Source organism: Chrysemys picta, chromosome 7 (genome assembly GCF_011386835.1).
Source record: "Chrysemys picta bellii isolate R12L10 chromosome 7, ASM1138683v2, whole genome shotgun sequence".
In the NCBI taxonomy this organism is placed as follows: Eukaryota; Metazoa; Chordata; order Testudines; family Emydidae; genus Chrysemys; species Chrysemys picta.
The window spans coordinates 43573811-43645899 of NC_088797.1; the positions used below are offsets into that span (position 1 = coordinate 43573811).

Here is a 72089-nt window from a genome sequence, read left to right on the forward strand (position 1 = left end):
TGATGAAGCTTTTTCCAGTATAAGTGCACTTGCATTTGAAGTTCATCACTGTCATTCATCTTTCACCGTCCCCTCCACAAGTGCTGAATTCCTCAGCCATGCTTTTGGATTGTCTTGCTTATTTATAACTAGATATTTTAGTTAGGAAATCTTAAATTAACATGGTATGGATATCTCTACAGATAAAAAGCCCTCTGTCTCTCTAATTGCACAGTCATCATGTCCTTTGAAGGACCCTGCTCATTCCCCTGCTACTTGTTTTCTGAAGTGGCTCCATAGGGCTCTGTTCTTGGTCATCTTCTCCTTTTACACCTTATCTCTGAGTATTCTCATCTGCAAACACAAATTTAACTGCCATCTCTATATCGATGATACATAGATTTACTTCTCTACTCCAGACTGTCTCCATCTGTCCAAACTAAAATATCAGTCTGTCTCTTACCTCTCCTTATGGTTGTCTAGAACTAAGCTGAAGTTCAACATGGCTAAAGAGAGCTCTTAATCTCCCCTCTTCCTGCTACCTTCTTTCTCAATCACTATGGTCAACACCACCATCCTGCCTGTCACTTCAGGCCCATAACCTGGATGTTCTCTTATTGACTTGGACCTTTCTAGGTCTTCACATCCAGGCGATGGCAAAGTCTTGCAGTCTTTCTGCATAACATTTCTAAGATATGGTCTGTCCTGTCTACCTTCACAACTAAAACTCTCATCCAGGCTTTCATCATCTTGCATCCATATAACTGCCACATCCTTTTCTCCGACCTTGACAAATGTAGTATTTCCCTGTTGATATCCATTCAAAATGACTCTGCAAAGATCATCTTCCTAGCCAGTCACTTTGACCATGTCATCCTTCTCTTTGCATTCCATCACTGGCTCTCCCTTCTCTATTGCATCAAACATAAGCTACTTGTCTTCACTGTCTATCAGGCTTTCTCTGCCCCCTGATGGAGTTGTCAGTGGCCTGACAACTCCCTGCTCGAGGAAAGCCCACTTGGCCTTTGCTACTAGCAAGACTTTGGGTATGTCTACACTACGGGATTAATCTGAATTTATATAATTCGAATTTGGAAAACAGGTTGTATAAATTCGATTGTATGCAACCACACTACGCACATTAATTCGGCGGTGTGCGTCCATGTACCGGGGCTAGTGTTGATTTCCGGAGCGTTGCACTGTGGGTAGCTATCCCATAGCTATCCCATAGTTCCCGCAGTCTCCCCCGCCCATTGGAATTCTGGGTTGAGATCCCAATGCCTGATGGGGCTAAAAACATTGTCGCGGGTGGTTCTGGGTATATCCTCCCCGCTCTCCAGGAAGCCTCGGCAAACAACCGTTTCGCGCCTGTTCCTGGGTGAACAGTGCAAACGCCATACCACGGCAAGCATGGAGCCCGCTCAGCTCAAGACAGCAGTCATGAACATTGTAAATACCTCGCGCCTTATCGTGCAGTTTATGCTGAACAAGAACCTGGAAAACCAGGCGGCGAGGAGCAGGCTACGGCAGCATGGCGAGGAGAGTGATGAGGATATGGACATGGAATTCTATCGAACCGCGGTACCCGGTGCTTTGGAGATCATGCTGTTAATGGGGCAGGTTATAGCCATGGAACGCCAATTCTGGGCCCGGGAAACAAGCACAGACTGGTGGGATCGCATAGTGTTGCAGGTGTGGGACGATTCCCAGTGGCTGCAAAACTTTCGCATGCGTAAGGGCACTTTCTTGGAACTTTGTGACTTGCTTTCCCCTGCCCTGAAGCGCCAGAATACGAAGATGAGAGCAGCCCTCACAGTTGAGAAGCGAGTGGCGATAGCCCTGTGGAAGCTTGCAACGCCAGACAGCTACCGGTCAGTCGGGAATCAATTTGGAGTGGGCAAATCTACTGTGGGGGCTGCTGTGATGCAAGTAGCCAGAACAATCACTGAGGTGCTGCTACCAAAGCTAGTGACTCTGGGAGATGTGCAGGTCATAGTGGATGGCTTTGCTGCAATGGGATTCCCTAACTGTGGTGGGGCGATAGATGGAACCCACATCCCTATCTTGGCACCGGAGCACCAGGGTACCCAGTACATAATCTGCAAGGGGTACTTTTCAATGGTGCTGCAAGCACTTGTGGATCACAAGGGAGGTTTCACCAACATCAATGCGGGCTGGCCAGGAAGGGTTCATGATGCTCGCGTCTTCAGGAACACTACTCTGTTTAAAGGGCTGCAGCAAGGGACTTACTTCCCGGACCAGAAAATAACCGTTGGGGATGTTGAAATGCCAATAGTTATTCTTGGGGACCCAGCCTACCCCTTAATGCCATGGCTCATGAAGCCATACACAGGCAGCCTGGACAGGAGTCAGGAGCTGTTTAACTACAGGCTGAGCAAGTGCAGAATGGTGGTAGAATGTGCATTTGGCCGTTTAAAAGGTCGCTGGAGATTGCTATTGACTCGCTCTGACCTCAGCCAAAGAAATCTCCCCATTGTTATTTCTGCTTGCTGTGTGATCCACAATCTCTGTGAAAGTAAGGGGGAGACCTTTATGGCAGGGTGGGAGGCTGAGGCAAATCGCCTGGCTGCTGATTACGCGCAGCCAGACACCAGGGCGATTAGAAGAGCACACCAGGAAGCTCTGTGCATCAGAGAGGCTTTGAAAACCAGTTTCATGACTGGCCAGGCTACAGTGTGAAATTTCTGTTTGTTTCTCCTTCATGAAAACCCGCCCCCTTTATTGACTCATTCATTCTCTGTAAGGAACCCACCCTCCACGTTCCCCCAGCTTTCTTTCAAAGGAAATAAAGTCGCTATCATTTAAAAATCATGTATTCTTTATTAACTGATTATAAACATAGGGAGAGAACCAACAAGGTAATCTGGGTGAGGTTTGGGAGGAGGATAGGAGGGAAGTAAAAGGCCACTGAACAAATTCAATGTAATGACAGCCTTTTGGTTGGGCTGTCCACTGGGGTGGAGTGGGAAGGTGCACGGAGCCTCCCCCCCCCACGTTCTTACACGTCTGGGTGAGGAGGATATGAAACATGGTGAGGGGGGAGGGAGGTTATACAGGGGCTGTAGAGGCACTCTGTCATCCTGCTGCCGTTCCTGAAGCTCCACCAGACGCCGGAGCATGTCTGTTTGCTCACGCAGCAGCCCCAGCGTTGCAGCCTGCCACCTCTCATCTCGAGCGTCCCTCAGGACCTCGCGTTCACTGGCATCTTTCCTAAATATAGTTACAGTGTCCTTCCACTCATTCAAATGAGCTCTTTCATTGCGGGTGCATTCCATTATTTCAGTGAACATGTCGTCTCTTGTCCTCTTTCTACGCCACCTTATCTGAGATAGCCTTCGGGACGGAGGAGGGAGGCTTGAAAAATTTGCAGCTGCTGGAGGGAGGGTTGAAAAAAAGGAGAGAATTTTTTAAAATGATACATTTTACAGAACAATGCTTATACTCTTTCACGGTGACCAACACTATTCACATTACATAGCACATGTGATTTCAGTACAAGGTCGCAATTTCCATCTTAATATTGAGTGCCTGTGGCTTTGGTGTTAGAGATCACAGACGCAGGTCCGGGCAATAGAATTCAGCTTGCATGCATCCATGGTAAGCCATTGTCTTTCGGCATCCAATTCTCTGGGATGATCGCTTTATCCCTCCCCCCACCGCGTGGCTGGTATCAGGGAAGATCCCTGCTAGCCAAACGCGAAAAGCTCAGGGCCAATTACACCCTCCCCCTGCTCTTGGCTAACTGCAGGGAAGGATTTCTTTTCAGCCACAGGCAAACAGCCCAGTAGGAACGGCCACCTCTGTCCCCTTAATTAAGTTCCCGTATTTCAAACAGGTTACCATGAGCGATATCACTCTCCTGAGGATCACACAGCAAGATAAAGAACGGATGTTGCTTGAATGCCAGCAAACACCGGGACCATACGCTGCCAGGCTTTGTCAGGCAATGATACCAGATTACTTGCTGCTGGCATGGCGTGGTCAAGTGTCCTACCATGGAGGACGGAATAAGGCTGCACTGCCCAGAAACCTTGTGGCAAGGCTTTTGGAGTACCTCCAGGAGAGCTTCATGGAGATGTCCCTGGAGGATTTCCGCTCCATCCCCAGACACGTTAACAGACTTTTCCAGTAGCTGTACTGGCCGCGAATGCATCCCAAGTCCTCAGGGCAAAGTAATCATTAAAAAACACTTGCTTTTAAAACAAGTTTTATATTTTAAAAGGTAAACTCACCTGAGGTCCCTTCCATGGGGTCATGGTCTTGGATACTGGGTTGGGAGGGTACTTCAGTCAGGCTGAGAAAAAGATCCTGGCTGTTGGGGAGAACGGAGTGCTGGGTGCTCTCTGCAAGCTCATCGTCCTCCTCCTCCTCCCCATCCGCAGAATCCTCAGGTGTAGCTGATGAGACTATCCCCGACCCGGAATCCACGGTCACAGGTGGGGTAGTGGTGGCAGCCCCCCTAGAATTGCATGCAGCTCGGCGTAGAAGCGGCATGTCCGCGGCTCTGACCCAGAGCGACCGTTTGCCTCCTTTGTTTTTTGATAGGCTTGTCTGAGCTCCTTGACTTTCACACGGCACTGATCTGAGTCCCTATTGTGGCCTCTCTACATCATGCCCTTGGAGATGTTTTCAAAAGTTTTTGCATTTCGTCTTTTAGAACGAAGTTCTGCTAGCACTGAATCCTCTCCCCATATAGCGATCAGATCTAGTACCTCCCGTACGCTCCATGCTGGTGCTCTTTTTCGATTATCGGCCTGCATGGTTACCTGTGCTGATGAGCTATCTGTGGTCACCTGTGCTCTCCACGCTGGGAAAACAGGAAATGAAATTCAAATGTTCCCGGGGCTTTTCCTGCCTACCTGGCCAGTGCATCCGAGTTCAGATTGCTGTCCAGAGCGGTCACAATGGTGCACTGTGGGATAGCTCCCGGAGGCCAATACCATCGCTTTGCGGCCACACTAACCCTAATTCGAAATACTAAAATCGATTTTGGCGCTACTCCGCTCGTCGGGGTGGAGTACAGAAATCGATTTAAAAAGCCCTTTATTTCGAATTAAATGGTGTCGTTGTGTGGATGGGTGCAGGGTTAATTCGAATTAACGCTGCTAAATCCGAATTAAAGTCGTAGTGTAGACCAGGCCTTAGTGCTTCAGAGAGCAAGAAGGGCCAGGAGGCGACATTGATCAATTGGGAGCCAGCATGGAAGCTAACAAGGCTTGCCTGCTTCTGGGTGGTTGGTGAGACTCAAACAGAGGAGGAATTCCACAGTACTAGTCCAAAACCCCAGGGTGAGGTCAAGGCCTTGCCTTCAAGTGCTGCAAATAACCACTTGCCTTTTCAGGTTGATTGGTTTGTTTCAAGGTGAAGACAGTCAAATTCTGAGTTTATTTTTATATAACTGATTAGAGACTGTTGGAGAGCTTATGGCATTGGCCACCCTACTCTGAGCAGGCAGCCATAACTTGTAAACTAGGGCAGCGAGAGCCTGCAGTACCATGTCTGGCCACACAGGGGGCACTACAAAGCACCCGCACCTGTGACAAGGCCCTTCATGACCTATTCCCACCCTATCTATCATCTTATTCCATATAAAAAAGATGATTCCTGCCTCCAATTGGCCCATGATGCCAACCTCCATTGTCCATTTATTACAGTTTCAAACAAACACCTTCATGCTTTCTCCCTAGCTGCTCCTCATGCTTGGGAGGCAGTCCTCAAACATCTGCAGAACTAGTTAATTATCTACCTTTAAAACCCTCCTTCAAAACTCTCAGTAACTGAGAGGCCTACAAGAAACTTGATAATTGTTAGGCTGCTGGTGTACTGAGATCACTACCTGCCATGCTGACCTGTACTGTTTCCTCATATTCCCCCATGTGTCCTTTCCATCTATTGTCTCTTGTTTTTATACTTAGACTCTTTGGGGCAGGGGCTGTCTTTGTTCTGTGTTTGTACAGTGCCTAGCACAATGGGGTCCTGGTCTATGACTGAGACTCATAGATGCACGATGATACAAATAATAATCAGTCCAAATACACTTAAGTTCAAAAGTCATTAGAGCAAACATAGGCCAACTTTCAAGCAATCCTGGGGGCAGACCAATTGGATCACAGGCCAGGAAGTTATCCTTTAAGCCCAAGCCATAATTGACATGTTACTTTTACCATTGCACAGGTCAACTTCCTGGCGTTTCCGGGGCCAGTTATCAAATTTATGTAGATAATTTCACAAGAGTATGAGTTGCTTAGAGCCATTAACACTAGAAGTGATTGTTATAAATGTGCAGTGTATGTCTACAAGAATGAAAATTGTTGATTACAAGGACTGTACCAATAGCTATGCCTGCAGTTAGAATTTAGACTTGCCACCAGATCTGATGATGACTAAATGTTTCAGACCTAAATTTACCCATCCATAATTTATATTTTGGAGAATATACTATATTTTATACTCCACTAATATACACTTTTACTTGAAAATATATTTGTTTTTGTGTGGTTTTTATGCCTTAATTACACTTTAGAATGGATTGGTTTAACAGTTAAAGATTTTTTTTTAAGTGTTCATTTTATTTTTAAACAGTCCAGGTCTAAAATTTTGTAATTGACTAGTAATTTTGGGTGCCCTAGTCTTTGGCTTCCCAACTCAACACCTTAAGAGGTCTAATTTTAACAGGTGTATGCTCAGTATTTATGTAAATACGGCTCCTTTAGGGTCTCTCTGCTTTGGCACCCAAAAGTTGTTCACTTTAGAAAATATAGACCCCAGACTTTTGGGAATATCAGGTGGTATTTGTAACTTGGTATTTAAATACACAAGAGATTATTAGTAAGAATTGCTTTTCAGAAGCTTGTTATATGAAGTTTGTGAAGACTTTGGTTACTGGATAATATATCCCCTGTCTATATTTTCTTCCTCCTTTGCACTCGATAAAAATCCAAGTTTATAAAGCTTAAAAGTTCCCTACATTTTCTACTTTGCAGTAATTTTAATATGCTGGCATCTTCCATGTTAAGGAGATATCACAGTTGCCCTGGGTAGCTGCAGTAGTCAATGTTGAGCTTTTTAATGGCAACTGCTGTATAAGGACTTTGATTTACCATGTTATGAACAGTGAATCTGAAATTTGTCTGTTTAGTATTCTGATCAACTGCAATCTGCCAGTAATTCCAAGGCTACTTTGTGGAATATTATTCCATGGAGTCAAATCATTTCAGTCATAATAACAAGACATAAGATAATGTGGTGATGTTTAGATTAGATAGAGCAGGAGGTTTCCAAATATTTCCATAATCTGGAACACATTTTAATTCAAGGATTATTATGTGAACCACCTTCCTCTCCTGAGTGATTTTATAATCTCCCTGTGGCATCTATAGCAATTGCTTTATGTGGTTAATAATACAGTATGCATCTTAATGAAGTTTAAGATTAGGAATAAAGGAGGAGCCAGCACCTTGTGCCAGCGAGCTGTGCACAGAGTAGAGTTTGGGAACCTCTAAGATAGAGCGTTAGATAGAAAACCCTGTCAACTGGGACTCTGACTAATGCAAAGCAAGATTATGTGGGAACACAGAGGGGAATCCGCTTTCTAAAAATAGGATATAACTGGCCTAATGTCTGCTATAGGATGTTAATGATTACAATAGATCCCTTTTAATTATCCACTTTATAAACTACATAGAAATCTTTGCCCTCTCTCAGCAAAGATTTAATAACTGAGGTTGCAATAAAGTTTCATTGCCCAGGTGTCATTTTTACACAAATATATTATTGTTTCCTTACTATTACATAATGAGGTATTATCATAAATATACGGAGTACATTGTGGTGCATTATCCTTGCTTTGATCACGCATTTGCAGAGTCACAAAATTCACCATTAGCAATAGGAATTCCAGTCATTAAGACAAGTGATGTTTTTTTACAGAACAGAAATTAAAAGTAAATATTAAAGGTGATATTGTGAAATACTTTATGAATGTGATTAACAATTTTGGCTACATTAGAACTGTTTTAGACTATTTCAAAGCTCTTAAGATGGCTAGAAAGCAGAGAGAGTATGCATAACTTTTCTTTGATAGGAAAAAGCTTAAAAATAAACTTTGCTCAAATTAGAACAGCTTTCTGGAGCTCTCCATTGAGCTCTCCAGAGAGGAAATATAACTAGGAATAATAGATACAATTAAGGAATTGAAAGATTTGGTATCAGAGGAGTAGCCGTGTTAGTCTGAATCTGTAAAAAGCAACAGAGGGTCCTGTGCACAAATACAGACAGATATCATCTTCCTTTCCAAATGCAAACGGATGGACATCATACCAAATGGACTGAAGGTGAAAAATCCATTGCTATCTACATACTGCACAGACCACAGTGAGAGATTATGCCATACATTATCAAAGAAACTGAGGAACCACCTGATCAGCATCCTATACAGCAAACAGAAAAACATCAAGAAAGAGCTCTCCAACCTGGAGACTTTCATAAATAACCAACCTTCCACACAAATGGACTTTACTAAAAAAAGACAGGAGATCTACATTACACACTTCACCTCTCTACAAAGGAAAAAGGACCGTAAGCTGTCTAAAATCCTACCTGCCACATGGAGCCACAACAGGGGTACCCCTAACTCACCCAGCAATATCGTCAATTTATCCAGCTACACACTCAACCCAGCAGAAGAGTCTGTCCTATCTCGGGGACTCTCCTTTTGCCCCAGCACCTCCACGAACATGATACAGTTCTGTGGTGATCTGGAAGCCTACTTTCGCCGCCTCCGACTCAAAGAATACTTTCAAGATAACACTGAACAGCGCACTGATACACAGATACCCTCCCACCAACAACACAGGAAGAAGAACTCCACATGGACTCCTCCTGAGGGTCGAAATGACAGTCTGGACCTATACATAGAATGCTTCCGCCGACGTGCACAGGCAGAAATTGTGGAAAAACAACATCGCTTGCCTCATAACCTAAGTCGTGCAGAACGCAATGCCATCCACAGCCTCAGAAACCACCCTGACATTATCATCAAAGAGGCTGATAAAGGAGGTGCTGTTGTCATCATGAACAGGTCTGACTACCAGAAGGAGGCTGCCAGACAACTCTCCAATACCAAATTCTACAGGCCACTTTCCTCAGATCCTACTGAGGAATACACTAAGAAACTGCACCATCTACTCAGAACACTCCCTACACTAACACAGGAACAAATCAACATACCCTTAGAGCCCCGACCGGGGTTATTCTATCTACTACCTAAGATCCACAAACCTGGAAATCCTGGACGCCCCATCATCTCGGGCATTGGCACTCTCACTGAAGGACTGTCTGGATATGTGGACTCCCTACTCAGACCCTACGCCACCAGCACTCCCAGCTATCTCCGTGACACCACAGATTTCCTGAGAAAACTACAATGCATTGGTGACCTCCCAGAAAACACCATCCTAGCCACCATGGATTTAGAAGCTCTCTACACAAACATCCCACATACAGATGGAATACAAGCTGTCAGGAACAGTATCCCTGATGATGACACAGCACAACTTATTGCTGAGCTCTGTGACTTTATCCTCACACACAATTATTTCAAATTTGGTGACAATATATACCTCCAGACCAGTGGCACCGCTATGGGCACCCGCATGGCCCCACAATATGCCAACATTTTTATGGCTGACCTGGAACAACGCTTCCTCAGCTCTCGTCCACTCATGCCCCTTCTCTACCTACGCTATACCTACGCTATGCCCCTTCTCTACCTACATCTTCATCATTTGGACCCATGGGAAGGAGACCCTGGAAGAATTCCACCATGATTTCAACAGCTTCCACCCCACCATCAACCTCAGCCTGGACCAATCTACACGGGAGGTCCACTTCCTAGACACCACCATACAAATAAGCGATGGCCACATTAACACCACCCTATACCGAAAACCCACCGACCGCTACGCCTACCTTCATGCCCCCAGCTTCCACCCCGGTCACACCACATGATCCATCGTCTACAGCCAAGCACTGGGGTACAATCTCATCTGCTCCAACCCCTCAGACAGAGACCAACACCTACAAGATCTTCACCAAGCATTCTCAAAACTACGATACCCACACAAGGAAATAAAGAAACAAATCAACAGAGCCAGACGTGTACCCAGAAGCCTCCTGCTACAAGACAGGCCCAGAAGAGAAACCAACAGAACTCCATTGGCCATCACCTACAGTCCTCAGCTTAAACCTCTCCAACGCATCATCAGTGATCTACAACCCATCCTGGACAATGATCCCTCACTTTCACAGACCTTGGGAGGCAGGCCAGTCCTCGCCCACAGACAACCTGCCAACCTTAAGCATATTCTCACCAGCAACCACGCACCGCACCATAACAACTCTAACTCAGGAACCAACCCATGCAACAAACCTCGATGCCAACTCTGCCCACATATCTACACCAGCAACACCATCACAGGACCTAACCAGATCAGCTACAACATCACCGGCTCATTCACCTGCACGTCCACCAATGTTATATATGCCATCATATGCCAGCAATGCCCCTCTGCTATGTACATTGGCCAAACTGGACAGTCACTACGCAAGAGGATAAATGGACACAAGTCAGATATCAGGAATGGCAATATACAAAAACCTGTAGGAGAACACTTCAACCTGCCTGGCCACACAATAGCAGATGTAAAGGTAGCCATCTTACAGCAAAAAAACTTCAGGACCAGACTCCAAAGAGAAACTGCTGAGCTCCAGTTCATTTGCAAATTTGACACCATCAGATCAGGATTAAACAAAGACTGTGAATGGCTATCCAACTACAGAAGCAGTTTCTCCTCCCTTGGTGTTCACACCTCAACTGCTAGCAGAGCACTTCACCCTCCCTGATTTAACTAACCTCGTTATCTCCACACTGATTTATACCTGCCTCTGGAGATTTCCATTACTTGCATCTGAAGAAGTGAGGTTCTTACCCACGAAAGCTTATGCTCCCAATACTTCTATTAGTCTCAAAGGTGCCACAGGACCCTCTGTTGCTTTTTGAAAGATTTGGGTGAATATCAGGAAAAAAAATAACAATGAAGTTAGTTAGACAGTGGAATAGTCTCCAAAGCAATGTGAAAGCCCCATTGCTTGCCTGGCAGGTTAAAACTTTACTGGACAAACGTCTAGAAAATGTGCTCTAAGGAATAGTCCTGTATTGGCAGGAGGATGGTCAAGATGATCTCAAAGCACTTTATGAATATTCAGTTAAGTCTCTCACCATTATGAGGTAGGTAATACATATGGATCTGTGCGGGGCATGAATTCTGTGCATGCACAGTGGTGCAGAATTCTTCCATGAGTTATGTACCCACACTAATTTTATAATAATAAGTTGAAACAGAATTGAGAGTTAGGTTGGCAGCCTTAAAATAAAATTTGGCCAAGATATCGGCATGAACTCTAACCTAATATGACTTTCTTCTTTACCTCAAATTTGTTTCTAATGGTGCAATGCAACACATCAGGTCAAATTCATATGTAGTGTAACTGTTCAAATGAGTGAACCAAATGCTGATCTTTGTTACATCAGTATAAATCTGCAATAACTCCATTAACATCAAAGGAGGAGAATTGGGCCTGTTGACTTCAAAAGTTACAGCAGGGATTTATTTGGTTTGTTTTATGAAAAAAATTAGACTAGAGATGTTTGACACTGATTCAGAACATGTCCTAGTCTAATATGTACCTTGCTGTGAATTTGTTGTGTCCTATATTCTAGTAAATGATTAAACTTAATTATGTGTTTACATTTAAACTGCAAATTCAATCCTACATTCTGAGTCCCTACAATTATTTATTTGTAAGACTGATGCAATGTATTATTTATGGCCTTCGGTTTTAGACTGAGTGTTTTTGCTGTTAAAGCACTGTACATGACTAATTTGTTTTTCTGCTTATTCAAAAGCAAGAGATTGTCAGAAAGCTAGATCTATAGTGAATTGAAAATATGTTGTTTTGTTTCCATAGTTGTATTGAAACTTGGCCTTTTAAAAAAAAGTCATCATATTCCAAGTGTGATATTAGTATATCAGTGAAATGGCAAAACAATGAACCACTGATATAAAGTGAAGGTGGACACAGTATAGAATTTGTTCTGTAACACCTTGCAAAAAGATGCTCAGGAATCTGACATTTGCATATTGTGTTTTCAGTTGCAGTAGCTCCCTTGATTAATGTAATAGAAAATGGTTTTAGGCAGACCAACGCATTTGCTATTAATAAACAGTTACAATTCTGTGTCCAATATAATAATGGCGTCATACATTAATTATTTCCATATCAGTTTTTTTGTTCAAAATGTTCTGTGCAATGTCCCATGCAAGAAATTTCTGACTTGCAGCAAAACACCTTCATGTAAAAATCTGGTTCATCTTGCTTAGATTTGAAGCTATATTCTAGTATAGGTCAGGCATGGCCAAACTGTGGCTCGTGAGCCACATGAGGCTCTTTTACAGTTAAAGTGCAGCTGGTGGAGTCCCCCCATTCTCCGCCTACCAGACTGGGTGGAGTGGAGCTTGGGGTTTCTGCCCTGTGGTGGGATATCTCCCCTGAAGGGCAGGGAGGGGTCTAAGGCCTTTAGTCCTGCAGGGGAGGGGAGTTGGGGCAGAAGTCCCGCACCCTGGCAGGCGCCGCCCCGCAGGACAGATTATGTGTGTGTTGTGGCTCTCAAACTCCTGAAGATTATTGTATGCGGCTCCGAGGGTCAGTAAGTTTGGCCACTCCTGGTATAGATATCTGCTGAGTTCTAGTCAGTCTCTGCTTAAGTTAGCTTGTAGCAGAGTCTTTCATTCTGTTATAGCCAGGGTACTGAAATTGTCCCTATATTGTACTCTATATCCATGCTTCTAAGGGTCAATTTAGTCTTAGACATTTTACAATCTTTACAACCTTTTGTCAATTCTTCAGGCTTTAGAGAAAGATTAAAACTTCTTAGATAATAGTTTCATATTAAACCAGTGGATTCTAATAATACATATTTTTTGATTGATATTACCTGAAACTGCCCATTAGATCCCATCACCACTGGACTGGTTTCTGTGCAGTATAACTGTAGGATTAAATTTCAGTGAATTTAGGGTTGCAAGTAACTATGCTGCAAGTAACAAGTGCTGTACTGCTGCAACCTGTAGTTTCCAATATGATTCTTATGGCACAGCAAGCACATTAATCATTTTATATAGCATGAGGAACAAAAGGCTTCTCAGATACAGTGCAGCTGCTGAGAAAAAGGTATAAAAAGGATCACTTGCCCCTCATAATTTTGGTGAAACAAAACAGAACTACCTGCTGCTGGTTTTAGGTTAGTGTATTATAGGTTATTTTATATAGCGTCACTAGCTAAATTGGGAATTGCAGCTGCAGGGGTGATGAATTAAGCAATAAAGAATAAGTCTCTGTACATGATATTTCATTTCTGGATAGCTATGGATAGTAATGTATGAGTCATAGACAAGTGAATGAATTTCTCCAGCTTAATATCAACGTATTCTATACCACTAACAGTATATCAGGTGTCCTAACACATTGAAGAAGTGATGCTGCTTTCCCATTATTATTTTATAAAGTCAGACGGCCCTTACGCCTAAGTGAAATAATTGCTGGATTAAAATTTTTAATCTTTTATGTTATTTATAGAACTCCATGAATTCACAGGGCATTGTGCGAAGTCTAAATATATAGAACAAGGAGTCCCTGCTCTTGAAAGGTTTAGGGAGCATGCAGCCTTGAGATGTCTGGGGGAGTTGGTGCCAGTCAGAACCTTGCAAGAGGTGCACATCAGTGCCTTGAAGGAAACATCAGTGCCTTACATGATACACTATAAAGTGGGGCAGTGTCTGGTTCCTACTTCACAGGAAATTAGACATAGTCACTGGTGATAAGCACATTTAAGTGGCAAAATCATGACAAGGTGTAAGGGGAGGTGTTTGTTTCCAGAGATTGAGTGACTGTTGTGACTAGAAATTCAATGTGAGGAAAAGATGCAGACAATGTGGCTCTTGTTTGAGTCAGACCACTTCAGCTCTGGAAATCAACATCTATGTATGGAGTCAGACTATTTACTTTAGCGGCTATTTGATTGTTATGTATTTTGCCACTGAAATAATTGCCACAGTACACGCTGAACAAAGACTTGGAAGTAAACCAGCAAGCAACTTGATAGTCAAAACAAAAACAAAACAAAACCGTTTATTAATGGCAAGGTCAGCTGGAGAACGTAATCTGGTTTTGAAAGAGATGGTAGAAACCCATTCATCAGTACTTATCATAGTATGTTGCATATCTTTTGGAGATTGTCCAGAAGTAGTGGAGCCCAGTCTCATTCCTATCAAATCTAGTAGGAGAGTCAGGCCTTTGGGCCTTATCTACATTAGAGAGGTTTTTGGCAAAAATAATCCACCATTGCTACCACTGGAGTAGCTCCACTGGTATTGAAGGTAAGATTCCTAGCAAATGCGGCGTTTAAAATTGTTTAGCTGTGCTCTAAGCAGGCTTAGTCAACATGTTACCAGCCCTGGTGGCCATGGGCATCTTGTGCCTACTTGTACTCTCACCATTGCTACTGCTGGTGGGAAGTGTTTGCATAAGAACCCAACTGTCAGTAGCCTATAATTCTGTCAGCCAGTTACACATTCATTGAGTGATGTTTATAGCCAAAAGGGCACCGTAGAAAAGATGCCTATATCTGTCTCAGTTAGAGGCTTCATAATACACAAAGTGTGATTAAAACCCTGACTCTTACACAGTGAAATTGATGGGAGGAAGTGCTACCTAATTCAGACAGTTTTCTTCTTTACATTGTTACCCTGCTGTAAATGCTATTGCTGAGCAGGAAAAAAAATTCAACTCTGCATGCCTGATAAATAATATACTCATAACATTTGCAGAAGGTTTGAGTTGGAATTTTTTTCTCTTGGTTGGAGTTTACAGCAGGTGAGTAGTGTTAGTTATTGATTTTTCCTTGCATAACGGACCACATTGTGACTAACTTGTTATCCGACTTCCATGGAATTAGGGTGTGTAACAAGGCTACCTTCTCCATCCTTTGGACCACTGCACACAGACTGGATGCTTTCACGTTCGTAAGCACCTCTGTATTATTTATTGGGTCCTCCAGCTCATCAGTACAGGCTTGTGCGGCAACTTACATTAGCCCACGCTCCAGAAGCAAAGGGAAAGATTTCCTCATCCTGATATCCTATATCCCCTGGCCCTACTATCCTCCTACCCATACTCTTCTTTCCTCAGCTTTAACTCTTCCCAGCTGATGGGTTGATTGTTCTCATTAGCTTGTCAGCCTCCTGCCTCCTTAAGCCATTGAGCACCCGTCTCCAAATTACATCCACTCCAGGGTGGAATAGCTGGTACGTTAGTAACCAGAGTGCTGGGTCAGCTCTACACTACTAGCACTATGTGACAGGGTGTCAAGTTGACACAGAAGCAGCCCCATTGTTGCAGGAATATCTGTTGCAAAATAATCAAACTATAAAACTTATACTTGCTTGTTTCTGGTATTTCTAGTTTTTCTATAAATTGCAACTAGGTAGTTCCATGCCTAAGCATGACTGGGGCTGCTGTGTGTTGAACAGAATGCTGTGCCCTATCAATAGCTGTGTAGATGGTGCCCAACCACTGCAGGATGTTGGCGTATTGTCAGGCAACATAAGTGGCTGTGAGGTTGCCAGTTCTACTGGGCTGCCATGCTCACTACTCTCCCTTGCATCTTTTTCCAATCTCTCTGTATTCTCAGGCTACTATCTTGTCCATGAGTAGCTTCTGGGAAAGATTATCAATATTGCCTACAAAGTATAGAAGGCTGCAAGTTTGCTGCATTGAGGTCCAATTTCCTGTCCCATTAAGGTCAATGGGAATTTTGGAATCAAAATTTGGCCTTTAATGCAGCATTGGGATCCAGAGCCCCCATCCTATAATATGGAAATAACCCCATTGCTTACACTGGTTGTCTAGTAGTGGGTGCCCCTTCCTGTCAATCTCTCAAATAATATGTTAAATGTTTAAACCATAATTGCAGCCTGGACAAAATCATTTTCAGCCCAATTACAAAAAATTGTGCCTGAGACTTGTTGTGGAATGAGAGCTCCTCCATCCCCCGCAGGGCCAACAACAACCAGCTAACATATTTTAAAGGCGTTAAACTGTGTCAACACTAGATGTCAAATAGTGTTTAAAAACAGGTTACCTAGCTTTCAAACATGACCTACTTTCCTAGTCTAGATGGCAAAAAAAGAGTGAAGTTGACTATTTCCAGCTGATGATTCTAGACAAAGCCTGAGAGGTTACCTGATCAATCATGAAACTTTCCTAGAAGATAGGAAACGTCATTTTCTCTATCACTTTTGAATGTTCGTTCCCTTTTTTCTTCTCTTGTATTCTTTTTTTAACCACAGACCAATATTAATTTCACAAAAACAAGAGTGACAGTAACATCAAGCAATAGTACAAGATCAATTCAGTGCATCATTGTGTGCATATGCTTGCATCTGATGTCTGGCACCATGTGAGAAGTCTATTCCTCACACTGCTTTGTTATTCCCCAATATCATCACTGAATTAATAAGTTTGTTTTTACTGCCCAGTACAACTAAAAAGCAATTTTAATGGTATTTTCCCCATTTAACATCTAAATAATCATTAGCTTCCTATATCTAATTTTATAACACAGACATACTGTATAAGTTAATTACAGCAGCACTCTACAATAAGTGGAAAATCATTATGAATTCCTTTGGTATTTGTAACATTAATCATGAATTGTTTTGGTGCTAATATGAATGCACTATGTGATGCTTAATGCAGAGATGAACTACAACAAAGACATTAATATATGTTATAAAATGTATTCTTTAAAGATGCAAAAGCAATTGGGTTTACAATCAAAAATGTATATGGAATAGCAGCTATAGACAGTGCCCTGTGACAACTTGTGACCTGCAGACAACTTGTTGTGACCTGCAGCCCTTGTAGGAGAGATTTGTCATTGAAATACTATTTAATAGATTTCTATAGTAGTGGCTCAAAAAATACCGATCATGCAATTAATCATGTTAAGCTAATTTGTCCTTGCAGCCTCTCTCTTTCAGACAATGCTAAGCCACTGGTTTCTATTGTCCTTGGCAGTGAGTTTCACAAGGTCACCATTCTGTTCGTGAAACAATTCTTTGTTCATTTCCTTATTTTTATACTATCTAGGATTTTTTGCCTTCCAACTTCACTAGACAGATAAACTGAGCTAGAGCTCTGGTGCTATTGTTTCCCTTCTTACTGAGCACTTGTGTGGACACTCAGCACTGTTAGTGTGATGGAATGAAGGTTTAAACATGTCAACAAGTGTCCTTTTCTCTATTTGCCAGGTAGCATTTGAGAGTCACAGGTGTAACTAGATGAAAGCTAGGTAACTGGGGTATGTGGTACCCATGTTGGATTATTGTCACTAAGGACTGACTGACGCTCAATATATGAGTGAGGCAGAATGTGTGACATTGCATTTTTGTCTTTTTTGGAACATATAAGCAAGCATCACCGGCAAACTTTTGGATCAGGAAGATTGCCAGCTGAACAAATTGGTAATAACTTAAGCAACCAAAAGACCATGCATATACATTATGTGTCTGAGGACAAGATTCGCAGTCTGGAAGGTTGAAGCATCTCTTCTTCTCAAGTGACTGCATTTGACTGGTTCATTGCTACTCTAGATTGATGCTACACTGCCTGAAGATTGTGAACTCAAGTCCAAGGCCATCATGTTATGGGTTGAGGTTTTGTTATTGGTGAATTGGGATTCCAGGAACATAAAATTATTACAAGGAAACCACCACCACCTTCTGCCTTTTCAATGTTACTCTGCCAAACACAACCTAAACAATATACATGGTGAAGTCTGAAGGAGTTCTTGAATGGTTTGCAGACTTGATGGTATTCACTTGTGAATATCCCAGCCTAAATTAGTGATACATTGCATCTCACAAATTTGGATTCTAGAATTGCATACAGGTATGAAAAGACTATTTTGTTGTTGTGACTGAAATTCACACTGACTTCACAAATAACCAAGTTATCAGTCAAGAAGCCAGTTCCACAACTGAACTCAGATGAGCAGTTTCATTGAATTCAGCTGGAATATACACCCAAGTATAGGTTTGGGTCTCCAGTGATCTACTTCTTGTATCAGGCATATTCCTACTTCTATTTCTGCCATTTATGCTTAATACAAGTTTTTAAAAACTTCTCATCTACTGCAGCCTTGACACCTGATATACAATGTATGTGAACCTCGAAAAGTGTCAGGGTTCCAACACACACAGAAAAGTTTGGAGTATTATTTAAAGCATTGGTTCTCAACCAAGGGTCTGGGGCCTCTGAGGGGCCGCGAGCAGGTTTCAGGGGGTCTACCAAGCATGGCCAGCATTAGTCTCGCTAGGGCCCAGGACAGAAAGCCGAAGTCCCACCGCGCAGGACTGCACCCTGGGGTTCCAGGGCTGAAGTCAAAGCCTGAGCAACTTAGCTTTGTGGGGCCCTGGGCAGTTACCCTGCTTGCTACCCTCTAACGCTGGTGTTGGCTTTTATATGCAGAAAAACAGTTGTTGTGTGGTACAGTTGGGCCATGGAGTATTTATGATGGTGGGGGGGGGGGGGAAGCAGAAAGAAAAAGGTTGAGAACCCCGGATTTAAAGCGTGGTATCTGTCTAAATCTGTTTCATCTACAACCGAGAGGAAAATGTCAGATTTCTAGCTCTAAATTAGTTTTACTTCTCACTTCCGGTTGGGCAAGCAGTGGACAAAGCAGGCAGCTGCCAAAGGACGTTAGAAGTGAGCATTGCACAACTTTAAACGAGCATGTTCCCTAATTGATCAGCAACGTAACAACGAAACAATGTTAACCGGGACGACTTTAAGAGAGGAGTTACTGTATACTGATTGGTTGGTTTGTCATCCATATGCCTCATTCACTCAACCCATCCACCTCTTTTAAAAGAACAAATTCACAATCACCATCTATCCTCAATTTCTGGCACTAAAAACAAACAAACAAACAAAAGTAATTAAATAAATCTAAACAAAAAGCAAAAAAAGAGTAGCTAGTAACAATAAATACACAGCTCATTCTAATGGCACCAGGCCAGACCTTCCTACTGTATTTAAGAAAGAATCCCATGGCATAGTAGCTGTAATCCTAAAAGAAAAAAAAAAATGAGATTGCTTAAAACTAATTGATTACTAAATCATTCAAGAGTAAAAATAAATTAAACTGACACTAATGGCAAACAAAATATCAGTCTTGAATACCTAAATGTTCTCTCACAGACTATAAGAATTAGTCTATATTGAGTACATAATACAACGAGGCAATCATATATCTAGGTTCCAAGTGCACGTGCATAACAATTACAAGAGCATGCATCGATCCGTGTAGTAATCAGCTTCATAACAATGGGCCGTTTCTTTCCTTGAGGAACAAGGTTATGAATTACAACATGTATATTTACTGATCTCACTTGAATAACTTAATTAGGTACAACAAAGATAGGTTGAAAAGAAAATCAAAAATCTGTACAGTAATTGCAAATTTCACTCCTTCAAATACACTTCTGTAGCATTGCTCTGTAATAAATTCTATGGGAGAAAAAAGAAGTTGCCTCATTATCTTAACTTTCTGATTTTTTTCCTGTCCACTTTATCCCATACCCTGCCCCACCACACCAATGGAACTAAACACACTTACTGAGACCAATCCCTAGTTATGAAGCAAGTGCTGGCTTCTATTGGTTACAATTTACATAAACACACTCTATATAACTTACTGGTCTATATTGGAACTGGATTTCTGTGACATGAGAAATGTTAAATCAATCTTTAAATATTTATCTTTGAATTCCCCTGCTTGAATGTACTTAAGAATGTTTTCATAAATACATCAATAACTGTCTTGTATGGCTCATTAAGGAAGCTTTTTATCCTTTAGTGTAATAGTGCAGTTTACAGCTGCCTGTGAATCATTTTTATGGACCTCCATTAAGTATGCCCTTCAAACTGCAATTATTTGTCAGATTTTTTTTAGATACTTGAGCAATCACCAGAGAAACCATGAAAGCTGAGAAGATACACAAACATTTGGAATCAAAAACTGGCCCATCTCCAGCAGTATGTTCTCTCATATAACTAGTACTGATACCATAATATAACAGATTTACTTAACAGATCTGCTTGTTTAAGTGAATCTGTTTGTCCAAGTGAAGGACAACCTGTTCAAATAGACTAAAACATTACCCCATGAATTTTCATTGTAAACCTGATAGGAACCTTCTTTGCGGTTTGAAGAAGGTTAAGCTGCATTTATTTCATTTTTCCCTAGATACTTTACTTTTGGATTCATGATGAGCCTGGGAAAGGTAGTTCCAAGTAAGAACATAAGAATGGCCATACCGTAACTCTTCACTTAAAGTCGTCCCAGTTAATGTTGTTTTGTTGTTACGTTGCTGATCCATTAGGGAACATGCTCGTTTAAAGTTGTGCAATGTTCCCTTCTAACGTCCTTTGGCAGCTGCCTGCTTTGTCCACTGCTTGCAGGAAGAGCAGCCTGTTGCAGCTCACCTGTGGGAGCTTGTAACCAGGGTGGACTGGCAGCCCCCCTATCAGTTCCCCTAAGTTCCCTGTGCTGCAACTGCCCAGCAGGCTATCAATTGCCAGCAGTTCAGCTGTCCCTCCCCTGACTGCCATGAGCTGCTCCTACCCTCTGCCTTGGAGCTGCTCCCAGAGACTCCTGCTTGCTGTGCAAGAGGGACGGGGGAACCTAATGTCAGGGTGTCCCGCTCCCCCCTGATCCTGCACCCCACTTACCCCTTCTCCATATAGAGCAGGGAGGGGACACCGATGGAGAGAGACAGAGAGTTTGGGGCAGCAGCTGCTGTCTCCACTTCCTGATCCACTTAAAAAGACAATGCACTTAAGAGTTGGTCAGCTTACTTAACAAGGCAGTGTGTATCTCTCTCTCTCTCCCACACACAAGGTGTGTTTCTGTCTGTCTGCTATGCTGTCTCCCCTTCCTCCTGCCTTGTGTGAGAGGCTACATTAACAACAATGTGTTAACCTTTGAGGACTCAGCCGAGTGCTAGTTCATCATTTAACAGCAAGGCATTCCCTGAGAAATATCCCTCCCTCTTCCACCATCTAACTTCACCACCTCAACCAAGCTTCACAATCATCATACCTGTGAACAGTATTAAATTGTTTGTTTAAAACGCATACTGTGTGTATATCTATATAGTTTTTTGTCTGATGAAAAAAATTTCCCTGGAACCTAACTCCCCCACCCCCAATTTACATTAATTCTTATGGGGAAATTGGATTCGCTTAACATCGTTTCACTTAAAGTCGCATTTTTCAGGAACATAACTACAACGTTAAGTGAGGAGTTACTGTATAGCATGCAGATAACATTGGTATTGGGAAGTTGAGTGGCAGTGGTGGAGGAGGTCCTGAAGTAGCATGGTCAAGTGCCAAAGAAGAATAACAGGAGGATCCAACCAACAAAGTTGTAGGGAGCAGTGGATAAAGTAGATTTAAACAGGATGGGGGAGTTCTTACTCCACAAGCAAAGAAGGAAGGGGATCACCGTCCTAAGGGTATGTCTACACTATGGGATTAATCCGAATTTTTATAATTCAAATTTGGGAAACAGATTGTATAAAGTCGAATGTATGCGGCCACACTAAGCACATTAATTCGGCGGTGTGCATCCATGTACCGGGGCTAGCGTCGATTTCTGGAGCGTTGCACTGTGGGTAGCTATCCCATAGTTCCCGCAGTCTCCCCCGCCCATTGGAATTCTGGGTTGAGATCCCAGTGCCTGATGGGACAAAAAACATTGTCACAGGTGGTTCTGGGTACAGCCTCACCCCTCCCTCCCTCCATGCATGAAAGCAATGGACGGCAGACAACCATTTCGCGCCTTTTTTCCTGGGTGAACACTGCAGAGTCCATACCATGGCAAGCATGGAGCCCGCTCAGCTCAAGACAGCAGTCATGAACATTGTAAACACCTTGCGCGTTCTCGTGGAGTTTATGCTGAGCCAGGACCAGAAAAATGAGGCGAGGAGGCAGCGGCGGCGGCAGCGCAGCGACAAGCGTGATGAGGACATGGACATAGACACAGACACAGAATTCTCTCAAACCGTGGGCCCCAGCACTTTGGAGATCATGTTGTTAATGGGGCAGGTTCTATCCATGGAACGCCGATTCTGGGCAAGGGAAACAAGCACAGACTGGTGGGACCACATAGTGTTGCAGGTGTGGGATGATTCCCAGTGGCTGCGGAACTTTCGCATGCGTAAAGGCACTTTCATGGAACTTTGTGACTTGCTGTCCCCTGCCCTGAAACGCCAGAATACCAAGATGAGAGCAGCCCTCACAGTTGAGAAGCGAGTGGCGATAGCCCTGTGGAAGCTTGCAACGCCAGACAGCTACTGGGTCAATCGGGAATCAATTTGGAGTGGGCAAATCTACTGTGGGGGCTGCTGTGATGCAAGTAGCCAAAGCAATCACTCAGGTGCTGCTACGAAAGGTAGTGACTCTGGGACATGTGCAGGTCATAGTGGATGGCTTTGCTGCAATGGGATTCACTAACTGTGGTGGGGCGATAGATGGAACCCATATCCCTATCTTGGCACTGGAGCACCAGGGTACCCAGTACATAAACCGCAAGGGGTACTTTTCAATGGTGCTGCAAGCACTTGTGGATCACAAGGGACATTTCACCAACATCAACGTGGGCTGGACAGGAAGGGTTCATGATGCTTGCGTCTTCAGGAACATTACTTTGTTTAAAGGGCTGCAGCAAGGGACTTACTTTCCGGACCAGAAAATAACCATTGGGGATGTTGAAATGCCGATAGTTATTCTTGGGGACCCAGCCTACCCCTTAATGCCATGGCTCATGAAGCCATACACAGGCAGCCTGGACAGGAGTCAGGAGCTGTTCAACTACAGGCTGAGCAAGTGCAGAATGGTGGTAGAATGTGCATTTGGCCATTTAAAAGGTCGCTGGCGATCGTTACTGACTTGCTCAGACCTCAGCCAAACCAATCTCCCCATTGTTATTTCTGCTTGCTGCGTGCTCCACAATCTCTTTGAAAGTAAGGGGGAGACCTTTATGGCTGGGTGGGAGGCTGAGGCAAATCGCCTGGCTGCTGATTATGCGCAGCCAGACACCAGGGCGATTCGAAGAGCACACCAGGAAGCACTGTGCATCAAAGAAACTTTGAAAACCAGTTTCATGACTAGCCAGGCTACAGTGTGAAATATCTGTTTCTCCTTCATGAAAACACGCCCCCTTTATTGACTCATTCTCTGTAAGGAACCCACCCTCCCCCTTCCCCCAGCTTGCTTTCAAACCAAATAAAGTCACTATTGTTTAAAAATCATTTATTCTTTATTAATAGATTATAAAAAGAGGGAGGGAACCTGGGTGGGGTTTGGGAGGAGTATCGGCGGGAAGGAAAAGGCCACTAAAAAAAGGTTAAAAAAATGACAGCCTTTTGCTTGGGCTGTCCACTGGGGTGGAATGGGAAGGTGTACGGAGCCTCCCCCCGCCCCCCACGTTCTTACACATCTGGGTGAGGAGGCTATGGAACATGGTGAGGGGGGAGAGGGGTTATACAGGGGCTGTAGTGGAACTCTGTTATCCTGCTGCCGTTCCTGAAGCTTCACCAGACACCGGAGCATGTCTGTTTGCTCACACAGCAGCCCCAGAGTTGCATCCTGCCTCCTCTGATCTTCCTGCCACCACCTCTCATCTCGAGCGTCTCTCCTCTCCTCACGTTGGTCCCTCCTGTCCTCACGTTCACTGGCTTCTTTCCTATACTTTGAAACCGTGTCCTTCCACTCATTCAGATGAACTCTGTCACTGCGGGTGGATTCCATGATTTCTGCGAACATATCGTCTCGCGTCTTCTTTTTCTGACGCCTTATCTGTGATAGCCTTCGGGACGGAGGAGGGAGGCTTGAAGAATTTGCAGCTGCTGGAGGGAGGGAAAAAAGGAGAGAATTTTTTAAAAAGATACATTTTGCAGAACAATGCTTATACTCTTTCACGGTGACCAACACTATTCACATTACACAGCACATGTGATTTCTGTGCAATGTCGCATTTTGCCTCTTAATATTGAGTGCCTGTGGCTTTGCTGCTAGAGATCACAGACGCAGGTCCGGGCAACAGAATTTGGCTTGCATGCGGCCATGGTAAGCCATTGTCTTCTGGCTTCTGCGCCCTCCTTTCCCACATACCAAGCAAAGGCCGTTGAGTGCTGCGGTTTTCCTGTTAACCTTCAGCAGCAGAAAAAAAAACTAACCACCCACCCCATCCAATTCTCTGGATGATCGCTTTATCCCTCCCCCCACCGCGTGGCTGGTATCAGGGAAGATCCCTGCTAGCCAAACGCAAAAAACTCAGCGCCAATTCCCCGCCCCCCCGCGCTTGGCTAACTGCAGGGAAGGATTTCTTTTCAGCCACAGGCAAACAGCCCAATAGGAACAGCCACCTCTGTCCCCTTAATTAAATTCCCATATTTCAACCAGGTTACCATGAGCGATATCACTCTCCTGAGGATTACACAGCAAGATAAAGAAAGGATGTTGCTTGAATGCCAGCAAACACCGGGACCATACGCTGCCAGGCTTTGTCAGGCAATGATACCAGATTACTTGCTGCAGGCATGGTATGGTCAAGTGTCCTACCATGGAGGACGGAATAAGGCTGCACTGCCCAGAAACCTTGTGGCAAGGCTTTTGGAGTACCTCCAGGAGAGCTTCATTGGGATGTCCCTGGAGGATTTCTGCTCCATCCCCAGACACATTAACAGACTTTTCCAGTAGCTGTACTGGCTGCGAATGCATCCCAAGTCCTCAGGGCAAAGTAATCATTAAAAACCCTTGCTTTTAAAACAAGTTTTGTATTTTAAAAGGTAAACTCACCTGAGGTCCCTTCCATGGGGTCATGGTCTTGGATACTGGGTTGGGAGGGTACTTCAGTCAGGCTGAGAAAAAGATCCTGGCTGTTGGGGAGAATGGAGTGCTGGGTGTTCTCTGCAAGCTCGTCCTCCTCCTCCTCTTCCCCGTCCGCAGAATCCTCAGGTGTAGCTGATGAGATTATTCCCGCCTCGGAATCCACGGTCAGAGGTGGAGTAGTGGTGGCGGCCCCCCCTAGAACTGCATGCAGCTCAGCGTAGAAGCGGCATGTCCGCGGCTCTGACCCGGAGCGACCGTTTGCCTCCTTTGTTTTTTGATAGGCTTGTCTGAGCTCCTTGACTTTCACGCGGCACTGATCTGAGTCCCTATTGTGGCCTCTCTCCATCATGCCCTTGGAGATTTTTTCAAAAGTTTTGGCATTTGGTCTTTTTGAACTAAGTTCTGCTAGCACTGAATCCTCTCCCCATATAGCGATCAGATCCAGTTCCTCCCGTACGGTCCATGCTGGTGCTCTTTTTCGATTCTCGGACTGCATGGTTACCTGTGCTGATGAGCTATCTGTGGTCACCTGTGCTCTCCACGCTGGGCAAACAGGAAATGAAATTCAAATGTTCGCAGGGCTTTTCCTGTCTACCTAGCCAGTGCATCCGAGTTCAGATTGCTGTCCAGAGCTGTCACAATGGTGCACTGTGGGATAGCTCCCGGAGGCCAATACCATCGAATTGCGGCCACACTAACTCTAATTCGAAATGACAACATCGATTTTGGCGCTACTCCGCTCGTCGGGGTGGAGTACAGAAATCGATTTTAAGAGCCCTTTATTTCGAAATAAATGGCTTCATTGTGTGGACGGGTGCTAAGTAAGGAAGAGGAGGAGGAAGAACTCACTGTGCTTCCCCATCTCTTCTTACTTTAACCCCTCTTATTAGAGTATGGATTTTCCCCTTTATATCAACGTGCTATCATCTGTTTTGCTAAAAATCTTTTTATGCACTTTTTCCCCAATTCTTTTTTTGTACATTTACCTTTCTCCATTTATATCTTTCAAACCCACTTTCCATATCTTTTCAAGTGTTGATCTGGACAACCATTTTTAGCTATGCTAATTAGAATTTGACAAATTAACTGTGACAGATAAATTAAACACACAAAATTAGACATTGTAACTGTCACAGTTCCTGAGATAACTGCACCTCTTACCTAAAATTGAACTCCTTGAGGGCACCCCTCTTACATCTCTGGCCTCTGTTACCTTCACTGGGTCCTTTGACTCTCTTCCTCTAGACCTGGGCCTCCTTAGGCTGTAGAGTCCTACATTTCTCTGTGATTATCTCAGTAGTCCTGTTCTCTCAGGGACAATGAGAGGGTTATAACCAGTGACCAGCTAGCTTTCATAAAACAAAGTACTGCTTATTCAGAACAAAAGCATTACAGAGAAAACATATCTTAAAAACAGTAAACAGATTATATGCAGACCTCTCATAGGCAATTCTCCACCTTCCACATGGAGCCCCTGATAAGACAAACCCTTTCTACAGGATCTTTCTTTCTCTTGGTCACAATTTCATGTCAGTTTCTGGACAGAGTGAGAATGACCCTTCTCCTAGGTAAGGGCTGTGTCCTTATCCAGTTTTAAGATTGTTGTTTGCCAGGCCTCCTTAATCAGATCAAACCAGTATCTGCTGAGTGTGTGTGAACCTTCTTACGGACTTGTTACCTGCATTACAGGTTTGCATTAATTGTCCCCGAGTGACATTAGTTCCTATGCAAAACATCTTTTAGCTCACCCACTGAGCCAGAAATACAATCACTAGCCAGTCTATAAAGGTAAACATAATACTTGAAAGTTTTTGAATATTCCATGTGTCCATGGAATCTGTCACATCTCAATATAATACTGTATGATTAGTCTATGTTTCCAGACCATCACATCTGTCACAGTAAACATCTCATGTAACAAACAAAGAAGTTAAAGGTGCAATAAAGTTAAAACTTGGGAAAGCTGCAGGTGAAGACTTAGGCCTAGATCCTCGGTGGTATTTAGTCTCCTAACTTCCATTCAAATCAATGGAAGTTAGGAGCCTAAATACCTTTTGAGGTCCAGGGCCTAAGTCACTGGGGAAGTGTTGAAAGCTTGCGATGAGACCATTGATGAAATAACCAAACTCTCAACAAAGCATGGAAAAGCTTCCAGACAAATGGCATTATAGTCAAAATATCAAATAAGGGTGACAAAGTATTGCAACAGCTGATGAGGTGTTATATTCCTTTCAATGATTAGGTGAAGTCTTCCACAGAATCATCTTGAGCAGAATAAAGGAAGAAGTTGTTGAGGCAAAGCTTAGGGAAGAGTGTCGACCAGATTTTCACCCTAAGAATAATAATCAAAGAAAGCATTGAATGGTAAAAACTACTTATCATGAACTTCATAGATGCCAAGGAAGTATGTGATAGGCTTTGTTGCGATTCACTCTGGAACATCCTCAAGTGTTATGATGTGCCAACAAAAATACTTAACTTCATCAAAGCTTTATATCAAGGTGCAGCAAGCACAGGTAAAGTAAGCACAGGCTTAAGTGATTGGTTCAGCATAGACACTGTGGACAAACAGGGATGCATTGTCTCACCTCTGCTGTTTGGCACTGTCATTGACTTAATTATGAGAAAAAAATGTGGACTTATAAAACAGAAGCATTGCATGAGTCAACAGTATGCTGGAAGATCTACATTTTGTTGGCGACGTAGCTCTTGTGACAACTAACATGTAAGTAAAGATTGACCATTACACAAAAGAGATGGGTTTAAATATTAGTTATGAAAATAAATCTAATCAGAACCCCAGGAACTCCCAACTCAAGCATTATTTCGGATGGCAAAGAAATACAAGTATTTCGTCAATTTACAAACCTTGGCAGTAATGTGCAAGCCATTGGATATGTCCAGAAGGAAATGATGTCACAAATTGGCAAGGTGGCAGCTGTGTTCACCAGTTTAAACAAGATTTGGTCATGGAAAATCTATAGTTTTAAAGACCAAACTACTTCAACTCCAGTCAGGGCCAGCTCCAAGCACCAGCGCAGCAAGCAGGTGCCTGGGGCGGCCAACGGGAAGGGGCGGCACGTGCGGGTCTTCGGTGGCAATTCGGTGGCGGGTCCCTCAGTCCCTCTCGGAGGGAAGGACCTGCCACCAAATTGCCGCCGAAGAATGAAGCAGCAGCGGTAGAGCCAACCATGGCTTTTTTTTTTTTTTTTTTTTTTTTGGCTGCTTGGGGCGGCAAAAATGCTGGTGCCGGCCCTGACTCCAGTTTTATTTCCATCTTAACACATGGATCTGAAAGCTGGAAAATCAAAGAGACATCTAATTTCCTTTGAAAGCAAATTCTTTTAAAAATTAATTCCATGTATTTTTCAGCAAATGCTAAGATTCATCATATTTCAGAAACCCCTTATTTTTAGAGTTATCCAGGAAAGATGGAAATATTTGGGACATGTATTAAGAATGAAGCCAGAGCATCTGCCATGGCAAGCATGCCATTGGGCAGCTGGACGAATACACAAAAGGGGCTGACTGAAAGAATCCCTCCAAAAACTGAAAATTTTTATGGGACTTGTATGGGGGAAAGACAGGGATGGTTTAACCTTTTTTTGTGCCCTAAATTATATCTGATGCATGGGATGAATTTAGATTCGGAGTTGAAATCTGGGCTTCAAAGTAGAAATAAGGCCACCTCCAATTTGATTCCACATTCTGGAATCTATATTACTTGCCATAAAAGTCAGCATTTGCTATGTGATATTTGTCACAGTTTCAGGGTTAACTGTACCTTTGCCCCACTACACTATGGTCTTCTTGAGGGCACCCCCTCAAGGTTCTAGGCTTCCCATCCATCACCTCTCTTGGTGCAGAGAATCATGTCTTTCTTCCTTCAGACCAGAGATATAGGCTTGCAGTCCCTCTGCACTTCAGTATGATTTCCCAGCAGGTCTGACTAGGGTCCGACACCTGTGCTTAACTCCTTCTCCAGGGACTATAACTGTACACTAGTTAGCAATCAGCCTTCACAAAGCAAGCTGCATTGATTCTTAGGGCAAAAGCATTACAGGGAAATCATGTATGTAAAAAGAAAAGAACCTATACACATACTAAAAGCTTACCAGATATCACTCCCAACTCTAACGTAGGCCCTGGTAGGTGTCAGACTTCAAAACTTACAAGTGAGTTTGCCCTCTTGGTTACAAGTTTATGTCAGTTTTTAGATCAGGAACCAAACCCCAGCTGGTCAGTTCAGCTGTTTCTTTACATGGCTAAGGCCTGCAATCTCCAGTCTGCTGGAACAGGTAATCACCAGTCAGTGGCTCTCTTTTCAGGGAGTTGCTTCAAAAGATTGGGTTTTTGCATAAGTGGAGTTGTGGAATTTGTATTAACCACACCCCAGGGATTCCCTAGGAAACCCATTTAACACTTCTTATCCCTAAAGTCTGTGCCTCTCTGGCACATTTTAATATAGTTGTTTGAACTTCTTCGCTTCCCAGGTCTCCTATCTGTCACAGTGGTACAGTATTTAGTTTTATTGTGAAGAATTTTGCAGTGTTCAGAAGATACCTAAATAGGAAGTTTTTCATAGGCAACATAACACTTCAGAAAATTAAAATTACTTTTTGTGGATTCCAGGATTCCTTCCAATATTACTTCCCCCCCTTCCCCCCATTGGATGGGCTAATTTTGACTCAAAACCTTAATACATTGTGGATGTCATTTGTTTTCCCTTTCTGATAAAGTTATTTTGCATCTTTCATCACTTCAATAAAAAAATATATCAAAGCTAGTTATCAAATGCTGAAAAACTGTTTACATTTATATTTTGGAAAACTGCTTTTCTATAGACCCCAAATCCTCCTCCAGTCAATCTCAATCTCAAACCATCAGCTCTTAAAATGTAAGGATTGAAGCAAATCCAAAACCACCTACCTACCTAGGGCCCAATTCTGCAAACCAAACTCATGGGCATTCACTAACCTCAAGTGACATCTTCCCATGTGAGTGAAGGTTGCAGGATCAGGCACTATGTTTCTGAGTACTAAATTCCTTGAAGTCATTTCCAAATATTGAAGACTCGATCAGTACCGAATATCTGCAACCATACAATCTTGGGCTAACTCCCCATGTATCAATTTAAAATATTAGTTTATACTGATTACTTTGTTAATTGGGAGGATATTTGTTTTAGTTGGGAAAATTAAAAAAAAACAGTTGAGAAATACCACATGTTCACACATTATATTATGTTAACAACAGCAATACATGTATTGTAGAACCTTATCTGAGACTGATTTTAAGCTTTTGCTGTTTTAATGCTTGGATGTGTGTGTTTCAGCCTCGTCCTTTCTTCTCCCCCACATTATTTGATTGACCTAAATTTTGCCTGTTGGCTAATCTCTATGCCATGTCATTTTTGCTCCTGCTCTTTCCTTTCACTTTATTTTTTCAGTTTGATAGTTATGGTACAGTAGTTCTAATTTAATGAGTAATTTTAATAATGTCTTTAAAATGAAATAGTTTGTTTAAGGAATCCCTTCATGAAAAGTTGTAAGTAGAAACTGCTGGTTAGTTGCTTGGTTGGAGTGTGAAGGATGGAGAGATGGCTATAGAAAAGACAAACATTTTGGTACTTACGAAAGTGAGACCTAAACATTTGCTACAGTATGAATTCTAAGGGTTTATACAAATTCTCAGTCCAGCTCTGTTCATGCATCTCACTCTTAGTTTGTACCAACCCCTGCTATTTTCATCTTATAACTCTCTTGAGCAGAGTTTGACAAGCCTGCCCAATTGTACCAATTGTGCAGTGATTTTGGGCAAATGTCTGACCTCCTCCAATTGTGACCTAAACTAGATTTAAAGGTTAGTGTATTTGACCTACTCTTCCAGTCTTTGTTTTCAAACTAGCAGTGCTCGTATGCAATGTTTAAACAAATTAATGGCCAGAGTCAGGCCTAGATTCAGTGGGTTGAAGTACTTCAAATACCCTGAAAGAACTCTGATATCCTTTACTCTTGCTCCTGTTTTGAAGATGCATTTGCCCTAGTAAGTTCCCCTCTATCTTGCTGCTTGGCAGAAATGCAGTTCTGCTAAAGTCAATAGTGGTGCCTTTATTTCTTTCAATGGAAAGAATTTGAAATGTTGTCACTGTAAACCACTCTGAATTCACAAGTCTATACATATGAAAGGGACAAGCGCTGAAATAATCTCTGGGACTGTCAGACCATGTTACATTCTTCTGTGTTTGTTGCCTTGCCATGTTTTCTTTGGAAGACTGTGGTTCTCAGTTCTCAATGGGGGCATGCATATGAGACACCAAAATCAACTCCTACAGCACTTTCTACGTTACTTCCAGGAAATTAAATGGGGAATTCAGTTTTTGTATATTACTTTTTTCTGTAACAGGCTATACCTTTCAGGAGGATCTTTTCATCTTCAAAGTGATGTACAAACAATTTCAGACCCTGCCAGTTAAGTACTATTCCTATTTTGCCAGGCAGGAAGTTGAAACAAGTTGTGACAAACAGGCCCCCAGAAGGCATCTATGTCAGAGCCAGGGTTACAGAAGACAGGAGTTCCAGTTCTATATTGAGGCCCTGACATTTGCTAAACAGTTCTGGTAATGGACATACTTTAGGTAGAAATGCATTAGGAACCTTTCAGAAATATAAAGATGACTAAATTACCCAGGGCAATTATACTGTAAAAACAGAGCATATACACAGCTTATAGTCGGATTTAATCTCTGTAGTAAAGTAGTTACCTTGGCAACTATTATATTGCAGGAGATTTGGGTAATTAGTAAGTAACACACCGACTAAAGTCTGACAGGTGGGATACAACGCTTCGCCAATGTGTTTCATAAGAACTAAGCATAAAGTGGCATATCCATTTGTGTTATTTTCAGTTTAAGAAAAAATATGCCAAAAGCAACACTACATTCAAGGAACGTTTATTTTAAATGCATTAGTGTACCTTTTAATATAGCAGTCTGTGCAGTATTGTATACACTGTACCAGCACTCATTGAAGCAACATGACATGCATGGGCATAATTAAGACAACATTCTTTGTATCAATCTATAAACCTTCTGTCTAAAACATCTTAATAATCCTTATTAGTACAAGTGTGCAATTGTATACTACTGAAGTTCCTCTTAAATCTGGGGTGGTTGTAGGCTTGATTAGATTAAGGGCTTGTCTCCATGGTGCCACACTATGCTTTTCAGAGTGTGTCTTGTGGAGTGCACACGTTGGAGTACTCTGCAACTGCCCCAAGTAGACTCTGCCAGCACAAACGAAAAGATACCTAGTATGCATTAACATAGTCCTTTTTGAAATGGGACTACATCAATGCAAACTAGATACCTTTATTTCATGCCTGCAGGGTTTACCTAGGGCACTTAGAGCAATCTGTAGTTCACACGCATGTAGAGCACACTGCAGCACTGTGTAGACTAGCCCTAGGGCTCTGATTTTTAAATGAAATCTTATATGAACAGATGCATAAAAAGTTAGTTTTCAATATAGGCTTAATATGTGCTTGTGTGACAGGGTCCAGCAAGACTTCTCTGCCCTCTGCTGGAGGCATCAGTGTCTCGCCACTCCCTGCTAAAGAAAATCCACTCTAGCTGGGCTGCCAACACGATTAACTCCTCCAAAGAATTAGAAGGGCAAAGTAGACTGGTGGAGACGCTGACTACGAAGGCTTGCCTGCTTCCTCTCAGGGTGAGTGCTGGGTGAGCCTGGGACAGAGGAGGTGCTCAATGCTGGCTCTGAACCTCAGGGCCAGGTCAGGACCTTGGCTTAAAGCACTGTGACCAAGTGCTTGCCTTTTGTGTTTGTTAGTTTAAAAGTGCAGTCAGCTCACATTCTGAGTTTATTATTTAATTGTTTAAAGGTTGAAGCTGAGCTTTATTCCTCAAGCTTTGATGAGCACAAGATTTCCTCTGACTTGTGTGATTTATGGAATATTTGGGGTAAAATTTGAAACAGTCATTTGAATAAAAATCAAAATGTTTTGAAAATGTAACTTAATATTTTAATTTTTGTTCAGAATCTTTGTTTTTTTTACTATAATCGGGAAATTTGATACTAATATGCAAAATGTGTTCATTGACCTGAATCTGCATTTTTTTGACAGAACAAAGTTTTGGCCAAAAAAAATATAACCCAGCTCTACACTTAAATTTTTACATACAAAGCATAAGAAAGCTGTTAAGTCCTGACTATTTAAAGTGAAAAAATATCTGGTATCTGACACAGGAGGTTCAGAAACATAAGGGAATGTTGTAGGTATGGGCTAATTTGAAGACGTCTCATCACTTTCAGTAGTTCTGTGAGAGATTAATTATATGAAACAAAGCTTCGTTTTTCCAATGAGTACAACAGTACTGGTGATGTCCTGTGTATTTCATCATATTATGTATGAAGGGTAAGGGTACTGTATTGTGTGTTGTGGAGACAAAACCCAGTTCTGCATGTGCTTTCCCATGGACTAACAATTAAGTCATTGCACAGAATTACTTTTGAGTGCTGGGATGAAGATTATTTTGGATTTTACATAATTTTAAGCCTATTAAAACTGATGTGGATGCATAGTACATTTTGCATGGTATCTTATTAAGCTTGTAAACTGTGGTGAAGGAAGTCTGCACTGAACATGTGTGAGTGGCTAACTGCAGATCTTGGATACCTTTAAAAAACACCCTCCACTACTGCCCATATTGTAAGCATCTCTCAGCCTCCTCTTGTGAATCTGTGTGGCAGAATTCTGTTGAACGGGGCACTTCCCAAATATCTCTACAGAAATGTTGTCCTTCTCTATAGACCTTCTGAGGTGCACTGGAGACTTAGCCTCCTGCAGACCTCCCAAGATGTGGGTGGGACCATTTAATCAGTGTCAGTTGATTTTATTTATTTATTTATTTTATTTTTTGGCAAGCCAGCAGAACTTTCTAGTCTAGGAGACAAACATTTATGTCTTCTACTTTATCCTTTTAAAATTCCATACAAAGTTACATTAAGAATGTTGAAGTTGCATGGTTAAGCACTCAAGTCAAGAAATTCAAAAATTAGGGTTGCATGCACAACCATTTTGCCCCTTGTATTTTTGAATTTGATATGGTCTTAAAATGTATGTTTATCATTTCTAATTTCACACAATGTACTATTTTCCCTACAAACTTAAATCTGTGTGTATCTTTGAGTACTGTGCACATTATGCAAGAATCTGAGTAGTGATACATGCAAAGTAAGGTAAATGTTTATACCTGATTCAGATTCTAAGAGCAGAGATTAATGTGTATGAGAATTAATATTAGATGGCATAGGTAGACCATTTAAATATGTAGCTAAATTACTTGATTAGTTGGCTATTTCAGTCCCTGAAATGCACCTAAAGATTGCGCTGTTGTTGGAAGAATACACACACACACACCCCCTCCAACACCCCTTTAGGTGTCTTTATATATACACACAGTACAGCCCCCCACACTGGCTCTAAAAGGGCTGAGGTAAACAAGGTGGACCCAATTAGCAAGCTGGGGGAATTAAGGGTGAGAGTAAAGCCCTAATTATGAGGAAACTCTCCTGAGCAGAGATGGGCTGGGCTAGCATAAAGACAGGAAGCTGGCAGCAGCAAGGGGTTGCTTGGAGGAAGTTTGTGGTCACCCTCTGTTTAGTAGAGAGGGAAGGAGGGAACACAGGGAAAAAGTAGTACCCTGAGAGCCTGGTTCAGAGGGAAGGGTGTACCCTGAAGAGAGCAGGGTGGAGAAGAGAGCCTGTGGGATGGGACATGGGGTAGGAAGTAGCCCAGTGAATTAGCAGCAAGGTTGGGGACTGAACAGACCTTGGCTCCATGTTGTAGGGTCCCTGGGCTGGAACTCAGGGTCGAGGGCTGGGGAAGTGGCACCGGCGGGGCAGTGAATTGGAAGGCTGCCTGAGTCACTGCAGGGGTGACAGGGTCAGGATACCAGGCATGAGGACTGCTGGATGCCCCTTGAACAGGAGAGATTTTGAAGGACTCTACCCTGGAAGGGGGGGAAATGTTGAGTGACCTCGCCAGAGGGCCAAATCACTAAGAGTCAGCAACAGTTAATGAAGTGAGAGTAGGGCTGCTGACTGAGAGCGAGAGACAGAGAAATGGCCTGCAACCGCAGGAAGAGGCATTGGCCTCATGGAGTGAATCCCCAGAACAGCCAGGAGGAGGCACCATTCCTGCAGTGAGTAGAGCACACGTGGGTATTGATAAAGTTATTACAATGTATTAAAGAGAAGATAACTTATCAAGAATTTGATATTTTGACAGTAAAAGCAATATAAATACACATCAGTGTCTAATCCTGCATGGTTGTGAATGCCTACTGTGAGCAGGGCTGTGCAACACATCTGCTCTTTCATAGTCTGTTCTGGCTTGGCTACCCACTGTTTGAGACTTACACCTGCCTTATTTTGAAGCCTCTGGACTGCTGATTCCCAAGATAGATAATCTAGTTTTAAGGTTTTGAAACTGTGTGAATGTAATGTATACTCTTTACACTTCCACTGAAGAATGCATCCAATCATGTCATACAAACGTGTGATGTTGTTCTTGTTGGCATATTGGAGAGATCATATCCTTAGCATCAATACCATGCTGTGAATTTATTGTGGGTGATAACATGTATCCACTCACTTATACACAGCCTGTTTCAGAATTTCTAGAAAGGCAACTGAAATAACAAAATTGTCATCAAGAAATACAGTAATAAACTGTGCTATAAAAATACTGAGGATTTGCAGTGCAGATCTGGATTTTATTCCCATAAGCATTAGAATAAAAACCTAGACATTTGCTAATGTAATGCCTACTTCCTCTTAGGGTAGCATGAAGCTACAACTTCTTAAATCACAAACTACAGCATATCTTGCCACACTGAATCTCACTATGAGACTTTGCTCATATCTTGCTCACACATTGCCCACCTGCAATAAACTGTGCTTCAAATTGAAAGTATATGTAAGGTAACATGCACCCACCATTCTTAGCCTACTATTGAGGCTGAACCAACTACTAGAGAACGACTTCGAGTCACACAGCATCTCAGAACTGCCCTATTGAAAGTAAATTGAAACCACCATGTAGAAAAGTATAAGTTCCTAGAAGATCATTTTAACTTCATTCAGTTCAAGCTTGTATGACTGTCTACACATTTCCATGGTCTTTCAGTTTCTAGGGACAGTTTATCCCTACTGATACCTGAAAGGTAGCAATCAGTGTGAATAGGCTCTGAAAATGTATATGAATTCTTTCACATACATGACAGCTTGTTTTGAGCAGGAGATGCAGGTGAATGCAGATAGACACATGGATGGATTTAAGCACGAGACCACAATTTTATTAATGCTCTATTACATACCAGGTATTTAAGTGGGACCAGTGCAGGGTTACAGAGCTCCCAACATTTAACCTGTAACTTGGGTTAGACTCTCCTCAGTTTAGCCCTTGGATTCTGCTCATTCTTCTGAATCCTCTTTATCCTGATACCCATGAGGGGGACAGAGGGTATGAAAAGTGGGGACCTTGGTATGCACAAGCTTCAAATCTCCCTTCTCCAGCAGACACAAGGCCCACCAGCAAAATCCCAGGTCTCTCTCTCTCTTTTTTCCCTTTGGGAGCAAGCCCTTTTTGGCTGTTATCTGCAGTGGGAATGGTCCCGCTATTGTGGGGAAATTTCCTGACTTCTGCACTACCCCGGTGAGGTGGGCAAGCGAAAGGATCTGAGTCCCCGCTCCCACTTCCTTTACCCAGAGGCCTCCCTGCCCTTGAGGGCTCCCCTTCCACTCTCCTGTCTGGCTGAGTCCTCGTAACCCCAACAAGGCTGGGCCCAGGATTCCTGGGGGGCTCGACCCCCAACCCTGCTGTGGTCACCTAGGACAGGGGCTAGGGTGTCCCCACTCCGGGGTACTCTCTTTACACTGGGCACCTCCCTGACCCACTGATTATTCCATACAATTTAAAGCAAATACAAGTTGTTTAATTAACAATTAATCTAAAGAAAAGAACAAGGAAAAATGGGAAAGGTTAAAGGAAAACACATCACCCTGCTCTGTGGCAGGGAACATCACAACCAGTGTCTCTGGAATGTCAGGGCAGGTCACAGTCTGCTTCTTGTAGGTCCCAGGCCTCCTTCTCAGGCCCAGGCCGTGCTGCAGAGACGCTGCGGGTTGGACACTTGCAATGGTGGTGGCCACACACCTCCGGGCTTTGAGTGGTGGGACCCTTCTTCCCAGCGTCAGCCCCCCGTAGGGTTAAGGTCCCCCTCCCGGTCTGGCCTGCAAGGGCCCTTGTCTGGGGGTGTCTTTCTGTGCTGGGCCCTTTGCCCAGGTTCCCCCTTGGCTGGCCCCACTTGCTCACCACACCTGGCTCTGCGGCTGCAGCTCTGCTCCCAGCACAGGATCTGCTCTCCCCGGGCTGCATCTCTGGCTCTGTGGCTGCAGCTCCACTCCCAGCACAGGATCTGCTCTCCCTGGGCTGCGTCTCTGGCTCTGTGGCTGCTGCTCCGCTCCCAGCACAGGATCTGCTCTCCCTGGGCTGCGTCTCTGGCTCTGGATCTGGCACGGTTCTGCCCTCCAGCTCAGCTTGGGCCCCTGCTTTCTCCTTAGCTCGGCCCCACTCAGTCTGACTCAGGCCATTCCAGTTCACACGGAGGACGGGACCCCCTCTGGCCTCCTGACTCCCTGATTAGCCTGCCCGCCCTGTCAATTAGGCTGATCTGGAGCATTGGCCTCTCCCCATGGTTCCTGGGGACTGTCAGTCTCAGGCTCCTGATTTGCCCTCGACCCTTCCCCTTTTAGTGCTGGGAGCTAGCCAACCAAAACACCCCCACTGAATGTTAGTAAGGGGGCAACAGTCCCCTTACATTCCCCCTTGCTAAAATACTGCCACATCCACAATATTCACACCGGTACATCCGGGCCCCATGGTAACAACATAACCCATGTCATTGTATATCAACAACCCATTAACAATTATCAAAAGAACATTTAACATATTTAACATTTCACATCTACTTCTTAATACCATACATAACAATATTCATTAAAACACTACATAGAACCAATAACATAATTATCTTTAAGTCTAACAGGAAGTACACCCTTGTTAGCCCTCTGGGACCTTCTTAAGACTGGTGGTTCGTTACCCATATTTTCTATTTCCCTATCCTCGGGTAATACTGGGTCAGTTTGAAGGAGCTGGCCATTCTCGTTAGGGTTTGGGTTTGCCCCACTCGGTCCCTCTCTATATTCGGTTTGTGGGACTAGAACCATTTCCCAATTGGTTTCAGCCTCCTCGGGGTGTACTGATCTACGCCTCCTATGGTCCCTGTCTGGACTAAGAGTGCAATGTTTCAACTGGTCCCTATGTACTACTCTCTCAGGACCTCCTCGTTCAGGCCGGATGGTGTAAACTGGTAGCTCAGGATTGTTGTGAGCGACTACAATGTGGGGATTTGACTCCCATTTGTCCTGTATTTTATTACGCCCCCGGTGTCTATGGTTACGAACTAGTACACGGTCACCAGGCCTGATGAGAGCCCCACTGGACTTGCGATCATAAGTCCTTTTCCTACTCCGGGCTGTGTCTTTAGTTGTATTGAGAGCAACGTCACAGGCTATCTTCAGCCTGTCATGGTGACCTTTGACCCAGTCATCCAAATTGGTCACCTCATCCTCCTCAGGGCCCTCTCTGTCCAGAATATCCAATGGCAACCTGGGATCCCTCCCAAACATGAGATAAAAAGGAGCGTAACCTGTCGACGAATGGACATGGCTGTTATAGGCCAACACCAGCTCAGGAAGATGTTCCTGCCAGGCTCGCTTCTTTTCTGGCGGGAGCGTTCTTAGCATGTCATGCATTGTCCGGTTAAATCTCTCGCACTGAGCATTTCCTTGCGGGTGATAGGGTGTTGTTCGGCTTTTGGCTATGCCATACAATTTACACAATTCAGATATCACCTCTGATTCAAAATTCCTCCCCTGATCCGAGTGTAACCGTGCCGGACAACCATAGTACACAAACCAGTGTTTTATGAGGGCTTCAGCCGTTGTCCGCGCTGTCTGGTTTCTAGTTGGAACTGCAACAGTGAATCGGGTGAACATGTCCGTGAGAACCAGTATGTTCTCATACCCCTCTGAAGATCTCTCTAGCCGTGTGTAATCCATCGCTAGGACCTCCATTGGGGCAGTCACATTAGTACAGGTCAAAGGGGCTCGGTTGGGAGGAAACACATCCTTGGCTAAGGCACACCGTTTGCACTGACGGATCCACACTTGCACGTCGCTACCCATCGTGGGCCAGTAATAGTTTCTCCTCATTACCTCCAGAGTGCTCCTGTCTCCAAAATGCCCCCCATGATCATGCCTGGCTTCATAAACTTGACGGCGGAGTGACACAGGCACCACTAACTGCCACACTTCTTCACCATCTCGGGGATGATATGTTACCCGGAACAGCACTCCACGATGTAATCTAAGTCGTTCCCACTGTCTGGCTAGCTTCTTAGACTGGGGGTATCTGGCCCCAAATCTCCGGTCTGGCCTCGTTTGGCTCATGACTGCCACTAAGACAGGTCCAACATCACCTTCTCGTTGCAGAGTTTGAATCTCCTCCCATGAGTACCCCGAGATTATTGCGCTCTCTCCTCTTACCAGGTTTTGTACTGCATCCTTTACCGTCACTTCGTCCTCGGGCTTTGGATTCTCTAGCCACAAACACGTACGCACAACATCTGCAGGAATGACTAGGAAGTCTTTCTCCAGATCCTCGCCCTCTTCTGACTCCTCCTCCAGAGGCAATCTAGACAGGGTGTCAGCATTGATGTTCTGCCTTCCAGGTTTATACTGTACTTCAAAAGTGAACTCAGCGAGTTGGGCCACCCAGCGGTGTTCAATTGCACCTAAGTTAGCCGTTGCCAGGTATCGGAGTGGATTGTGGTCTGAGATTACCGTGAATTTAGAGTACACTAAATAATCCTTAAATTTTTCAGTGATAGCCCACTTCAAGGCCAACAGTTCTAGTTTAAAAGCACTGTAGTTTTTGTCATTTCTTTCTGACCTCCTCAGCCCTCGGCTCGCATATGCGATCACACGCTCGGCCCCCTCTTGCTTCTGGCTGAGCACCGCACCTAGGCCGTGCAGGCTCCCGTCTGTTGTCACTATAAATGGCAGGCTAAAGTCAGGATATGCAAGCACAGGTGGTGACATCAGCCGATGTCTTAATTTGTCAAAAGCTGTCTGACAGGCATCATCCCACACAAAACATTGATCCCTTCCCTTCCTTTGGGCAGGCTGGCCCACTAGTCCATATAGTGGTGCAGCAATGTGTGCAAACTTTGGAACAAATCGTCTGTAATAGCTCATGAAACCTAGAGCCTGCCGCACTTGCTTGGCATTCTTGGGGACCGGCCAATTTTCCAGCGCCCTGGTCTTCTCTTCATCTACCTGGATTCCATCCTTTGAAATCACATGGCCCAAGAATTTGACTTTTTCACGTAGGAGGCAGCACTTACTTGGCTTCAGCTTCAATCCATGTTCCTTCAATCGTGTGAAAACCAAGTCCAATTTTTCCATATGACTCTCAAAATCCTTGGAAAACACAATAACATCGTCCAGGTATATCAGCAAAGTGTCTAAGATATAGTCTCCTAACACCCCCTCCATTAGTCTCTGGAACGTAGCAGGTGCATTACACAAGCCGAATGGCATACGTGTCCATTCAAACAGCCCAAACGGAGTCGTCACTGCTGTCTTTTCCCGGTCTCGTTCTTCCACTGCAACCTGGAAATAACCAGAAGTTAAATCGAGGGTTGAAAACACTCTTGCACTTCCTAATGCATCCAGTGACTCTTCCACCCGGGGTAGCGGGTAGGCATCCTTGTGCGTTACCTCATTCAGTTTCCTGTAGTCACAGCAAAATCGCACCCCACCATCTTTTTTTATTACAATCACTGCGGGTGATGCCCACGGACTGTGGCTTTCTTTAAGGACACCTTGAGTCACTAGGTCCAGAATGTGTTTTTTTACCTCCTGGAACACTCGTGGTGAGATCCGCCGGTGTCTCTGTTTTATCGGGACAGCATCTCCAGTGGCTATTTGGTGTGTCACTGTGGTGGTGTAACCAAAGTCCTGCTCATCCCTGGAAAAGACCTCTTGATGTTTCTCCAGTAGCGCCCGCAAACGGCCAACCTGTGTAGGGGTTAGCTGTTGGAGGTCCACTTGGACTGGAATGGGTAGCTCTCCATCAGGTGCCGCTTGCGATGTGGTAACCTGTGTGCCTTTTTTTACTTCTATCACCCGCAGCTCATCCCCATTTTCTTCCAAGGCCACCCCCAATGGGGGCACCACTCCTTCAGGACGGTGTACCTCTGCCACTCTGGTTCGGGGGTACAATTTTATGGCCTTCTTACTTGAGTTTAACAGCCTGACTGGCACTTTTCCTTTGCTGGCATTAGCAAGTACATTTGCAACCAGGAGCCCATTAGGGAGACTGGCCCCAGGTGTTGGCTCGACAAGCACTCTGTATCCGTCAAAGTCGCTTGGCACCCGGCAGCGCCCATCAATAATCTTCTCACTCCAGGGAGGTATAACCACCTTCTGTCTCCCTGCCACCTTAACATAGCCAATTTGTCCCGTTGGACCCGGGAAACGTCCATGTCTCTCCACTTGGGCTAGTACCCGCTTCAGTGTAGCGTCCTTCCTAGGCTGCCCGTGACGGTTCATCTCCAGGGTTCCTTCTCCTACCAACAGTAATTCTTTCAGCTCTCTTATAATATTCATCCCGAGAATTCCCGGTACTCTGTTCTCCATTAAAGTCTTTCCTGAAGCTGTGTCCTTTAGGATAAAAATGCATTTCCCAGGGATTGTTCGACCCATGTACCCTACATCAGCTTCAAGACACCCCACCACAGGGATGGCAAGTCCATTAGCTGCCGTTAGCTGTACAAATCGGGTATTATGCATGGTCAGATCTCTCTCTTTTAAGTAGTTTCGGAAATATGATTCAGAAATAGTGGTGACTTCTGAGCCAGTGTCTATCAAACAGCGGGTTCTCACCCCTGCTATGGTTATATCCACTGTCAAGCAGTCCCCGAAAGCTCGGCCACAGAAGTCGTTGAATACACTAACATCATCAGGGTCCTTTTCCTTGCTGCTGACACACTGCCCTTTTCCTAGGGACAGCCGTAGAAACCCTTCAGTCCCCACTTGGCCTTCTGATGGTTGGCTGCTTGCTCCCGGTGCCTTTTGAATTTCAGGCGCCTGGGACTCCAGTCTCCTTCTCAGTGTACAATCTCGGCTAGTATGTCCTGGCCTTTCGCAAGTATAACAAATGTATCTTCCCAGCTCGTCCTTCAGTGGAGATCTTCGGGATCCTGGGGCCCTTGGATATCTTGGCATATTAGTGGGAGGTTTTCCTTTCATCACCTCAGTCATCACTTTCAGCATCTCCCCCTGCTGGACCGCCAGTTTTTGGACAGCTTCACTCAAGCTTTCCAATGTTAGCTGTGTTTGGGGCAGGGCCTTTTCCCCAGCAGCTGCATTCACAAGGCCGCCACTTCGTGTACGGGGGTTAGTCTTTGCTGTCTCTGCCACAGGAACTTCCTCTTCTTCTGACCACATAATAGCAGCCTGCATGAGTTCATGGAACTTCTTACTGGGCTCTTCCTTAAACCTCCTTTTCATTTCACGGCGGAGGGAATCATCCTGGAGCCCCAGCACTAACTGCTCTTTCAGAACCGTATCTGGGTCTGGAACTCGCTGAGGGTCTCGCCGCTCCACTCTGCTCATTTTCTCCTGGAGGTCATATGCATATGCCCGGATAGTTTCACCGGGCTCCTGCTTTCTCTCAAAGAACTCCTTTAGTCGGGTTCCAATAGGTACCTTGTCCCCATACACTTCTAGGAGGAGTTCAAATATCTTTTCCACATTTTTTTTGTCTGCCACTGCCATGAACTTTACTGTGGCCTTGGCCTGGCCCTTGAGGTGCTCCTCTATGAAGTCCACATGATCTTCTTCAGGTACTCTTAGCACACGCAGAGCCGCCTTCACAGACTTGACCCACTCCTCTACTGTAATGTCTCCTGGTCTAGTCGGGAAGCCACCAAACTCCGTGACCTTCCGCTCCCGTGGGACATAAATAGTAGGGGGTTTCTTAGCTTCTGCTGTCTGTTGCTCTATTACTGCCTTGGCCAGCGATAAGGCTTCTCTCTGTTCAGTTCTAGCTTGCTGTAATGCCTCCGCTTGGTCTGATAATCTGCGCTGAAGTTCAGCAAACTGGGTTCGTAGTTCTTCAATTCCAGCCATGGTAGGGTGCTCAACTAGGCCCGGACCATGCTACTAGAACTTAACCAGAAAACCAATGGGATGGACCCTGTGGATAGGATCCTGTTCGTGACGCCAATTATGTAAGCGGGGGAATGGTCCCGCTATTGTGGGGAAATTTCCTGACTTCTGCACTACCCCGGTGAGGTGGGCAAGCGAAAGGATCTGAGTCCCCGCTCCCACTTCCTTTACCCAGAGGCCTCCCTGCCCTTGAGGGCTCCCCTTCCACTCTCCTGTCTGGCTGAGTCCTCGTAACCCCAACAAGGCTGGGCCCAGGATTCCTGGGGGGCTCGACCCCCAACCCTGCTGTGGTCACCTAGGACAGGGGCTAGGGTGTCCCCACTCCGGGGTACTCTCTTTACACTGGGCACCTCCCTGACCCACTGATTATTCCATACAATTTAAAGCAAATACAAGTTGTTTAATTAACAATTAATCTAAAGAAAAGAACAAGGAAAAATGGGAAAGGTTAAAGGAAAACACATCACCCTGCTCTGTGGCAGGGAACATCACAACCAGTGTCTCTGGAATGTCAGGGCAGGTCACAGTCTGCTTCTTGTAGGTCCCAGGCCTCCTTCTCAGGCCCAGGCCATGCTGCAGAGACGCTGCGGGTTGGACACTTGCAATGGTGGTGGCCACACACCTCCGGGCTTTGAGTGGTGGGACCCTTCTTCCCAGCGTCAGCCCCCCGTAGGGTTAAGGTCCCCCTCCCGGTCTGGCCTGCAAGGGCCCTTGTCTGGGGGTGTCTTTCTGTGCTGGGCCCTTTGCCCAGGTTCCCCCTTGGCTGGCCCCACTTGCTCACCACACCTGGCTCTGCGGCTGCAGCTCTGCTCCCAGCACAGGATCTGCTCTCCCCGGGCTGCGTCTCTGGCTCTGTGGCTGCAGCTTCACTCCCAGCACAGGATCTGCTCTCCCTGGGCTGCGTCTCTGGCTCTGTGGCTGCTGCTCCGCTCCCAGCACAGGATCTGCTCTCCCTGGGCTGCGTCTCTGGCTCTGGATCTGGCACGGTTCTGCCCTCCAGCTCAGCTTGGGCCCCTGCTCTCTCCTTAGCTCGGCCCCACTCAGTCTGACTCAGGCCATTCCAGTTCACACGGAGGACGGGACCCCCTCTGGCCTCCTGACTCCCTGATTAGCCTGCCCGCCCTGTCAATCAGGCTGATCTGGAGCATTGGCCTCTCCCCATGGTTCCTGGGGACTGTCAGTCTCAGGCTCCTGATTTGCCCTCGACCCTTCCCCTTTTAGTGCTGGGAGCTAGCCAACCAAAACACCCCCACTGAATGTTAGTAAGGGGGCAACAGTCCCCTTACACTAGGAATGCCAGCAATTAGATTGCGCTCATCCTCCACTGCCCGGTACCTGTTTTCTGCCTGATCCAATCCCCAGTTGCCATCGTACATGGGAATGGGAAATACATTTACGGACTTACCCGCGTTCCTTCCCCTGCATCGAGCTTGCCTGTGCTCCACTGCCGGGCTGACTGGACTGTGGTGGAGTCTCAAATTGGTCCTGGCTCACGGCATAGCTAGAAAGTTGCATGTGTCCCCCCCACCTCCTCATCCTCACTGTTCACACTGGGAATCTGTGTCTCAGAGGTATCCACAGTGGTATGGTGGTGGAGTCTCTGCCAAGTATGGCATGCAGCTCTTTGTAAAAGCGTAAGGTCTTAAACTTTGCACCAGATTGACTGTTGGCCTCCCTGGCCTTTTGATATGCATGCCGCAATTTCTTTGCTTGTACACAGCACTGCTGCTGATCCCTCTCGTACTCTCTTGTATCCCCTGTCCACATTTCTACATCTGGTCCACGGCTGTGCCTGCACAGCCTCTTCTTCCCACAGCCCAGGAGATCCAGTATCTCCTGTCAACTCCAGAATGGAGCATGCCTGGAGGGTGTAGCAAACATGGTCAGCTGGGCAGTTGCACACAACAATGGAGAGCTGCTAGGTGTGTTGCCAAGCTGGACAATCAGGAAAAGGCATTTCAAAAATTCACAGGGTTTTAAAGGCAGAGAATAGGGAGCTCCCAGTCTCCGTGACCCCTGGGCAATGGAGTTCATAATTGTAACCAGAGCAGTTAGTATAGGGCATTATAGGACAGCTGATGGAGGATATAGGATCAACATAGGTAAGGCAGTATCTACACTTGCACTATATTGACCTCAGTAGGATCGACTGTAGTTCAACGTGCTGGGTGAGGTGGTATTACTGTGTTGCCATAATGGGGTGCTTATATTGGTGTGAAACAAATTTAACTATAGACACCTGGACAGCTAGGTCAACGCAAGGCACCTTACATCGACCTAACATATGGACCAAGCCTTATTTTCTACTTACAATAGGCATATATTTTCTAGTAATACTTTAACAAGGAAGGACAAACCAGCAAATCTTAGTAGTAGTTTTTTCAAAACTACTTTAGCCCAATTCACGCTTGCTCTACCGATGCATAAGGTAGTCTAATGTAAGTCACCTAACATCACTTCTGAATTTGGCCCTAACTGTGCATATGCAATGTGTACTATTTTACACTTATACACACATATTTTACATTTTTCCGGTTTCTATTATAACCCCTTATTTTCCACTTGTTTGAGTTTTTAATATTTAGATCTTTTGGGATGAAAGTTTCTATATTTGGTGTCTGCCTGAAGTAGAAATCTGATTATTTTGAACAAAATCTTCAGCCATTTTTCTGTGTTAGAAAATATTCTAGCTATATTTTTTAGAAATGGCTCCAGCAGAAGTCACTAAATTTCAAAACCTGAAAGCTGTCCTCATTGAGGCGTTATCAGTGTTGGAGACTTAGGCCCTGATCCTGCAAAAAATTATACATGTGCTTAGCTTTACTGTGTTATTGGTCCCTTTTGAAGTCCACAGGACTACTTGCATTGTTTAAAGGATGTGCATGAAGTCTTTGGACTATTGTGACCTTCATTTTTTGTTTCCCAACTTTGCATTGTTTCAATTGTGTGACTTCAGCATTACTTAAAGGAATTTTTATTAAATATAAATCCTTCATTGCAGTCCCATGTAAGTATTAGTGCCTGTATCTTGTGTAACAGGAGTTTTGGATGTTGAAGAAATACAAGACTGGATCCATTGTGTACACGAAGTGTACTATAATTGTCTCATGCAAGTATTTCTCAGCATACATTCAACATAGTAAATAGATGTGAGAAACAATATTTGAAAAGCTCTCTTTTGCTTGAACTTGATTTATAAAGGAAAATTCTGCTAATTCCAGTGGGATACGACTAGTGACTTCTAATTCAATTGCTTGTGCGTAAAGATGCAAGATGGGATCATAGGATGAAAAAGGGTACTCATGCCTCAGCTGAATCAGACAAAATACAGTGCTTAAGCTGTTGACTAATACATGACATGACTGCTGCCAAGATTATGCTGCTCATTTATAAAGGTTGGGGATGACTCAAAGGCAGCACATGTTTCACATTAGTGCCCAGAGGCAATTACTGTTTACATCATGACAATGTCAATTATCACCTACAGCACTTCTGCAAGGAATAAAATGGTACTGACAAAGATATAATTATTTGGCCATTTGCTTCTTTACTACTTCAAATGTCAGTGTCTGAGTTGTTTCTCTAGTGATGTTTATATGGCCATATTTTCTCTCAGCTAAAATGGTATGAAAGCTACAGTCTCTTCCCACTTGAATATTGGGGAAATATGTTGTTTAAAGCAAAACCTCATCCTGTGTGATCTTTGATACTGAGTTAGATTTGGGGGGAGTTTCATGGTCTGAAATTGTTTAGCTTCCATACTGTTACATTTTTATTTTAAATGTACATGTTAACATGGCTTAGCCAGCCCTAACAGTTGTGCTAAAGAGTCAAGGACTTTGGAAGTGAATATTAGAGCCATTGCTGAAAACCAGTCATTAGTGATGCCATTTGGATGGAATAGAAAAATAGTAATATAAAATTTCAGTGTCACTCATTACTGTGTCAGCATAGAGAGGCACTAAGTAGTGGAAGAACTAAGTTGTTATCCTGGATGTAGCAGGTGGTCTCCAAGACAACATGAGTTTCAAGTGCTACATAAGAAAGCTGTAAATGTGCTCACAGTTCCTACTATGGACTTCCAGCCATGTCAGCTTCTGTGACTATTAATATTATGTGCAATTATGTACATTCTAAACTCAGCCTTTTCATTAGCTCAGTTCCTAAGCATCATCACACACACACCCCCACTAGAACTGCTGCTAATTGGTGCTATTCTTGACATTGCTGGCAGAGGTATTGAGGAGCCAGTGGGCAGGGAGTCCAATTTTTTCTCACTCCCAGAAGTGGATCTCTAGATTGGAGTTGTGGCACATTGTCATGGTGTGATGATGATGTAAAAAGTTACACTCCATTTGCTGGTTATTCTATGTATAGAGAATTTTGTTTTCCAGGGATGTTAGTCTGGTACCTCTTACAATAAGTAAATTTTGAACAAAGGTGGTAGCTTTACTTTCCTGATTCCTGATTCAGGAATCATATTAGTGATTCATTTAATGTAGAACCTGGAAGGGGAATAAGCTTAATAATAACAACGTGTTTCTCCACCCTCATTGGATCTTTCTGCCCGCAGACAGAATCCATCTAGCTTCCAGGTTGAGCTGGTCAAAAATTTTCTGATGGAATGTTTTCCACCCAAAAATGGCAGTTAATTGAAACAGAAACTTTCCAAGGGAACATGTTTCAACAATATTTCATCGATCGACAATTGAATATTAAATTGGTCCAATAAAAGATATCACCTCACCCACTTTGTCTCTAATATCCTGGGACCAACATGGAGACAATAACACTGCATAAAAATTAATATGGGGTTTAACAAGGTTGAAAAATCAATTTTGGTGGTTTTGGAATGGAAATCTTTAGTAAAAGGCGAAAGATTTATACGATCTGAAGAGAAACCAGATTTCAATACTTTCAATACCCAATACTTCTGTTAGTCTCAAAGGTGCCACAGGACCCTCTGTTGCTTTTTACAGATTCAGACTAACACGGCTACCCCTCTGATACAGATTTCAATCTTCATTTTTATTAAAAAAAAAGTCAAAATTGAAACAAAGCACTTCTACAGACAGTTTTTTTGAAAACATTGTTCAGTGGTAAATTTCAAATGTTTGTTTTTATTCCAATTTGGAATTAAATAAATCTTGACATTGTGGAATATTCTGCAAAACAGAAATTCCAGTTCTTGCACAGCTCAATTTCCAGGATGTTTTTTTCAGGGGTGTCTTGCAGTTTCCCTGGTCTTTTGCACAATGGAAAATTATTTTGCTCAGTCAGATCCTTTCCCTTCTTTGCAGCCATATTCCCAAAGAAAAGGGAGAGTAAAGCAAATAATGGGGGATGGAGAGACTAAGTTTAAAAATCTCACTACTTAAGAGATATTCCAACTCTTCAAACTGGAAAACTTTTGTAGACTTGAAGTGAGAACTCCTACCTGTTTTAACTGCCAATGATGAAGTTACGCGTGCTGCTTGCTGGAACACACAAAGCAATTTTGAATATATATTCTATGCTTTATAGTATAAAATGTTGAATTTCTTTGACAGCTTCATATGAATTTTACATGCATTTCTGCACCAACAAAAAGCAATGTCAATCAAATGGAGTGATTATGCAACAAAATATTGCTTATTGACAGTGGTCCTTAAAGTTGCAAGATATGTTTTTATCTCCCCCCATAATAAGGGCTGAAAACCTAATTATTACATGCATAATAGTCTGAGCTGAGTCATTCCTACAGCTGTTTCTCTTTCTGAATGTAGATAATTGGTAAGAGTAGCAATCATAGCTCTTGTTAAAATGGAAAATACCAAATTGCTGTGAGAATCACCATGAAATAAATTTGAGTTGGGCCTTTCTAAAAAACACATTCTAAGTAAGCTAATCTGTTTGCTGCAAAGCTAGTATAACAGCCACTCCCGTCCACAGTAGCAGAAGAATCAGACTTCAATAGCTCCAGAAATGAACCAGCAAGGACTGCAACTTGACCTTTAGCCATTAGGACATACAAAAAGATTTGATCTATCCCAGATCACTGAATGTAGATGGAATTCCACTATTACTTTGTTTTACTCTGCTCTATTTATCTACATTGGGTAACTTTTGCAAAATTGATTTATAAGAAAGTTAATGTTTAAGGATAATTGTTGCTGGCACAAAAAATTAAACACTTATTTGATAACAATTTGATATAATTTGTATTATAAGGTTTTACAGGACAAAGAAAGTAGTCCAGATACAGAGCATGTGTTTGTTCTCTGTATTTTTTTAAAAAGAACAAATTGACCAGTTTCATCCAGTTTTTAGTGGGTTGGCCAGAGCCCAGAAATTAGATGGAAGAAAAGCTTGTTGAGTTAATTTAAATAATGCAGGAACACATGGTATAACCTGTTCTTCAAAACAGTGCCAGACATTAATTAGTGGAGTTGACAGTTTAAGGATATAGCCTTGTTGGAAAGCCTGATTATTAATACATAAAGAAGGGGAGAAGAATATGATCAGTTCTAATTGCTACCCTTTGACTGTTTTAAAGATTGTGAGGAGAGATCCCTGTTTACAGGGAGCTCCAAGATCTTAAGAAATTATGTCTTAGTAAAAACTACATGTATTACTATAGGTCAATGTCTACACTGCAATTAAAAACCTGTGGCTGGCCCATGCCAGCTGACTTGGGCTCGGGCTAAGGGGCTGTTTTATTGTAGTTAGTCTGGATGATATAGAGCCCGGGAGAACTTCAAGTCCAGTAGCCTCAATAAAGAATGCCCTTTATATTATTTACAATAACTCTGTCTCCTTGTTATTGAGAGATCCTGCAATAGCCAGTTTGCCTGAGTATGTCATAGATTGTGTACATCTAAACAAGTTCTTTTGGATGTTATCACGTTTAAGATTATACTTATTCAGAAACTTGTAGTTTTCTTAAGTTTTTTCAAACTTCAGATGCTTACAATACTTAAATTGAGCCTTTGTCCCAAATAAGCTGATTCTTAACTAAAGCTGAGTCCATAGACCATAAGCCATTTTAGTTCAATTAAATGATAGTCTTGATTTCTTTGCCCACCTTAATAAGATGGGTGAACAGTAGAGAAATACTCTTGTGTATTTTCAAACATAGAACATTCAAATAAGTTTTCTATTAATATTATTTGACCACCTCTATCATTCCTATTTTTTGGTTAGTTAATTACTTTATGAACCTTTGAATTTCTGGGCTAAACTGGAATTGGTAATGCAGCACCCAAAATACCGTGAGAAATCCTCTCTGTGGTGTTATAGACCAACTGGAATAGAAAAACAGTAGAAACCTTACTCAAAAGCCTTACCACGTTAATTTCCAAGCCCAGATCTGTTTATTTGAATAGGTTCAAATAAGTGTCAGAATCTTTTGAACTTTACTGGCTAATAGTAAAAATAAATAAATAAAATAATAAAAACCTAGTAATGTGACTGTAACTGAGTCAATAACCATCTCCCATGAGCATCCCCTTATGGCTGAAAAGTGCCTGCAGTCACTTAGTTTTGAAACGGAGTGGCACCTACCTTTCATGAACACCCTCCTTCTGGTTGGGTGTGAGCTTGCTTTTCTTTGAGTTCTTACAATAGGGTGGCACCTGCCTCTCATGAGCACCCCCATGGCCAATGGCTGTTTGGTGGGTCTTCGGTGACTCAGTCCTCTGGTGGAGTCACACTATCCCCCCTTCTGGGCTATACAGTCTCTAGTTCTTTCTTTCAGCCCTGGTATGGGGCTGTAGCAGCAAGGCTTCCTTCCCAGAGGCACTGCCTTCTTTAACAGCCCAACAGGGGCCCATCTCGGTACCCTCAGTTAGTATCCTTTCAGCAGCCTTTCTTGGGCTCGGTCTTCAACCAGACAAGCAGGGTCCATCACAGTACTCTCTGGTCTGGCTGGGTTCTCGGCTCAGCCTGTCCGCATTGACCTGTCCATGTCCTGCTAATCTTCCAGCCAGCCAGGCACCTGGTCTTTGGCAGCCTTCCCTCTGCTCAGTCCTGCCTATAGTAAACTGTCTGCAGGCCTGCTGCTCTTCCAACCAGCCAGGCACCCAGTCCACCCTCTTCAAGCTCCAGGCAGTAACTGACTGCTCTGCCTCTGCTGCTTCCTTTTATAGGGCCCTTCTGGCCCCTGATTGGTCGCTCCAGCAGCCCCTGTAGGCCTGACTTCTCCTCTGTTCTTTTCTGGGGCAGGGTGAGGCAGGGCTGCAAGGCCTCCAGCAGAGGGCCTCTGGACCTAGTCCACCCCATCACAGTGAAAAAAGGGAATGAATTGCGCTGTATTGTACTGTAGACACAGTAGAACCTCAAAGATACAAATACCAGAGTTACGGACTGACCAGTCAACTGGACATCATGTGAAACCGGAAGTAACCAATCAGGCAGCAGCAAAGACCAAAAAAAAAAAAAAAAAAGGCAAATACTGTACTGTGCTGTACTATGCCTATATATATTGCATCTTAAAGGTAGCCACATGTGGGCTGCCTGTCCCCATCACCACCCGCACACGTGGGGAAGCCACTTACATCTAGGAGTGAAGACGCTGGGGCTGTCAGCCCAAGGCAACTGGCAGAGCACAAGCAGCACTGGGGTCTGTGCTGCTTTCACCCCTCTTCTTCTCCCCTGGATAGGAGGGAGCACTGTTTTCACCCCTCCTCCCCCAGCCGGAAGGGGGACACGGTTGCAGTCTGACCCAGAGAAAGAAGCTGCCTGCAAGGAAGCTGCTAGCACTTAGGAGGGAGTTCTGCTGCTGCTGGAACTTGGCTTGGAGTGACAGCTGCTGGAACTGGAGCCCGAACTGCACTTTGTTAAGAGTTACGAACATTTCAGAGTTACAGACAACCTCCATTCCCAAGATGTCTGTAACTCTGAGGTTCTACTGTACAAATAAATACCCATTTTGCTTGGAATTTTTTTTTCTTAAGGTGTAGGATTTACTTCATTTTTCATCTGAGATCAGAGGCAAGAGCTCATGACACATTCCCATAATTAAATAACTCAACATTAGAAAAACTTTTCTCAAACTCCTGAGAAATTTTGGTTATGACTCACAGAACAATTCCACACCTTGCACTTCTTATTTTCATTGTATGAGCTTGTGTTTGCAGACCAAAACCTTTGAGGTTGAATATCACCCTTCCAGGTCAGGTAAGGATTAACTCAAAAATGCAATAATGAAGCTACGCTCTGAGAGACCATTGCTACTGTCTGTCCTTTGCACTATGTATCACAGAAAGTTGTTCTGACACAAATACAAGCTGAAGGAGTTTGAATATAGACGTATGTTACAAACCGCCTGTGTTGTATATATTCATTACAAGAAGCAAGAAAGCCCATACTGTGCCCCCTTGCAGTGTAAGATTTCAGAAAAGATAGAATCCTTCAAATTTCAGTATGCTCCCTTGTCCTTATTATATTTGGTGCTGGTTTTATCGTCTTGCACACAGTCAGCTTCCGCACCTCACAGACTCAACAGCCTTTTAAAGAGTAAGCCAGTAGTTCTTTTCTGTAGCTTCTTGTCTGTTTCATTTCATGATTTTTTTGTGTTTTTGCATGCTTTTATTTAGCAGATGTGACTGCTCTCTACAGATTTTAACCTAGGTTCCTGGGCTCAGTGTAGGTCTGTAGGCCTTCACAAGCATTCAGTCTCTGAAACAAGGAGAAAAATGTGAAATGAAATTACTGAATAATATGCTAGATAGTTTCTGCTTCTTCAGTATCTCTTTTACATTACAATAGCATCTAGAGCACCCAAACATGATCAGGACCCATTTATGCTAGGCACGGTACAGACTAAGGAAAAGCCCTGTCCCGGAGACCTTCCACTATGAATATGCAAGACAAACAAAGGGTAGGAAAAAGGGAGTATTTTACAGATGAGGAACAGAGGCAGGGCTAAAATGATTTTCCAAAGGTTATACAGGGCATATATGACAGAGCTTAGAATTGAACCCAGATCCATTTTCTAGTCCAGTGCCTTACCTACAAGACCAAATTTCCTCTGAATTCCTTTGTGTATATCATACAGAGACTATTTAAGAAGTAATTTCTGGTACAATTCCAATCATGTGGATGCCAATCCATTATCTGACCTTAAATATGGTTTTCCAGGCTTGCATGCTCTTCCACATTTTTCTGAATAAAAACTATAGACTCAGAGGGGCAGGGCTCTCTGACACATGGTAGTTTAAGTAGGCTATGCTGATTGCACACAGCAGGGGCGCCTTGTAGCATTCCATTCCACCCAACAAGCTCCCTGTCTGCCACCGTCCCAACCCCTTCTATTTCAGGGACTCCCGGAAACTCCCCTTGGTTGCCCCACCACCCTGGAGTTCTGTGTGGCCCTCATTCTCCCTCCTCCTATACCAGGGTCCCCTATTCTCCCTCATGCCAGTTAGCTCTGCCCCATACGCCATTAGGTTCCCCTTATCTCCTCCACCCACTAGGGTTCTGTGTGACCCCATTCTATCCTCCCCCTGCATTACTGTCCTCTCTTCTCCCTCATGCCTTGGGTTCTGTGTGCATTTTTTCCTCCCCCATGCTAGGGGCTCTGTGTGCCCCCCCTCCCCACATACCATGGTTCCCCAATTTCCCCCACCAAGGATAGTACGTGTCCCGATTCCCCGTGTGCCTTCCCACTCCCATTATTATTTGTCTGGCAGATGTCATTCAGGATGTCAACATGTTAAACTCCATAGGGAGGATGAGCAGGGGTATTGGTATGCTGGAAGATTTTAACCCTTGCCACCACCAATTGTTTGATCTCTAGACAATTGCAGAGGTGTTCGAAGGTGTGGCTGTGCTATCTGGATGGGAGGGTACCCCATTTCCCCTCTTTTGATTTTCTGATTTTCCCCACTGATGGCTAGAACATTCCCTGTAATTTTTACAATGATTGAATCCATGTTCAAAGACTACTGTGTTACACACAGAAAACGTCATCAAATTGAGTGTAAGGCCTTTGTAAACTAGGCCAAAAAGTGCACATTGAATTTGATCAATGAACTTAGCGTCTTTCCACTCACTCTGTATTCCCAATTTCCTGTGATTTAATTATTCAAAATTTACTAGACTCAGTTAAATAATACACTGGATATATTGTGAACAGGTTCCATTATTCTTTCGACATTTGGTATCCCAAAGTAGAGACCACTTTTTGAAAGAAAGAGAGCTTGTTTTTGTGCCCTATCACAAAGGTAACTGGGCACATAAACTACCCACAACTGCCAGAACAAACAGCTCTGACCTAACCAAGTGATTGTCCAGTTTCTAAGTTGTTGTTTGGTTATATAAATGTGCACACCAAAAAAACGTCTGCCACTCCAGTTTGAAGGATGACAGATTCAGGCTCTGGAAGACTGCCCAGAAGGAATGAGTTCCACAGATGGGATCCTCCAGCGAACTACTCTGCTGATAGTCTCTATGGGAGGGGTGAGGGAGGGGAGAGGAAATTTTCAACTCCTTATGCCCTTTGGTGTTTTGGAAAATCTCATCCAAAGTGTGTATATTTTGGTATAGTCAGCAATACATATTGGGTGCTAGCACTGGTCTACAATTTTTGAGAAGTAGTCTGCTTCAGAGATAAAATGTGCTATTTATTATGTATTTTGATGTGCTGAATTCAAATATGACAATTAAAACAACTGATTGGCTACTGTTTCTAAAAGTATTTAAGTTTTTACATTTATGTCTATGTATATTGTGTAGATAGTAGAGTTTTAATCATAAATTGTAAACCTAGGTCTTTTCATGTGTTTATGGTTGCTTTACATGATAATTTTTCACCTGTCCTGTTTATGTAACAATTTAAAAATCAGCAAAAGGGTTATATACATAAAATTTATTATGAAACAAAAGGCAAAAAACTATGTACATAGTTTAGTCCTATTCAGTGTCTACTCGGCGCTTCTTGGCTTGTCTCTTGTATTCATTAAATGGAGCATCTCTTGTCACTGTCCAGCAATAGTCTGCAAGCATTGATGGGCTCCATTTGCCCTGATAGCGTTTCTCCATTGTTGCAATGTCCTGGTGAAATTGCTTGCCGTGCTCGTCGCTCACTGCTCTACAGTTTGGTGGAAAAAAATCTAGACGAGAGTGCAAAAAAATGTATCTTTAGTGACATGTTGCAACCAAGGCTTTTGTATGCCTTGAGGAGGTTTTCCACCAACAACCTGTAGTTTTCTGCCTTGTTGTTTCCGAGAAAATTTATTGCCACTAACTGGAAGGCTTTCCATGCCGTCTTTTCCTTGCCACGCAGTGCATGGTCAAATACAACATCTCGAAGAAGTTCACGAATCTGAGGACCAACAAAGACACCTTCCTTTATCTTAGCTTCACTTAACCTTGGAAATTTTCCACGGAGGTACTTGAAAGCTGCTTGTGTTTTGTCAATGGCCTTGACAAAGTTCTTCATCAGACCCAGCTTGATGTGTAAGGGTGGTAACAAAATCTTCCTTGATTCAATAAGTGGTGGATGCTGAACACTTTTCCTCCCAGGCTCCAATGACTGTCGGAGTGGCCAATCTTTCTTGATGTAGTGGGAATCTCTTGCACGGCTATCCCATTCACAGAGAAAACAGCAGTATTTTGTGTATCCAGTCTGCAGACCAAGCAAGAGAGCAACAACCTTCAAATCGCCACAAAGCTGCCACTGATGTTGGTCATAGTTTATGCACCTCAAAAGTTGTTTCATGTTGTCATAGGTTTCCTTCATATGGACTGCATGACCAACTGGAATTGATGGCAAAACATTGCCATTATGCAGTAAAACAGCTTTAAGACTCGTCTTCGATGAATCAATGAACAGTCTCCACTCATCTGGATCGTGAACGATGTTGAGGGCTGCCATCACACCATCGATGTTGTTGCAGGCTACAAGATCATCTTCCATGAAGAAGAATGGGACAAGATCCTTTTGACGGTCACAGAACATGGAAACCCTAACATCACCTGCCAGGAGATTCCACTGCTGTAGTCTGGAGCCCAACAGCTCTACCTTACTCTTGGGTTGTTCCAAATCCCTGACAAGGTCCTTCAGTTCACCTTGTGTTATGAGGTGTGGTTCAGAGGAGGAGGATGGGAGAAAATGTGGGTCCTGTTACATTGATGGTTCAGGACCAGAAGTTTCGTCCTCTTCCTCGTCTGACTCAAGTGAGAATGATTCTGGTGCATCAGGAACCGGCAGTCCTTCTCCTTTGGGTACTGGGCGTATAGCTGATGGAATGTTTGGATAATGCACAGTCCACTTTTTCTCCTTTGACACACCTTTCCCAACTGGAGGCACCATGCAGAAGTAACAATTGCTGGTATGATCTGTTGGCTCTCTCCAAATCATTGGCACTGCAAAAGGCATAGATTTCCTTTTCCTGTTCAACCACTGGTGAAGATTTGTTGCACAAGTGTTGCAGCATATGTGTGGGGCCCACCTCTTGTCCTGATCTCCAATTTTGCAGCCAAAATAAAGGTGATAGGCTTTCTTAACCATAGTGGTTATACTGCGCTTTTGTGATGCAAAAGTCACTTCACCACAAACATAGCAGAAGTTATCTGCACTGTTCACACAAGTACGAGGCATCTCTGCTCACTTTGGCTAAACAGAAATGTGTCCCTTTGCAAAAATCAAACACTGACAAATAAGAGAGCACAACACTGTATGATTTCTAGAGCTGATCTAGGGCAATTTGTTCAGCAGAGTGATGTAAGCTTTGTTATGATTGCATCATCCATGACTTTTAGGAATAACATGATGCAATTCATATCATGTATGACGCAATACCAGCTTCAGATTGCATCATTCATTATTTTGCCTAAAAAGCACGTACTGTCCAAACCCAGTCATAGATTTATTCATAGATCCAGTCAAAGATGTATTTTAGTCATTTCTGGTTTAAATTGAGATCCCTTCCCTTTGTAACTCACTTATCCTCCGCCATTCCCAAGTCAAGGGTCGTATAAACTGACCCAATAGCATGAAAACTAGAGCCAATCAACAATTTTAAGCATCATTTTCATTCTCAGTGACCCAGAATTAGTAAAGTTTGACTGCATTTATTTCAGAAGCATTTTGGCTGTAGAGCAGTGTTACTTATTCATTGCACTCAATATATTGGCTAATTTAGCCATTTTTTCCTGTTTGTGAATTGTCTAATAATTTATTAACTTAATTGAAAGTTAATGCACTCTACACTGTCTAGACAGTATTTGGTCCTGCCATGCGGGCAGGGGACTGGATTCGATGACCTCTCGAGGTCCCTTCCAGTCCTAGAATCTATGAAATTGTTTGTTGAATGCTTTTTATGAACATTTATTCAGTTTTGATTGTTCAGGAACTGCCATTAATAATTACTTACGGTATTAGATATCCAGAACTATTTGAGCTATGTGATTGGTCATCAAGTTACATGGTTTCTGCTCCTTGATTTTCATGGGTTTTAAACTTCAATATTTTGGCTTGAAACAAGTTTAAGTTCAAGAGGAAGTGAATTTCATTTTGTGGTTTAACAAATACATAATTTTTTTGCTAACTTCTGGACAGGCAAAATTTTGCTTTCACAATCTTTCATGAAAGGTTATTAAAACAGGTGTATTTTCAGCACAAGGCAAAAATCTATTTAGAATTTGCCAAGTGTTTATGCAAAATTCTTCCCACTGTTTCTCCAACTGGAGGGCAGTTCTTGGAGATGCGTGAAAATGTATGTGCATTTTTCTAAAATGAGTCTAAACAGAGAGAGGTCTTAACTCTAATGAGGTGAAAGACAAAATAAATAACTGCTGTTCGTTGTAAGGGGGAAATGAGTTGAGTATACATATTACTTAACATACAATGGAGAATGTAAGTGATAAAAAGTACTTTAGTCTCAGAGCAAAAGCTGGACAAATAAAAATGTTACCAATTAATTTACTTAAACTTCAGGTTCTCTGTGAAATGTGAAGTCTCAAGGGTCATTTTTCAAATCTGCTGTTAAATATTTCATTAAAAGTAATTTAAACTAAGGGAGAATAAGTAACATTTGCAAGTGCACATCATATCTTCTCAGCTCTACACTATCTTGACCTGCACGGCTACCTTTGGCTGCTACTCATCAAATATTGAACAGTTGTTAGTGTAATTGCATTCACTGCACATCCCCATAAAAGATAATCAAGGCTGTGCTTGCCATGCAGGCCAAGAAACAAGAGCATCTTAACCCCCCCTCCCCTGAAACTGTTCCCAGCATATTACATCTTGAATTGAGATTAATGAAGTTAACTGTCACTTTGTCTCTGAGCTTGTGTCAGCCACGCTGCAGAGAAGACCATGGGGAGATAGAGCATTCAGAACCTTCTCAGGAGTCAGTGCTGCTACGCTTGAGGGTTATCAAAAATTAAATAAATTAGGGTATTAGAAATAAAGATGTGCAATGTTCTTAACTAGGGGTGTCAAATGATTTTTTTAAAAATTAATTGTGATTAATTGGAGTTTTAATCACACTGTTAATAATAGAATACTACTTATTTAAATATTTTTGGATGTTTTCTACATTTTCAAATATATTGATTTCAATTACAACACAAAATACAAAATGTACAGTGCTCACTTTATATTAGTTTTATTACAAATATTTGCACTGTAAAAAAGATAAAATAGTATTTTTCAATTCACCTCAGACAAGTACTGTAGTGCAATCTGTTTATCATGAAAGTGCAATTTACAAATGTGGAATTTATTTGTTTTTACACAACTGCACTCAAAAACAAAACAATGTAAAACTTCAGAGCCTACAAGTCCAGTCAGTCCTACTTCTTGTTCAGCCAATCGCTAAGACAAATAAGTTTGTTTACATTTATGGGAGATAATGCTGCCCACTTCTTATTTACACTATCACCTGAAAGTGAGAACAGGTGTTCAAATGGCATTTTTGTAGCTGGCATTGCAAGGCATTTACGTGCCAGATATGCTAACTTTTACATATCCCTTCATGTTCAACCACCATTCCAGAAGACATGTTTCTATGTTGGTGATGGGTTCTGCTCGATAGCAATCTGAAGCAACACAGACTGACATGTTAATTTTCATCATCTGAGTCAGATGCCACCAGCAGAAGGTTGATTTTCTTTTTTGGTGGTTCTTTTAAGACTTCTGACAGCATGTTCCACATCTCGTCCCTATCAGACTTTGGAAGGCACTTCTGATTCTTAAACCTGGGGTTGAGTGCTGTAGATATCTTTAGAAATCTCACATTGGTATCTTCTTCACATTTTTCAAATGTGCTGTGAAAGTGTTCTTAAATTGAACAACATATGCTGGGTCATCATCCAAGACTGCTATAACATGAAATATATGGCAGAATGCTGGTAAAATCACAGAGCAGGAAATGTACAATTCTCCCCCAAGGAGTTCAATCACAAATTTAATTAACATGTTATTTTTCTAATGAGCATCATCAGCATGGAAGCATGTCCTCTGGAATAGATGCCAAAGCATGAAGGGGATACAAATGTTTAGCAAATCTGGCATGTAAATAAGAAGGAGGAGGCATTATCTCTCGTAAATGTAAACAAACTTGTTTGTCTTAGCAATTGGCTAAACAAGATATAGGACTGAATGGACTTGTAGGTTCTAATTTTACACTGTCTTGTTTTTGAGTGAAGTTATGTAACAAAAAGAATCTACATTTGCAAGTTGCACTTTCATGATAAAGAGATCACACTACAGTACTTGTATGAGGCGAAATGAAAAATACTGTTTCTTTTGTTTATCTTTTTTACAGTGCAAATATTTGTAAAAATAATAGTATAAATAATAGTATAAAGTGAGCACAGTATACTTTGTATTCTGTTTTGTAATTGAAATCAATATTTGAAAATATAGAAAAACATCCAAAAATATTTATAATAAATTTCAATTGGTATTCTATTATTGTTTAACACTGAGATTAAAACTGCGATTAATCACAATACATTTTTTAAATTGGGTTAATTTGTTTTGAGTTAATCACTTGAGTTAACTGTGATTAATTGACAGCTCTATTTTTAACACATCTGAAGGCTTGGTAGTCTCTGTTCAAGAGATGCCCAAGAATGCGAGAAGCAATGGGTGGTAAAGACCAGGAAATTGGATGCATTGTGAGGGGAACTTGTTCATTACCTGTGTGTTCTGCCTGTACTTAGGGCAGTATTGTTCCTATCCTGTCTTTCCTGAGCACTAAATTCACTGAACATTAAAAGTCAGTGGGGCAGTCCTCCAGGAGCCTGTGGGGCAGCTGGGCTCCCAGAAGGGAGTTCCCAGTGAAGCTGAGAGACCGTGGTCTCAGCTCCCCGCACTGCCCTTCTTAGGTCGTTCCTGGTGAGGATGCACTCCACTGACCCAAGGAGAGAGGTGTGGACATTCACCACCATAGTAATAACCGCAGTGGCTGTAAGTGGACCAAATATAGGTCGACTTACATTTCTAGTGTAGACATAGCCTGAGACATTCAACGTCACCTTAGGGATTGAAGCACAGAACTCCTATTAATTTAAATGGAAATTGTACATCTTGGTCTCAATCATGGGTTGTAAAAGGCTGCTTTAACTTTTTGCAACGGCAATGCACTACATCAATTATAAGGTCTTTGGGGCAGAGATTATACTATTGTCTCTTTGTACAGCGCCTAGCATACTGAGGTCCTAGTCTATAACTGAGACTCTTCTGAACTACAAATAGTAATATCTGTACATTTATCTCATTGCAGAAGAGAAGATTTACTGCCATGATTACAAACTAATCTGCTATTACACGAGATCAGCACTAGAATGCTGAAAATAATTCATTGGTTAGTTGAAGGTATTTGGCCAAATTAATTCCAGGTTTAATTCCACTGAAGTCTTGGTAGATAATAAGGAGTTATCTTTTTACTTTTTTGTTAGAAAAAGTGGTAATTCTTCATTTTAATTAAGCAGCAGTTATAATCACCACTCTTGTAACTTTGAATAGTTTATACATTTAGTTTGTGTGATTTTGCTAATGTTTGAAGATACCCAGATGTTACAAAGCTATGAGAAAAGACATTTTTAAATAGTTATATTCTTTGGAATTTGGAAATTAAAGATTTTAAACCTCTATAATTCCCTTTTGTTAGTAGATAAAGTTTTTTTAAAATAGGTTATTTGCGTGGCAGGGTTGTGCCTTGTGAACTTCAAGACAAAAGGACACTGTTTACACTGAAAACTACCTCACATTATTTATGTGGATTTTATGGAGGCTTGGATGTTCTGCTTTAAACTGAAACCATGTTGCAGTCTTTAACTATGGTGCAGCTATCACTGTCCCATAATGTGTGGAGTTAGCAATGCATCAGATACTTAGGGGGTTTGTTGGTTCAATTTACTGAAAATACGTTTTTATTCTTAGAAATAGGTTGATTTTTACCCCCAAAACACATGTTTTTAAAAATCCTTTTATTTGGCGTGTATATATAAATGGCCCTGCTTTGCAGTCCAATAGTTCCAGGGAGCTCCCAGCAGGTATGGGGAAACTTTAAGGACTGCTGCCCCCCTCTGGAAACAATTTTCAGCACTGCCAAAGTGTTTCAGGTATATATGGAATATATTACACAAGTATTAATGCTTCAATTTTTGCTTCACTGGCTTATGATTAGGCTTTATATTTTCACCTAAATCTGGGAACACTGCAAAGAATTACCATGTGAATAGAACTCAGCAGGTTTTGGCCTAGATATGTAAAAGGTGAAAGGAATGATGATCTCCAGCTGTACACAGGCGGAACGGTATGTCTATACTGCAGTCACGGGGTGAGATTGCACTAGTATAGAAATGCTGTAGCTAGCTTTAATCTAGCTAGCTCAGGTTCTGGATCAGTGACGTGTACAAGCCAGGGCCGGCTCCAGGGTTTTGGCGGCCCCAAGCAGCCCCTCCCCCCACACCCCCACACCCCCCAAAAAAATTGCGATCTGCGGCGGCAATTTGGCGGGAGGTCCTTCGCTCCAAGCGGGGGTGAGGGACCGTCTGCCAAATTGCCGCCGAATAGCTGGACCTGCCGCCCCTCTCTGGAGAGGCCACCCCAAGCACCTGCTTGCCAAGCTGGTGCCTGGAGCCGGCCCCGGTACAAGCTACCCAAAACCCTGGGTAATTACCTGCAGGTATAGCCCATGCTGAAGCACAAGGTTTGGGTGCCCAAGCTAGCTCAGGTATGTCTACTCAAACTGCAGTCCTGCACCATGATTGCAGTATAGACATGCCCTTAGTATGGTTTTGTTCCTGAAGGTGCCAAAGTACACTTGCAAGCATTCTTGTAGGGGGCAACCGATCAGACCAGTCCAACATGCTAGTCAATTACAAACAATTCCAGTAGCAGAAATTGGAGACAAATGAAAACAAGCCATCATAAATGGATATTTCTCCCCTAGCCCCCACTTTCCAGAAATTTATTATTAAATTTTTTATTGCATCTGTGAAATTGCTACCTAACAGTGTCTTAGTGATGAAATATAGCCACTTATCACTTTATGCATTTTTCAAAGTATATAGCAGATACTCAGTGTTCAAAAATTGATTAAACAAAATCACCATTTCATTTTTAATATTTTCATGATTTAATCATTTGTTACTCCTTCTGTATTACAGCCTCATGCAATATTGAATCTGAAATCTGTTTTCTGAGTGTCCTTCTCCCCACCCCTCCTGTGTAAAATTGCTCATGATTTCTGGGCTGCTGGCACAAATTTTATTCTAGAAAAACTAAGATCAATGAAGTATTAATTTTCTGTTTTAAAATGTACAATACAAAAGATTTGCTGACTTGCAAAAAAGGTAAGAATAGCAAGACATTTCCATTAGCAGTCTTGAAACTAGTGGATATTGAGGTTGGGAAGATGGAGCACGGCACTGCTACCTATACACCACAGTCTGTAATAAGGGGTAATGGAGACTGGAAATGCACAAAGAAGAACAGGAGTACTTGTGGCACCTTAGAGACTAACAAATTTATTAGAGCATAAGCTTTCGTGGACTACAGCCCACTTCTTCGGATGCATATAGCTATATGCATCCGAAGAAGTGGGCTGTAGTCCACGAAAGCTTATGCTCTAATAAATTTGTTAGTCTCTAAGGTGCCACAAGTACTCCTGTTCTTTTTGCGGATACAGACTAACACGGCTGCTACTCTGAAACCTGGAAATGCACAGGCATCTTCAGAGCCATTTGTAGCCCAAGGTGAAGCCTATCCACTCCCTATATCATTTGCAGGTAGTTTCTGTATTCACAGATATCTTTATGGTGTGTCACTGAAGTGAACATATTTGCTTTTATCAAGTCACTAATGACTAGAGCAACATTGATTTTTAGTTTTCTGATGTAATTTTAACGTCAGGGTAACACTTACACTATTTTGGTCTTGCCATGACTTTTCCCACATATCTCTACACCACACCCTCTTTGGGGAGTTTGCAGGTACTTGAACTGTTTTTGAAGTGTAAACTGATTTGACTGTCATACCCAGTAAAAGGTTTTAATCTTGTTTATAGCCTTTCAAATATTTTTTATAGTCAGTTGGCACACACCAGTGTACAAGCCAAGGGAGCATCTAAACATTTCTGGTGTTAATAGATATGGGGTCAGGAAGGATATACAGTATTATCTTTTCAATAAGTACTTCTATCAGCTGTCTTCACCTAGGTTCAGAAATAATGAATAACACTTTTTGTAAGTTTCCTGAGATCATTGACTATTGCTACATCTTTCTTGGAGAGTGTGTCTATGTAATCAGGCAGATAAATGCAGTAAAGCCAATTTAGCAATATTCTAGTTAGAGATGAAAAGTGCTATGTCATCTTTAAAATCTAGGATTGCTCCTGGCCTTCAGTGACTTTCAATTAATTTTCATAAATCTTTTTCTGATATTATTTTTTTGTCCTTAAAAGTTCTGACTTTTGCTCTGGAGATTTAATCTGCATCCTATTTTTTTTTTAACATCTTCAAGATTACAAGGACTCTAGATACAGTAATTTGTACACCACTGTCTTATTTTTCAGCAGTTTTTGTACTTGATTGAAAAGGGATTTAAATAGGCATAATTCATAGGGACTATAGGACCAGGTTGGAATTGTTCAAGGTCACAATGATCTGCAACCTGTTTAATAAGTTATAATGCTTTTTCAAAAGCATAAGAGAATAATCTAAACAGCATGACATCTTTAGTAGATGTTACTACATGGTATGCTAAAAAAGGCATTCCATAACGTAGGTTGTTTTTTTTTATCATTAGGATCATAGGAAATTGCTTTCATGCAAACAGTAGTTAATATGAATGAAATAGTCATATCAAATAATACAATTAAGACTGGTGGGTGAAGAGTCTTTAAAGGTACAGAGCTTTGTTTCTCTTCAAGTAAACAGCTAAAAGCTCTTGTCTGTTTTTATTCAAATTTACCAGAACATCCCTCTTGGTGTATAAACTGCATCGACAGTCTCACAAGAACAGCCTTTCCAAGTGTCTTCTTACTTTGGTTTCCAACTTGTGCCTTTAACTATGATCTGCATAAAGGGACATGCATAAATACCAGGGTATGAAATAAATCACTGTACTTTTAGAAAAAAAATACGTTCACATTGACTTGTGATGAAATTCTGAATCATGTTAATTTGATTTATGTTGTGTGCATGCTATCTATCTCAAGTCACATGTACAGTTTAAAAACTGATACAAAAGGCTATACTCTGATAAAAGAGCAGCAGTCTTCAAACAGAATTCCTTCTTTCTTTCCATTCAGGAAACCTGGGTAATCCAAAAAGATTCCACAACATGTCCTGAAATTCCAGCATATTGTAGCTTTGTCAGGGGAAGCAAATACCAAAGTCAGGGAGCCTCCAAATCTACCCTTTGCTTAAGTATCTTAGGGCAGGTCTACACTACGGGGGAAAGTCGATCTAAGCTACGCAATTTGAGTTACGTTAGTAGTGTAACTCAAGTCAACGTAGCTTAGATCTACTTACTGTGGGGTCCACACTATGCTATGTTGATGGGAGAGTGGTCGATTTTAGCGGGTCTTCACTAGACCTGCTAAATCGACCCCCAGTGGATCAAACGCTGCAGAGTCGATCCACCGGTAAGTGGAGACAAGCCCTTAGTTGATAAGCTATTGGGTAGATGGGGAAAGGAGATCTCTAAGCTATTCATGGTTTAAGCCATAGAGGACTTGGATAGATACATGACTCCAGCCTCTCGGACTATTCAGAATGTCTTAGATAGAGACCATCCCCACTCCAAAATAATTAAAAATAAAAATAAAAACCTCCTTTAGCTAATATATTTTACCAGAGACCTAGTACTAAAAGCTTGGAGAGAGAGATCCATATTTAGAATAAAAAAAATGATAGCCTAATATTCAACACAAGTATTACAAAAATGTGAAATTGTCATATCTCGTTTATGTGCAGTTCAATTTACTTGGAAATTTATGATTGTGGTTTGGAGAGTACATACCTGATTGTAGTGGATACACAACCCCCTTTTTGTAGGGGTGGATCTAAATTGTTTTTCTGATATCTCCTACTCCTTCCCAGGAAGATTTATAATGCCTAAAATCAAGCAAAGACAACTACTGGATAGTAATAAATCATTGCTCTGCTTTAGTTATTCATGGTTGGCTCTGGGTAAACCTCACCAGGGCAGTGTTTCTGCCTCCAAGTGCATCCCTGGGTTGCGAATAGTGGAACAGCCTTCAGATATGGAGGTTAGCTGTGTTATAAGCAGGGAAATCTGTAAATAAGCGGGAGTGGACAATTTGATGACAGTACTGTGTCATGGCAAGTGCAGACTGCCATTTAATAAGCCTGCTGCCAAAATCCCTGCTGCCTTGTGGGTTAAGTGTTTTGGCCAAAAAGCTAGGGTTCCAACATGGAAAAATGGCTGTGCTTGATTCTTGGGGCCCCAAAGTTGTAACATTAGAATCCAATGTAATATTCCTCAGCTGCCATACATTCTGGCTGCCCTCAGCATGAACCGGTGCCCTGTATGGCTGGAGATATGAAACTGGCAACTGCAGGGATTGCCACATGGAATGTAAGGCCAACCTGGGAAGCTAGCCAATTTATGCAGAAAAATGGACAGGCTAGACATTACAATAATGAGACATTACAATTCTAGATAGAGCAAGATGACTTTGTCAGAAGTCTACCAAGCAGTAAAGAATACAGAGTTATCTGTGCAGGTGGATGTCAAAGTAGGAAAGGAATTTAAATTATAGTAGTGATAACAGTGGTAAAAGCACATCCAAAAGATATGATTTATTCAAGAATATCCCCAACAACTGCAGTTTCTGATGATGATGTTGAAAAAATATATGAAAACATTGAAGACACAATGGAAATCAGTGATGGAAAGAAAGAGAGTGTGATAATTCTTATGGAAGACTGGAATGCAAATGTAGGAAGGGAAAGAATATCTGTGGCAGTTGGCCTACTTGGCCTTAGTGAAAGAAATAACAGAGGAGAAATATTAATAGAATTTTGCAAGAAACATGATCTCATTACCTGCTATATTTATTTTGAATTAAAGAAAGAGCAAGGCATACATGGAAATTACCAGGAGTGGTGTAAAAAAACCAAAATGATTTTATCATGATCAACCATAGTTATAGAAATGGTGTTAGGAAGGTTATGTTTATGCTAAGTGTAGATTGTGGATCAAATCATAGATTGGTATTGATGAGACTGAATATCAAACTGGAAAAGTTACAGAAAGGCACAATGGAAACTTGAAACTCTGAGGAATCATGAAATACAAAGTCACTACCAAGAAGAAATGTTGTGAATCATTCATGAAAACAAAGATCTAATGATTTGGGAATGTCTGACAGATACTGTCAAAGAATCTGTAGATAAACAGGCAGGGAAGAAGTTAATAGCCAAGACAAACCCATGGATAAGAGATGAAATCATTGCTCTGATAGACAAAAGAAGGAAAGTAAGAGCACAAGGATTGACAACAGAAAAAGAGAAATACCAAGACTAAATACAATGTTAAAGAATAAATGCAGGTTAGCAAAGTCTGAATGGCTGAATGAGAAATGAAAAGAAATTGAACAATTTTGTTTTTAAAGACCAAAGAGGTTCAGAATAGTAAGTTTTAAGAAAAATCCGAACACCTGGATTCCAAACAGAAACTTTTGGGGTTCAATAATCACTAAATCAAATCTGTTTTTCGCCAGCAATTTAACTCTATGCTCATTTACCAGAAAGTAACTAAGATCAAGTCAGTCCTATAATGAACCACCATGCAAAGGAAAGATATAATAGTCGTGCTAATATTGGGTCTGATCCTGCAATCACACTGTGTGTGGACTTTCTCTTCATTTTTAAGCAAGCTTAGTGCTCTTGGAAGGTGCCAATTTATCACAGGAGATTAACATCTTATTTTTCAACAGAACAGGTGCAATACATTGCAGTGGCAATGTAAGCTTCCCATACACCAACTGAAGAAAGTGTTGCAACTCAAGAAAGTGACGCTGTGGGTCTCAAATCTTCGTCCTCGGGGTTCCCAGTTGACTGTTGCCTCCCTGCTCCCACCCAGCAGCTTGCTACTAATTGACTGAGAGAGACCATAAAACCTGAAGCTGCCAGGGAGGCCTCTGCTGGGCTCTGATTGGAGGAAAATGGGACATCTGATTTGTCAGAGTTTCCTATTGAAACCCAAAGAGAGGCACAGGAAGTTGTCTGCACAACTGGGTTCTACCTGGCTGCTACATCTGATGCTGCTTTCCTACCTTGTTCCTTATCCTTGCACCTGGTCTCCAACTCCGACCCTTGGCTCAACACCTGAATCTGACTCTGACACTTATCTTCACTGCCGACTCTTGACTCCAACTCCAACCACTAGCCCTGACTGCCTACATCTCAACCCTGACACACTATTCTAGAGGGATATGGCTTGGAAAGCAATTTTGTTTTTCTGTCAATTCTAGCCTTGGCTTCTTCTGAGATTGCTGGCAAATGGTGATTTTGGTGATATTTTTATTAGGAATGGAACTGAACAAGACTTTATGTTGGCTAGTAATTGTTAGATTGTCTTCAACTTTAAGTTTTTATATAAAGCATTTTATACCATATCCTCAATAAATACATTATTGGGAAGGTCACCAAACAAAGCATTATAGTAAAATTATGTTTAAAGACAGAGCACCAGAAATATTATACCGCAGCCATACAGTATATATTGAAAAGAAATGACATTTTAACAATATTTTGGTATATGAGAATGAGCCAGAAAGAGCTCATGGAAAACCCTTGTTAAAATTCTGCTACCTAACTAGAGGAGAAAGGTTTTGGGTAAAGCACTCCCTTTGATCACCACCCATTGCGAATACTGGAAAATCATCCATGCAAGAAATCTCTTGGGCTCAGAAAAAAATGGCAAAAGCACCAAAACTCAGAGATTTCCAGAAGTGTCCTTGAGGAGCATACCTCCTGGAAATTGCCCCTCTCCACAAAGTCTTCACCCCACAATCCTTTACTGCAAATTATACATACTAAAGAGATTGCTATGTTATCACTCAGTATTTTCAAGGAGCATTGTATGAAGAACTCCAGAGAAGCGTACGTAATACAAGTTTGTTTGCCAAGAGTGCTGCCTCCTTCTTTGGTCATGTTCAGGAGAAAACAAGCTAATGAATTCCCCAGACCTTTCCTCCTCTCCACCCTCTGCAAGCACACACTGCCATGTCAGGTGAGATTTATCAGAGGCTAAGGGAAATCTTTAGTGGGAGTCCCTTGTTAAAATATTGGTAGCACATCATTCATGTGAAGCTTCACCACTGAAGCTGAATCAAATATGACATCCTAATTCTTAACCAGAGAACTCAAGTTAATTATTCAGACATGAAAATTTACCATTGAAGAGAACAGCTTGTTCATAAGCTGCTAAAGACCCATTAACAGAGCTCCTGTTTTATCCAAATTCAACTGAAGGAAATTTTGCTGCAATTCAATCATTCTTTTAACTTATTACATTTCAAGTACTGTGACAGCATTTGCAATGCTAGGCTTTGAAGAAATGTTGAACTGGATGTCATCAACCTAGAAATGACAAACCACATCACGTTGATTAACAGAATTACCGAAAGGAAGAATAGAGATGTGATGCAGCAATAGACGTGACTGAAAACCTTGAGGGATCCTACAAAGAACTTCGGCAAAAGAGAGAGGAAATTTCCTTTTGATGCAAACAGGCATCTGTTTGGTAAAATAAGACTTAAACCTGTCATAGCAGTGCCAGTGGAGCCTACATAACATTGTAAATGATTCATTAAGATAATATACTCTACAATCAACATTAACTGAAGCTCTCAAATAACCAACATTAAAACACAGTCAGATTGACTGCATTAATAAACCATTATAGAAACTCTGACAAGAGCAGTATCTATGCTAAACATGACTGACATCTAGAATGATTTTCCGTTAGAGGTGACTTGTCACTAAACAACAGTTTACCAGACATTATGCCTCTCCTCTTACTGGCCAAGATACTGAGCTAAGATATTTACAGATTTTTTTCTAATACTGCAGAAGACATCTAAATATTTATTTGACAATTTTAAATGAATTTTGACTTCATTTGTATCCTTTTAATATTCATTTTCTGCAAATATTCTTGAGAACAAATTTACTGACAATTATTCAAAACAACAGAAAACTTGCAGCAAATATTGCAAAATATTATCAGAAAATTTCAGATGTATAATCTTAAGTATTTGCAAAATGAACACTCTTCCAATTAGCAGAGAGAAACAATGCCATGTGATTTATTTGTCCAGTAATAGTGGCTTGAAACTTGAATGGTGAATCCTCACAGTAAACTGATTATGAACAATTGCCAGACCAAGAATTATTTTGGGAACAATGAATAAGTTTGTGAATGATTCCCAAAGAAAAAATGAGGCAAACTGGTCAAATGAATTTGCAGCATATTGTTTGCCCAGCTCTAATTGATAACAATGTTTACTTTCTTTGTTCTTTACAATTCATTTGCAATTGCAAGTGAATGAACAGAGGCAGTATTGGATGTAGAAGTAATTATAATTTTGGAATGGGGATCATTTTCAGCAGCCACTGTACAAAGAGAGAGTTTAAAAGTCAATTTTGGTTTTTCAGAAGAGATCTGTGGTTTTTACTTAAATATAATTTCATGAACTTGATGCAAAAAACTGATGTAATTAATTACAACCAAACAAGTATCTGCTAAAAGAATCTTCTCAGTCTCTGATATGACTCTGAAAATTGTTTAATTGTATAATGAGCATATGCAGTAGAAAGTGCCCTGAATTCTTCATGTGCACATGAGGAGTACACAGTGCATGCATGTGCAGTTTCAAGCATGCATTTGTTGGTTTAAATAGTTTGTAAACTCATCCAAAAAAAGCATCCCCTAGTGAGTAAAGTTAGGTTTGAAGGCCATTTGCAGACGACAGTGGCTAGACAGAGGAGTCTGATGAAGCCCTGCTCTTGTGGAGCTCTAATGTGGAGCCAGTCTGTTGTCATTTCTCAGAAAAAAGTAGAGGAATCCCATCTTCCTAAAATTTCATTACGTCTTAAAAAATGCTCTCCATAACATTGACCAGTATCGTGTAGTGTAAATGACCATAAACAGTGAATTCTGAACTATACGTCTCATATAAATGAACAAAATATCCTTGCTTTTTTAAAATATGTTCATTTATTCGCTAATTCATAACATTAAGTAATCTGCAATGGTTCTTCCTTAGGGTCACATAGCAAGTGTGAAAAATCAGGATGGGGGTGAGGGGTAATAGATGCCTATGTAAGAAAAAGCTGCAAAAATCGGGACTGTCCTTATAAAATCAGGACATCTGGTCACCCTATTCTTCCTTAATTAGTGTGAGTTAGCAAGATTCTGATGTAATATTTCAAGTAAACATAAGTTTTTAAATCAGAACATAAGTTTTTTTTTGTCAGAACAGACATCTCAAGATTCTTAAACTACCACTGTCTGTTCTGACAAAAAAAAAAAACATGCTTAAATGCCCTTACTGCATATTAAGTGGTGGGACGTTTGTCCAGCTTAATAGAAAAGGGAGTTACCCTTTTAATTGCAAGGGTGGCTTGGCCAGCAGGCTGGAAGAAAAGCCCCCCACTCCTCCTTGTGGGTAACTGCTCCACATAAGAAACAGGAAGGAGTCTCTGGCCAGGTCTGTAGGGTGACTTGTCCACACAGGTGACCCGAAGATTGGAGGGAGGTATTTATACCCCAGATTGTGCCAGCAAAAGCCCTCTTTTGTATGGAACAGGCAAGCAAGATTCACCCTTCCACCCATGGAAGTTTTGTCATGAGCCACTGCAGGCATTAGGCTTGTCGTTCTTTTCTTGGGGTGCTGGGAAGGAAATGTTTCCCTTACTGCCAGATTGGCTGAGACGAGATGAGTTTTTTGCCTTCTCCACAGCAGATTAGGGCCTAGAGCGATAGGAAAGGAGGATTGGGATAAAAGGTCAGAACTCACTATGTAAGGTTGTGGCAGATGTCCAGTGCAGGCACTCCATAGGGAATGCCTGCAGTGATCAGATAAAATGGATTGATAAAGGGTTTAGAGAAGGCATTCCTTAAAGGAGCAGAGAAAGGGGGTACAATGCTCT

General features: G+C 42.4%; 2 protein-coding genes and 1 non-coding gene across 3 annotated transcripts; all 3 read right to left on the bottom strand.

Moving 5' to 3' along the window:
- Positions 1 to 23458: 23458 nt before the first annotated feature.
- Positions 23459 to 25667, bottom strand: LOC135972925 (myb/SANT-like DNA-binding domain-containing protein 2). Its single transcript, XM_065553620.1, has 2 exons — positions 25045 to 25667; positions 23459 to 24092 (listed from the first exon to the last, which is right to left on the bottom strand). The coding sequence occupies exons 1-2, from the start codon at positions 25571 to 25573 to the stop codon at positions 23515 to 23517; spliced, it is 1107 nt and encodes a 368-aa protein (XP_065409692.1). The 5' UTR covers positions 25574 to 25667; the 3' UTR covers positions 23459 to 23514.
- A 12140-nt stretch (positions 25668 to 37807) lies between these two features.
- LOC135972634 (uncharacterized) lies at positions 37808 to 44745 on the bottom strand. Its single transcript, XM_065551288.1, has one exon. The coding sequence runs from the start codon at positions 43416 to 43418 to the stop codon at positions 38166 to 38168; it is 5253 nt and encodes a 1750-aa protein (XP_065407360.1). The 5' UTR covers positions 43419 to 44745; the 3' UTR covers positions 37808 to 38165.
- Positions 44746 to 48249: 3504 nt separating this feature from the next.
- On the bottom strand, positions 48250 to 48367 carry LOC112058742 (U5 spliceosomal RNA). The gene has a single exon (XR_002887901.1). It is a non-coding gene; the product is annotated as a U5 spliceosomal RNA (small nuclear RNA).
- Positions 48368 to 72089: the final 23722 nt, after the last annotated feature.

Excerpts from the sequence above, each read along its gene's own strand:
- LOC135972925 (XM_065553620.1), bottom strand. The coding sequence starts at position 25,573 with ATGCAGTCCGAGAATCGAAAAAGAGCACCAGCATGGACCGTACGGGAG. Across the intron at positions 24,093-25,044 it reads CCCCATGGAAGGGACCTCAG|CAGCTGCAAATTCTTCAAGC; the intron begins GTGAGTTTACCT and ends CCCTCCCTCCAG.
- LOC135972634 (XM_065551288.1), bottom strand. The coding sequence starts at position 43,418 with ATGGCTGGAATTGAAGAACTACGAACCCAGTTTGCTGAACTTCAGCGC.